The following is a 72,089-nucleotide window of genomic DNA, read 5'->3' as shown; positions in this document are numbered from 1 at the left end:
AAGGACCATAGAGTCCCATCGAGGTAGTCATTTTCCCTAAATGTGTGAGGGTTTTATCGAGGTCCATCGAGTCTCATCGAGGCATATCGAGGTAGACAATTAATATAAACATATGAGGGTTTTATCGAGGTCCATCGATGACCATTGAGACTCATCGTGGCAGACAAAAAACTCAGAAAAAAAAACCAAGAAAGGAATGAAAATTCGTTCCGACAGTGAAAAATTACAATAAAACATGAAGGCATACACAGATCTGTTTGAAATAACAAAAAAAATGTAGATAAACAAGTTTTCTCACTACATATAACAAATATATACTTACCCATACGATTTTTATCCGAAATCCAAAGTGAAGTTCTTGCCTTGAAAGGATTCACAACTTGCCCCTGAAATCCAAGCTCAAAAATTTGTATAGATTAAGATAATGGTGGCTGCCTTGTTTTTTTTTTTTTTTTTGTGTACGAGAGCTTGAGAGATAGAGAGGGAAAACGTGAGAGATAGAGAGGGAAAATGTGAGAGATAGAGAGGGAGAAGACAATTGGAGAAAAAGAGAGGGAAATTTATGATAGGGGCATTTTAGGAATCTAGGGAATATTAGAATAAAAATGTGATGTTTTTTAAGCTTGGTATCATTTTGTTATACGGTCTCATTTAATGCATTAAAAGTCAAATTTCTCATTCTAATTGATAATTAAATCAATTAATTGAGACTATCTAGATGATTTTATCCAAGGTACTGTGGGGACCATGGGCCTATGAAATCAAGCATCAATAAGTTATCATGAATTTAACAAATAAATTTACTAACTTATTAACTTTTCGTGACTCCTCTAAAGACTTGAAATTGAACTCTTGAATTCATAAAATGCTCTATAAGAAGAATAGATACATTATTAGTTATCCATTGTTACAACCATAATTATCACTCAATCCTCTATAGACGGTTTACAATGAGATGGGGCTAAAATACTGTATTACCCATCATTGTATTTTATCAAAAAAACAATTCGTTCCTTGTAAATGATATTTCAGTTAACTAATATTAATTATTGAAATGAGATCTCTATCATTTAGCACCTCGAACCAAACTAAAAGGAAACCATCATTTTACTTCTTCATCAGAAGCTATAGATGTTCATATCTATGATTAATACTCCCACTCAATTATACTACAGAGTTCCCAAGATGTAAGTATGGGCTAGTCTGTAGGGTAAGCTGGTAACGAACAAGTCAAAGAACTCAAATAATACAATCAGTTAGAATACTAACCACTCAGAATTGAGATTGAATTGACCTATGGTTAACTATATGATATGACTAGAATAGATAATAACGGTATGTTTACTTATCCTATCTGCTGTCAATATCGGTCCAGTCCGATGTAACAAATACATCCGATCTTATCTACTTTGCTAATGTTCTGGAAAGAACATAATACTACAATGTGTAAGTAGATTATATCGTAGATTGGCAAGTCAATGTAAATCCCGTGCACTGACTAATCTTAGTTCTAACTTATTTTTGAACATATAATCATATTTATATTCCACTGTGATTACGTCATTATAAATATGATTAGCTATATGTTCGGGATTTGATAGAATTTTCTATTAAACAAATAATCATGAAAATAAAACATGTGAGCAAAGTGATTGACCAAGTCAAAAAAGATTTATATTCTTTTATTGATAATAAAATGAGATTACAAAGAAATTGAGTTTTAATTAGGGCATAAAACTCCAACAAGTAATACAAAACAAATGCACTTTCACAAGTGGAACCACCCACAAAATAGGAATTTAAACTTTGTACTTTCAAGTTGGGCTCAAATAAAACCTAACATTTTATGTGATGTCTTATTTGAATTTTCCCACATTTTCAAAACAAAATTGGGCCATCACTGAATTTATATTTAAAGTTCAAATGCCAAAAATAACTTAATAATGATGCATGACTTTTAATCACATTTTAATTGGATGGGCCTAGCATGATACACTAAATGTAAACTACTTATTTTATGTACACATTTATCACCAAATAAATGAATTGCAAAATAATAAAACAATTACTCAATTAATTAAAATTCAATTAATTGTCTTATTTAAATTAATTAACTATCATAAAGATCTTACCTATTTAAAATCTTCCATATATCTAATTAAACTTTAAAAATTAATTTTTTAATTGTTTCCATTTGGAATTAGGGTTAGGGTTTTAAAAAAATATATAATTTTTTTTAATATTTAGTTGCCAGTCGCCACAACAGTTCCTTGTGTGGCCGCAGCACGTGAAGAGGTCTTTTTTTGGCACTCTTTTTTTTTTTTTTTGCTAAAAGTAATTTTGTGCAATTTTCAAAATCCAGTTTTAAGGATCAATTTTATAGGTCTTAAATCAAACATTAAAACACATGAACATATAAAAAAAACACATGCATGAAAACATAAACAATCAAATTTGCAATTTCAATACATAAAAACTCAAATATGCATACCATTATATCATGCACCATCAAACCAAACATTGATATAACAAGTCAACAATTTAAACATATAATCATGCATTCAAAACATCTAGATTTAGGCAAACTAGGCTCTGAGGCCAATTGTAGGATCTTTGAATTTAAATCTAGATGCATGCTCCCTATTATTTTTCCAAAAACATGATAGAAACATCGAATCACATGTCATACACTTAAACATCAGATTCGTAAATTTAACACAAACATAAGTTATAGAAACTTACGAATACGGAACAGATTAATTGACTCCTTCCTTTGAATTCCTTAACTTTGTATCCTTATTAAAATGTTAGGTGTTGTAAGGAATTCAAACTGCTAGAACACAGCGCCGCAATCTTCCAAACCTTTCTCTAATTTAGATCTAACAAAGGGTGGACTAAGTCTCAACATATGAGAAGATAGAAATACACAGAGAAAGAGAGATAGAGAGGGGCGGCCTAGAGTGAGTATTTTGACAAAGTTTTCTTACCTAAAAAAACTCTAAAAAAAATCACTCACTTAAGGTTCTATTTATAGGCAAATACTAGGGCATATTCCATTTTTGATTTAATCAAATAAATAAGTGTATAATTGGAGCAATTACTTGCTCACCAATCCACATATATGGTCGGTCACATAAGGGCAAATATGTTATTTTGGTTTTTCAATTTTGTTTCCAAAATTACCCATAATTGCCCAAAATCAAATCCTTATTTATTTATTTTAAATAATAATTAATTAAGTACTTGTTCAAAATAACTATTTATATTTTGAACCTTAATTTAATTTATGTTACTAATATTAATTCTAACTTATTAATATCAATAAAATTGTCCAAATGTCTATAAAAATCTCTTTTGAGAATGTCCAATTTCTAATTCTAATTTTGAGAACCTTAATTAGTGTTATGCATATTCCATCAAACTTTCTCTTATTTCTAATTCTCACCTAATATCAATAGATAATTCATCACTACTTATTTATGTTGACCCAGTCAACTCGATATTACTAATTGATAATTAAATCAATTATTTGAAATTATTAGATCTAATTTTACTAGAGAGGGCATGGGACCATGGATCCATGAACCCAAGCTACAATAAGTTCTCATGAGTTTATTTATGGTAATAAATTATCTCTCAACTTATTAATTCCTCGTGACTGCTATAGACTCGGAATTGAACTCTTGAGTTCACATAACATATTTTCCAAACCACAAATACGTTATCCATTGTTATAACCATTACAGTCAGTCAATCCTCTATCTATGACTTACTAACAAGTCAGGTACAAATTACCGTTTTACCCCTCATTAGTATTTTATCTATAACTCCCACTAAGTTCCTTATAAATGATATTTCCATGAAATTAATCACAGAAATGAGATCTCAATCTTTTAACCTTTTGAACAAAGCATTTAAGGAAATCATATTTTCACTTCTCATACAGAAGTTATAGATTTCGTATCTATGAATAATACTCCCACTCAATTACACTACTAAATCTCCAAGATGTAAGTATGGGTTAGACCGTAGGGTAAGCTTGTAGCACACCAAATTTTTTATTTTTTTAGTTTAATTAATTTTTTGCTTTATTTTTTTTATTAATTGATATGTGTTAGGAAATTATTTTTAATTGTTTGGTAAAAATTATGTGAATTTAATTTGTTAATTATTTTAATTTGTAAGTTCATGAGTTTTGGTTGTGTGCACCAAAGTGCATGGTTAGTAGAGATACACTTGAGCACTTGTGTGTGTGCATGTATGGTTGCATGGTAGGCATGCAATAGTCCTATGCATAATTTCCTTTTTATTTTATTTATTTAAGAAAATAAAAAGAAAAAGAAAAGGAAGGAAATAGGGAGAGGGGTGTGTGGTGTGAATGGGCAAGGTTGGAAGAGTGCAAACTTTCCTTTTTCCTCATTTGTCATCTTTTCTCCAATTCAAGATTGATAACTCTATAATTTAGTGTTATTAATTGAGCTTTTGAACTTAAAAATCTAAGTGAAATAGAGTGTTTGTGTTTGGTTTTAGTCATTTCGTCTTTTAATTTTTGTTTGCGTAATTTGTTTTAATTAATGATAAATCTTGTGGGAAAATAATGAGATTATGATCTAAAACAAGTGATATCTATTTTTGAAGGAAAAAAGAAAGAATGCTTGGAAAGCTTGGTGAAAAATGTGCAAAGACAGCATCTTGGAGCTGAAATCCTGGTACTTTGCTGTAGCATCATTTCAACTTTGCTGCAGCAAAGTGTGCATAGCCAGCAACATAAGTTATGCATACTTGGCAAGTAATTAAATGAGGTGGAGTGACATGAAGAGTTGGATGATGAGGTGGAAAAGAGCTGATATTTTGAGGGAAAATGTGTGGTCCCCATGTAGAGAGAGAATGGAGAGGGTTTTCACCGAATTTTTGAGCCATAAAAGTGATAACTTTATCTCCTTCAACCTTGGAGCAGCCACCATTAGAGAGGGAGTTGTCATTGTAGAGAGAAAAACACCCAGAAAATGAAGAAAAAGAAAAAGAAAAAGAAAAAATATATTATTTGAGTTTTAGTTTTAGGTTTTGGTATTTTCTTTAGCAATTTTATTTAGAGATTTGCCAAAAATCAAGAGGAAGAAGAAGAGAATTTTGGGGGAAAAGTTTGGAGTCTTGTGACAAACTCCATATAGGTTTTTCTTTTTGTCTTTCTCTAATTTAGAATTTTGTATTTTTGCACATCTAGTTATGAGTTAATTTCTATTTTGCTAGTATTATTTTCTTGACTTGAAATTGTGATTTGGTACTTTGTTGCACGAATGTTTTGGTGGATGAGTTTTGTTCATTCAAGTGTGTATATTGTCTAATGCTTACTTTTGTTTGATCACCAATTATGGGTTGATGAATTAATATTAATTCCGAAAATGTTAATGTTAATGCACACAAACTTGAATGATGCAAGTTCTTAATTTCTTAGATTTGGATTTGTGATTGTATAGGGATATATTATCACCTTGCATGACTTAGAGGAATTGTACTTATATTGGTGTACTTGAAATTAATTGGGCATAGGAATATGTTAATTAATTAAAGAACCAAACCATAAACACTTTGGAAAAAGGATTATGACATTTAAATTCCTAGTCAACTCTGCCCAGTTGCTATAGCATTCCTTTGCAGCATTGTTACCACAATTGCATTTTTAGGACAATTTAATAATTCTAGCTTGTTTCTTCTCTTAGTTTTTGTTTACTTTTCATTAGTTTAGTTTTATCTCATTGTTTTATTTTCATTGAAACCAATTTGTGAGTAATTAGTTTTGAGAATTAATTTCCAATCTCTGTGGAGACGATACTTAACTTATAACTTTATTACTTGTTTGATGACTGTGTACACTTGCACACACTATTAATTTCGCAATAAAGATTTATAGAAAAACCAATATATTTGAAAAATGGACTTTATTACATTAAGGAAAATAACAATAGTGGTCTTATTATTATTTTGGTAAGTAAATGAAAATTGATGAAGTTAATATGTGGATGGTCGAGTATGAGAAATAGAGAGGGAGAGTGCTCGATCAACTAGGGAAGGGACTTTCCATTTTTATTTTAATTTTTTTGCTTGATTTTTGTGAGGGAATTAAGGAAAGGAATCAAGGCATTATTGGGAGATTAATCCCCTAGGGTTTCGACTATAGGTGATAAAAAAATAGAAGAGGAAACCTCAAGCTTATTTGAGGATTGTGGCCGATTGCATTGAGGAGCAAGTGAGAAAGAGAGAGAGAGAGATCGTGTGGTAGAGAGAGAAGGAGAGAAAGGAAGGAACAAGGAAAAAGGAAGAAGAGAGGAATAGGGAATTCGAAAATTCCTAGGGGTAAGCCTTGGTTCATGATGATTTCTTGTATTTTCTTCTTCTCCTTCATAAATTTAAGAACATTTTTGTTGTTCTTCTTCTCTTTCTTGATGTGGGTTTTGAAACCCTAGGTTAATGTTATGATAAATTTAATTTTTGATTTTAAATACGCAAGTGCACGTAGTCATACAAGTAATACAATGATAAGTAAATCGTCTCCACATAGATTGTAAAATAGAAAAATAAGCAAAATAATTACTACACAACTTAAAAGTACTAAAAATCAAATGAGTTGTTTATAGGTTGAGCAAAATATTAAATTGATGGAAATAATGAAATTAAAACTGAACTAAACAAGAAAATTGAAAGAGACATATAGATTGCAAAATGGACTTGAATTATTGTTTTCCCCTATATTAATCATCCTGAACAAATTGCGAACAGATTACGGCAGCAATATTCTAGCAAAACTCCCAAGTTAACAAGAATTCATTTAAACACTCATAAAACTTTCCCAAATTTTATGACATTAATTCTTTTACCTAATTAAACATATTCCTATGCAAAATCAGATTTAAGAATGCAAATTCAAAGTTTAATTCTCAAAAGTTACACAAGGAAAATAACACATCCCTATGTTACTTACTAATATAATCTAACCTAGATTATGACTTGTGTCATCCAAGTTCTTCCCATTGCATTTAACATTTCCAGCATTAAACATAATTAAATATCTTGTCATTGTTGGCCAAACAACAACAAGAAATTAATATAAGCACACTTGAATGAACAAGATAGATTTTACTAAAATAAAGTGCAAGAAATTAATAGACTATAATATAGGGTTCATCAAACATTCAAGCCACCTAAAAATTAGTTCATGGCTGAGTTAATAAAAATTAATCCACAATCAAAACAGCCCATAATATTCAGATTTAGAAATCAACTCAGAAAATATAAAAATGAAGTTAGAAATGGAAGAAGGAAAAAATCCAATTGATGCTTGAGCTCTCTTTTTCGTCCTCCTTCTTCCTTGCTGAATTATGGGTTTCTTTCCTTCTTCTTGCTGGTTTTTCCTTTCCAAAAATGACCGCTTCCTTCCCAATTCGACTGATGCTTCTTTTAGTGTCTTCTAGGTTTTCTCCTTTTTTTTTTGCCTCAAAAGTACAATATTGCCCTCCTTGTAAAAAAAATGCGAGTCTCCTCTTTTATTTTGTCATTTTCTCCCAAATGTTGACGGATGCTTTATGTACTTGCCACCTCAGCCAATATTCCAGCTCACCCATTGACTTGCCACGTGTTCTATGTGCCCAAAAACTGTCTGATCAAAATGCTTCAGCAAAACCTGATAATTCAGCCATAAAAAAATTCAATTTAGATAGTTTCACATGTTAGTTCATTCTTTGTCCAAATATTTATCCATGAAACTACTATCTTTAACCCATTAGCTATTAAAAACTACAAAAATAATTAAACTTAATTAAGATCATAAAAACACCAAAGTTAGCTACAAAAGATAAAAATAAACTAACATTACCCACAATTATAAGTTTAAAAGCACATGAAATAACTCTTTATTCAAGAGTTATCAGTTAATCAAAAGTGGTGGCTATTTCTTTGAGTCTTTGATTTCTACCAAGGAAGGTAATGGATTTCTCTCAATCTATGTTTGTTGGATAAATTGATTCTTGGTTATGGCTTTGTAATATTTGATGGTTGGTCAATATATGTTGATGATGGTAAGTTGTTGTTTGGGTTAGGCGATTGATGAAATTGATGGCGATATCTATTTAGAAGCATTCTTAGAATGTTGTTATGAGTTTGGAATATTTAGTTGGGGTTCCAATTGCCTATTGGTTTCAGCAAGGGAAATGGTCATTGATGATGTTAATGTATCTTTGTTTAATCTTGTTCTTAGAAAGCATGTTAGAATTATTTGATGTTGTATTTTATTTTGAGATTTGATGTGTGTTTCGACCTAAGTGTATGTTTTAGGGTATATGTTGTTTTCTTTTATATTCTTGTAAGCATGCAAAGAAATTTGAGTTAGTTGACCATGCTATATAGGTTTCGGCCAACTAGAGGGAGTTGGGTTCTAATTGTTGTCTTTTTTTTTTAAATTCTCTTTTGATGTGTTGGATAGAAGCATGATAAAATTTGGAAATCGTTTTGTTAATTTGTTATGAGTATGATTCGACCAAGGGTATTAAAAGGGATTTTAGTGTTTTTTTTTGTTCTTTATTTTATTTTAAATCATTGAGTAATAAGCATGTGAGTGATTGTAGTATTTTCATGTTATTATGCTATATATATTTTAGCCATAAGTGTTTATTGTGGTTGGAGTTGTTTTGATTTTGTTGTTGTTGACTTTGCATGCTAATTGTACTATAAGGTGTCCAAAATGTAAGAAAACATGTTAGGGTAAAATGTTAAATTGATAAAAAGAATTATAAGCATTGTTTAAACATGTTAGGTGATTTTATGTTTGCTGTTTTTATTTATATTTTTGTGATGGTAATGGTAAATGAACGTTTTTAAAATGCACATGAGAAGCCTCAAAATGATGTTTTGATTTACATAAATAAGAGACATTTTATTTCACATGATAATAGACTTTTATTCAAAATAAGCACATGCAGTTTTTTGATATATATATTTTGTGAGAGAAAATATGATTTTAATTCAATTTAGTGATTTTAATCAAATAATGTGCTTGCTAGAATTTTTGGTTTATTAAGAGAAATGTCTTTTAAATAAGATAAGTAAAATATGTGCTAAAATAAATTAAGCCTTAGATTTTATATATGATAAATGTGATTTTTACACACTTTATATATGTATTTTCTCATTTTTAATAATGCACATTTTTTTTTATGATAAGTAAAATTATTTTCTTAAAAGTGATCAAGAAATTCATTTAGTAATTATAAGTAACTACAAATTTTGTCACATTCTTTTTATTTTTTATTTTAATAATAAATGAGATTATTATTTTATGAGAAATTAAAAGCTAATGAATTTTTCTAGTAAATTAAATTTTTGTAATAAAGTTTTTGAATGAAAAATATGTGGTTAAAAGAAATGATGACATGATAATTAAGTGGTAAATTATTTATGTTTGCTGAATTTTTAAGAAAAGGCAAGGAAATGAGCATGTAGAAATTATCGACTTTAAATGTTAAATTTTAAGAACACTCCCACGTATGCATGTTACATGCAAGTGTATTTTTACGTTCAAATATACGTCTATTATTCAAACATATGATTTCTTTAAAACCATGAAGGATTTATTGGCAGAATTAACATTATTCTTTTATGATTTTATGTGGAATTAATGTATGTTTGTAATCATAGTACAACTTGTGCCACGTGTGCATGACTCATGCATACGTGGGGTATGTATGTTGGGCACGTGTATTCTTACATGAATTTAAAGATGAACATTTGATTATGATTATAGGCTCATTGCGATGTATTCACACTTTACTTTGCTTGGACCTGAGGTAAGGAAATTGGATAAAATTTTCTATGTATTATGCTATGAAATGTATGACTTGTTATGTTGAAATAGATAAAGTGTTATGGAAAGTGTAAATTCTATGTTTGATATGTCATGATAAGTCAAGTGTTATGGAATGTGAAATTTCTATGTTTGATATGTCATGATAAGACAAGTGTTATGGAATGTGAAATTTCTATGTTTTGATATGTTATGATAAGTCAAGTGCTATGGAATGTGTAATTTATATGTTTGATGTGAACTGTGACATATGCGCTTGTATGATGAATGAAAAGAAAAGTTTGCTAGCGTGCTGAACGCGACACAACAAAGGAGTTACTAAGGATATGACGTAACTCAAAGGGCGGATGCGCCGATGTTATTCAAGGACTTGAGATCTTGTTTACCTCGTACAGGAGGTCTTACCAACTTATGTTTTTACTAGTTACCTCAAGATGTGACATGGACAGTAGGGGTGCTATGATCACAAATAGTATGATTATGATGTGTGATTGTGATGTATGTTTATGATTATAAACTATGAGTATGAAGATGATATGTTTTGCCCTGAGTTACGATATACGCTCTTCTTGCGTTTTATTTGATATTGTTGTAATTGTTGTACTTCCTTATCAGACTTTTAGCTCACCCCCTTACTTTCCCCCTTTCAGGTAAACAATAGGGTTTCTCCTTGGTATGCGTAGTGATGTGGGGAGTTTCGACGTCTGAGTATGTATGGCGTGGGGTGTCCTATGAATGAACAACGATCAAGTTGAGCGCCAAGAATAAAAGAACCTATGTTATGATTTTTATTTCAATTACGTTAGTTGGACTTAAAATTTTATTTCGTTTCTGAATATTGCATAAAGACACATTTTTTTAACTATTGGGCCCAAACTTGCACGTTTTATCAATGCCCCGCTGAGTTTTTCCTTTAAGTTGTATTTTTCTGTTAACTATGACTTGAGCGACGTTTTTATAAAATAATAGAATTAGGGTGCGTGTCATAAAGCTAGTAACGAACAAGTCTAAAGATTTAAATAATATAGTTAGCATAATATTATCACTCTGAATTAAGATCGACTTGACATATGGTCAACATTGTGACATTGATTAGATTCGATAACAATGATACTTTTTTATCTATCAATAATCAATATTGGTCATAGTCCGATGTAAACAAATACATCTGATCTTATCTACTTGGTCAATGCATTGGACAAGACATCACACCCCAAATGTTTAAGTAGATCATATCGCAGATTACCAAATCAGTAAAAAATTTAGGACTCATTCTTTTGAACATATAATTACAACTATAATCCATTGTGACCGAGTCACTATGATTGTAACTATCCATATGTTCATGATTTTATGAATGTTTGTATTAATTGAATAAACATGTAACAAAATAGGCAAACAATGCAATTGAATAAACAAAATGATTTCTACTTCTTTTATTGATAACAGAAACGTGTTACATGAGAATTAAGGTTTTATTAAGGGCATAAAACCCAACATGTTCTTCCTTCTTACTTGTTGCCACATCTATATCCTTTCCCTCATTAGCTATGGTCTCCTCTAGCTTAATATATTTGCCTACTCGATCTAGGAATTCTTGGGTAGTTTTGACTCCATTCTTTCGTAGACTACTCCATAAAGGGGATTGCCTCTTTACACCTACGCTTATGACCATCATCTTGCCTTCGTCTCCAACATTTTTGGCACGAGCAGCTGCTCTCATAAATCTCTGGATGTACTCTTTTAAAGGCCCATCTTCTTTTTGCCTTATATCCACCAGCTGATTGACTCCTGTTGGATGTATATGAGCATCATAGAGCTGCTGTAGAATTCCTTCACAAACATTTCCCAATAGGTGATTGTGGTTGGCTGAAACTTGAAAAACCACTCTTTTGTAGCATTAGAAAGAGTAGCAGGGAAGATCCTGCTATGAGCATCTTCAGATACTTTTTGGATGTCCATCTGTGTTTTGAATTTATTAACGTAAGACACACAATCTTCTTTTCCAGTATAACTGGGCAAGACTGACATTCTAAACTTGTTCAATACTTATGCTTGCGCAATTCTGTTGATGAAGGGAGATCCTTTCCTTCGATCATATTCCATGTCAGAAGTTTTTCTCCCGACTAGTAGCTGAACAACTTGATTTAAAGCATCGATCTGTGCTTGAAAAATGGTTTGAATTGTCGAAGTAGGAGCGGTTGCCGGAATGTGCTCATCATGCCTTTCTCTTCTATTGTTTAACACATCCCGCAAATCCTCATTTCTTCGTCTCCACCCGGTCAAACACAATACTTCTCGATCGCCACCAAGCATTTTGGCTATCTAGTCGATTGTTCTTGGGTGGGGGTACCTGCTGCCCCTACCTTTGGTTTTGATAATACTCAGAATCTCCTTCCTTGTAGTCATGGCCATCTCGATACCTAGTCTGATTGGTTCGTGATCGGGTATAACTACTATTCCCTTTTCTTCAACCGAAATCGTTGCAGTAAGCAAGTGGCGGCCTTGATGGCTTGCATTAGTCGTGAGGTCTAAGGGCATTATTATGTCTTGGAGGTCCTCCAACCGCAGATCCTATATCAGGTTGCCTTCTGTTACCTAGTGGGGGATTTTTTGGCTCCCTTCCAGGTAGCCCCTGTTCATCACTGACCAGGCGTCTTGGGCTTCGGGGATGTTGATCATCCCTGTTTTTCCTTTGGGGCTAGTCGCCCTGTCGACCAGACCTTGGCTGATACTATACCTGTTGTCGACCAGATCTTGGCTGATGCTGTTCTGGCTGCCGACCAGACCTTGGGTGGTGTTGTTCTGGCTGCTGACCAGACTTTTGAAGATAGGCATCCTCTCTCGCTGCTCGAGGTTGTTCCTGCCTCTAAGGATTTTTTTGCCAAAACGTTGCTTTTTCGATGTAAGATCGATACAATTTCGATGCAAAATTGATGGTGTTTCGATGCTTTTTGGCCAAAACGATATTTTTTCGATGCAAAATTGATGGTGTTTCGGTGCTTTTGCAATGCAATAATGAAAACTTGTGTTGTTAATGCAAAATCAATGGTGTTTCAATGCTTTTGCGATGCAATAATGAAAACTTAATTTTGAGCCAAAATGATGTTTTTTCGATGCAAAATCGATGTAATTTCAATACTCTGCACTAAAAATTGATGAAAACTTTGGATGTTCATATATTTTCACTCAAATGTCTATTTCAGATGATTTTTTTTTTAAATTTTGGTATTTTTTTGAGATCTACAAGATTAGAATGAGAGTGTGAAAGAATGAGAGACGTTAGAGAGAGATGAGTGTTTGAATGCATAGGTATTTTTGTTCGAAAAATTAAAACTATTATATATTTGGGATAGTAACATATGTTGATATTTTAAAATAAATCACTATATTATAGGGCATATACTTTGAAATTTCCCTAATATTATTGCAAAGAATGTTGTTCAGAGTAGGTTCTCACTAGTTCAAGCTTTCATTCTTCTATTCAAAAAAAAAAAAAAAATGTGGAGAGCTAACACAAAATGAGGTTCTCACTAGTTCAAGCTTTCATTCTTCTATTCAAAAAAAAAAAAAAAAAATGTGGAGAGCTAACAAAATGATCAAATAAAAAGATCCAATCTCTCAGCGCCATATCATTAAAAACACGTGTATTTTGTTCTCATGGACCAAAATACCCTCCATCTTTTTGTTTCAAAGACAATTATACCCCCAAAGAACATAATCACTCACTCTCTCTCCAAGTCGTCTCCTCCGGTCATTGCTCTTTTAATAGCGTGCCCAGAAACCTTCTCTCTTCCGATATTTCATCAAATTCACCAAAACACACTCGAGCTTCACTCTCTGATTCATCAATGGCGGATACCTATTGACCCAAATACAACTGTACTCCGAGCCCATTGAGATAAAGCGTTGGATAACTTAGAAAATGGAGATCCGTTTTAGATCAGGGTTCTGTTCTGTTCTTCTAATCGTTCTGGTTTGCTTTGGACCATGTGGGTTTAGTTCCGCCTCTGCTCTGAATCGAAGGCCCAAGAACGTTCAGGTTTCAGTTCAGGCTAAGTGGTCTGGCACTCCATTACTCTTGGAAGCTGGGTATGTTGTGTTGGTTTATATTATTTATTTACTTTTTGTTGTTAAAATTCCCATATTTTATATTGAGTGATAAATTTATTGTATACTTTCAAATAGGATTTTGTTATATAACATTTTGATGCACATGATGAGAATTGAGCTTGAATTAGGTTATCATATAAATATTTGATTTATGATCAGCATTTTGTGTAAGAGAATTAGACAATGGAAGCTCTCTACAATTGCATTGTTGCTATAATGGAGGGTCCTAAAGGATTGGAAGTAAAAAGAGGTTGATATAATGTTAAAATAAAATAAATGAGAAACCAACTCTGTATTGCGAATTTCACAAGTTGTCAATCAAATTGGAATACCAATAGAAGGAAAGAGTTGGAGAGAATTATTGTGAGCTGATCGGCTATGAATAAAGCAGTTATGACAAAAAAAAGTGTTTTGTATAATAATATTCTTTATAAGAATTTGGTTTCAAAATTTATTTTTCAGCGTTCTGTATCCAGTATAGTTGAAGGTTGAGTAGGTGTGCACACACAAAATGACCCAATTGTTTTTATATACATATGCATGTATACTCTATTTGTTAATTTGTTATTTCTTGTTTATTTATTTATTTTTAAAATTTTTAAACAGAATTCTGAATGATAGAGAAGTTCCAAAGCTAATTCAGTTAGTTATGTTGGAAGGTGGGAGGGTTTGTCTCAATATAGAAGATAGGAGGGATTAAATGGGTGATAGTTTAGGAATATTCACTTGTAAAATGGCATTTGAATGCCTAAAATTCCAGTTTTTTCTACAAAACTGTTTCAGCTTTACTTTCATATGGAAAAGTCCAATTCCATCCAAATAAAGGTGTTTCTTTGGTTGTTGTTTTGGGATTGAATTGGTGTTCATGAGGTGTTACAGAAAAGAAGGCCCTATCAATCCGTATCTTCTGGTTGGTTTGTACTTTGCAAGAAGAATGGAGAAACAATAGATCATTTTTTTTTTCTTGATGAGGAGTAGGCTGTTCCAGGAGTTTCAAGTGCAAAGGGTGGCCCATCAACATTGTTCAGATCTATTTGGTCTTTTATTTCAGGGAATAAGAGGAAACAGAAGCCATGGAATGTGGCAGCGATGGCTATTTGTTGGGTCATATGGTTAGAGCGGAATAGAAGAATTTTTGATGAATATGAGGGCAAGTTGGACAACTTGTGGGATGGATGTTGATATTGGGAAGCTATCTGGTTATTTAGTGTAAAAGATTTCAAAGGATTTTGGTTTGATGATTTAGTTAGGCATTGGAGTTTTCTTGATGTAACTGTAATAGTTTGATTGGAATTTTATTCTGTAAAGTTTGGTTTTTGTTTTGCTGCTGGGTGAACCCTTTTTTCACCCTTGTATTTTATTCTATGATTACTAATACAAGTACTTTCATTTTAAAAAAAAATGCTATCTTATTCTGATTTCTCTTTTTCAGCCTTCATGTATTATTCCCTCATCATTACAAGTTGCTGGTAGTCTTCGAAAATAATGCCATTGACAAAATCTTTATTTTTATTTTATTTTCATAAATTTATTTATTACACCCTCTGTAATGTATTAAAAAAATATGGGCTCGCATGATTTATTAAAAACATGTTACTTTTATTTAGTGGAGTTATTTGTTTATTTTTATATAAAGAAAAAGCCTGAGTGAAATGTAAATTTTTACATTTTCTCTAGCTTTATTCTTGGTATTAAGGTTAGATTGGAATAATTGACTTTTTAATGACACAGAGGACAATATTGTGTTGATTTGTGAAGGGATTTAAATATTTGGTAGCTGTTTGATTATACAATGTACAAAGATATATATTTTTCATTCAAATAAAACGTATTATTTTTTATGTTTTCAGTTTAAATCAATCAGCTGTAATCATGCTTAGTTTGTTGATGTCCTAATGAATTGTTTGTTCTTGTAATAATTGTCTTTGTAAATTTTAAATTGTTAGTATAGCTTTTGTTTCCTAAGAAAGACAAAAGGGATATCTAGTTTATGGCTGAAATTATACCTTTGGTGTTTGTAATGACAGTTGGAATAAAATTCTTCTTTTATTTATTTATTTATTTTTGGGATAATAAATATGCAAATCATTATTCTACACACAATTTACTTATTCAGTTTTGGGAAGTTAAAGTAATATCATCTGCGTAAATGTTATTAGTTTCTGTTTCAGCATTTTCTTGACTTGTGAAGATTCTATCTTGTGTCTCTTGCAGTGAACTATTATCCAAAGAATGGAAGGATCTATTCTGGGACTTCACAGAGGGCTGGCTTAAAAGTGAGAAGGATGATGTTGAGACTTATAGTAGTGCTAAGGATTGTCTGAAGAAAATTTTAAGACATGGACGCTCTCTTTTAAGTGAACCATTGGCATCGATGTTTGAATTCTCTCTTACTCTGAGATCAGCTTCCCCAAGATTAGTGCTTTACAGGCAACTAGCTGAGGAGTCTCTTTCATCTTTTCCTTTTGCTGACGAAATCGGTGTTGCTGGGGAGCTTTCAGAAACAAATGAGGACATGCAAACTAAAAAGTCAGATCCCTTAACTGTTGGTGTAAACCCAAAAAGCCCTGGTGGAAAATGCTGCTGGGTAGATAATGGGGCCACCCTGTTCTTTAATGTTGCAGAATTACAATTGTGGCTTCGCAGTACTAGTCGGTAGGAACTATTCTATCTGTTTTTTATGCTCTTTTTCTTTAGATGTTTGCCCTGGTGGAAAATGATGTTTTGGTTTTATGGTATTTATTAAAAAATTGTGCCTTATAAGTTATACCTATGCATATTTTTGTTTTGTTGGTTTCAGTACTGGAGATTCATTTCAGCAGCCTGAACTTTTTGACTTTGATCACATCCACTTTGATTCGAGTATTGGAAGTCCAGTTGCTATCCTTTATGGAGCTCTTGGAGCAGATTGCTTTAGAGAGTTTCATTTCGCTCTTGTTGATGCTGCCAAAGAGGTCCATAACTCGCATTATAGGAACATTATTCCACTATGTTATTGAAACCACTGATTGAACATGAACTTGAATTTTTTAGTTTTGTTGCTTCTTGAATTTGCATTCTAAACTGCCATTTTCATAGTTTAGTGGCAGAGAATACTAAGTTAGGTGTGTGTTAAATCCAATTATCTTAAAAGCCTAATAGAATGAGCAACGTTGTATTTTTGAGGTTTTGTTTTCTAGTGCTATATGTTGCTTCTTTACAATTCAAAATTTAGTTGGCTAAGTATTTTTTAGCATATTTGCTGCCAGCTGTAAGTTTTCACTAGTATTTTTGAACATCCATGTAGCTATCTATAGTCAGAATTCTTTCAAGTACCGTGTTTCTGTTCTAGATTCTATCGTTTGGGTTCATATTACATGGTGAGAATGCAACATATATATATATATATACATATTTATAATAAATAATAGGCTGCATATATTGATAAAAAGATGATAAGATACATCCAAGCTTACAACCCATGAGCTAACAAAGTGAAGGAGTTACCTTTTTTTTTTTTGAAATAAAACCTCAAAATATATGAATTAGAATATATATTTTTTTAATTTTTCTTTTGGTAGTTGGCTTGGTAGGCATTCCATTTTTGTCACCGGTTCATGTGTTTATTATCTACTTAGTTGATATTTTATCTTATTAACTTCCAGGGAAAAGTTAAGTATGTTGTCAGACCTGTATTACCTTCAGGCTGTGAAGCACAATTTGCCCATTGTGGCGCTGTTGGCACACAAAATTCAGTAAACCTGGGTGGTTATGGTGTAGAACTTGCTTTGAAGAATATGGAATATAAGGCTATGGATGACAGTACAGTAAAGAAAGGTTGGAACTGTTTGTTTTTGTCTTTGAATGCAAAGTTCATTTATTCTAATGTCATCTGGACCATTCTTTAGATTTAAAGTTTAATATAACAAACTATTTGTCTGCTTTTTCTTTTGTAATAATCTGTAACATGTTTTAATTATCTGTCTGCAGTTTGTGATGTAATATTCTCCATTTCTGTTGTCATTCAGAACTTGCTTTACATTAAATTTATGATATATATATTTACATATATTTGTCTTCCAAGAGATTAGTGCTCGCTGCGAGCTAAGTCCCAACTTCCCATAAGAACTTTCTCAATCAGCTGTTCTGGCCAGTTTTTGGGCCTTATGGTTAGAAAGAAACAATAGGATTTTCAGGATGTGGAAGATGGTCTCATCCATTGGGATAAAATTAAATATTGGATGGTATTTGGGTCTTTAAAATGAAGGAGCTCAAAGCTTTTTCTTTTTCAGTGCTACATAATGATTGGCCCTCTGGCTGTATTCTTAGAAGACGACTAGTCATCTTTTATATTAATGTACAATCTATCATTTTTATTAAAAAAAAGAAATTATGATTTAGTAATTCAAAAGAAATATTTCTCAGGAATTTGTGTTTGAGTTGTAGGTGTCACGTTGGAAGATCCTCATACTGAAGACCTCAGCCAAGATGTTAAAGGGTTCATATTCTCTAAAATTCTGGTTTGTATCCTTTTAGTTATAATTTTTTGTTTGATATCGTTTATATTATGCTTGAATTTTTGTTGGCTTTGTGTTTCAAAAAAAAAATTGTTTGCTTTGGGGATACATGTCACATGATAATCATATATATATATATGTATGGAAATTCTTAGGTATGGGCATCACTTTTGTCCCTAATGATAGGGACAAATCTGTTTTCGGCACTTGAAAAAATTATAACCCAATTTTTTTTACATAACAATATTCATTGCAGTTATAGCAAACATCCCTTCAATTTTCGAGATATACATTGTGTTGAAAACAGAGTTCATATACATTGTGTTGAAAATAGAGTTCAAACAATCAATTGAAAATAGAGTTCAATTTTCTTTTATACGTGGACAATTAGCTATTTTGAACTCTATTTTTGGTATTGTAAATAATTCGAAATTTCCCGAAAATTGGTGGGGTGCTTGCTATAATTACATTGTACTCCATCATATAAAAGAAATTGGGTTATAATTTCTCTACATGCTAAAAACAGATTTGCCCTTACCAGCAGGAGCAAAAATGATGCCTCACCTAAGAATCTCCCTATATCTATGTGTATATAGTTATTTTATATAATTTGAGGTTTATATGCTGCCACTCTCATAATATTGTAGTTATGTGATTCTCTGTTATATTATTATTAATGTATGTCCCTTCACTTACAGGAACGCAAACCTGAACTAACATCAGAAATAATGGCTTTTCGGGATTCTCTGTTATTTACAACAATATCTGATACACTTGATGTTTGGGAGCTAAAAGGTTTCGTGTTGAAAGGCTTTTCTTGTATTGGATTTAGTAATGTGTGAGCAAAAATAACATTCTTGTCAACAGATTTAGGACATCAAACTGCACAGAGGATAGTCCAGGCATCTGATCCTCTGAGGTCAATGGAAGAAATCAATCAAAATTTTCCTAACATTGTTTCTTCTTTATCTCGTATGAAGGTACAGAAATCTGTCACAGTAATTGAAGTTCAGAAAAGATTTATTTTATTGTATTACAATTATCCTAAACTAATTTAACTGTAATTGTCATTTTGCAGCTGAATGATTCAGTAAAAGATGAGATAGTTGCAAACCAGCGAATGATCCCACCTGGCAAGTCTTTAATGGCACTCAATGGTGCTTTAATCAATATCGACGATGTGGACCTTTATCAGTAATGCTTTTTGCTCTCCCCAAGTTTCTTTTCCTCCATTTCTAGTTAAGCCTCAGTGCCACCTGTGAATTTCAGGATAATAGTGAAGTGGGGGGAAGAATTATTTTATTTTATTATGTTTTAAAAAGAAACAGTTAGGGCTGGGTCTGAACCCCAGACCATTCACACACACTCACCCTAACCACTTGAGGACACCACTTGAGATGTCCTCAAGTGGACTTTTTATTGTGAAGACATTTACTAGAGAGGATAAAGTTTATTTTTGATGAGGCGGATAAAGTTCATGCAGATTAGGACCTCTCACTGATATCTGTTTTTTGTGTTTTTTTCAGATACCTGAATGCTGTTTGAAAAACTGTAACAGGCTTCTGCCTTCTTTTATATTGGGAACTGAGTTTCCTTGTGTTTTAAATTTTTTTTCACATGTTTTATGGTCTCAACAAGCTCCACAATCATTCAAAAATTCTTATTCTTTTCAAAGTACAGCTTTGTTTGTGTTTTCCTACTTTGACTATAGAAGACATTGTACCCTCATACAAGTTAGATATTTTTTTTTTGTTATTTTTTTTCTAAGAGCAAATTTTGTATTCATAAGAGATAATAGGGCATTACAACCTAGAAAACCATCAATAGGTTCTGCATTCTAAAACATATATACAAGTCAGATTAATTTTACAGAGGAATATTTTGAAACTTAGGAGTTAACATTTCTTATCAAGTTTGATCATTTGAGACCCTGGCAAATGCATTCTCTAATCTTTGGATTGTTATCTATCTTTATGCTGTTTTGCAGGAAGTAAATTGTAGCAATCAAAATTTAAATTAGAAACTTTTGTACATTGTTACTAAATAACATTCTACAATGGGCGCAGTCTAATAGTAGTCATTTTGACCTACAATGTTGAGGTTTAGGTAGTAAAGGACTCGGGGTTATATTTTCCAAGTATTATCATCTAATGATAGAATTTATAGTTAAATATCTTAAAGTTGGTTGCCTAGTAGAGTTAGAACTACCTATGCATAAATGTGCTAGTTTATTTTAAAATTTTGGACTCTGGTTGCTCAAATAACATGTTATTAACTCCTTTTTTTTTTTATTTCCTTTTCTTGCTTCTAATTCTTTCACTTTTTCTCCATCTTTCTCCTATATGTCACTCTTCGTGTATTCATATTCATTCTTTTGAGTCTATCATTTTCGCTTCTAATCAAGGATAAAAAGAAAGAAAGATAATCATTATATTCTGGATTGAGCAAACCATCAGCCATCCATCCTTGTCATTTTTAAGATCTTTTATTATTTTTGCCATGGATGTCACATTCACATAGGTACTAGAGTTGCATTCCTAGATTGAGCTATGTTTGAAATATGGACTTTTTGGTGCTCAAATAATGCTCATGTGCATGTAAAACTTGTGCCCTTGATTTGGTTGTATAACTTCTGTTACCAGATTAAGAGTTTTTTTTTTCTTTCATAGGTTGGCTGACTTGGTACATCAGGATTTATCAATGGCTGATCAGTTTTCAAAGCTCAAGGTAAATGGTTTTCATCTTACACGCTTAACTAGCTGGAATACTGCTAGATGGTCAACTAAGTGTGATTATTGCTTGAACTATTTCTTCTGGTTGAACAAAAGGTTGTTGACACTGTTTCCTCTACTTTTGTTCGGTCAGTTCTTTTTATTTTTGTTTAAAAAGGCACTTGACCAAAGGGTTTGGGTATCTTTTATGTTGGCTTCATTGTGTATTCATTTGTCTTTGTTTACTTGTGCCTCAGCCCTTCATCCACTTACTGGTATAAAATTTTATCTGAGAGAAAAAACATAGAAGATATATTATGGCCTTGGTTCTTTGCATTTATCTGTATATAGTTGACTACGTCTATGCTAGAGTGGACTGCATAAAATAAGATGGTTTTTGATGTAGTTTTTTTTTTCTTTTTTCGAAAAGAAACTTCTTTGTATTAATATTGTGAGAAATACAAAGACAAGAGAGCAAAATTCACCTCAAAGTATCCGAATACTATTATGAAAACAATCATGTAAAACAAAACAAAACAATAAGACAAAAACTGTTTAGTGCAGAAAACTTCCCCAATCTCTGCTGAGATCTAGGAAGGATAGTCCTTCAAAACCTTTAGCCCTTGTAGACCCAAGTTGCAACCCAGAATTTGGCCTTCTCCCACAGACCTTCTGCTTCATTCTCTATTGTCTTCAAAGATTCTGCCATTTCTTTCTAACCAAGCTGCCCAGAAATTAGCAAGAGTGGCTGCTGTCCACAATGTAGAAATCCTCCTACCTCCTATTTTCTTCCAGTTTATGCAGTAGCATCTGTTTGCAAGTGTGGGGCATACACCGGTACACCACTGTATTCCAAATTCTCTAATTATCTTGTTCCACAGCACCTGAGTGAAAGAACACTCCAAAAATAAATGAGAAATAGTCTCCCCATCTTTCTTACAACAAACACACCATCTCGGAGACAACACCCGATATGCTTTTCTCAGTTGTAATTTTTCATGAACGTTCAGCTTCTCTCAAGCTAGGATCTATTCAAACACTTTGATTTTAGATGGTGCCCAACTTTTCCAAACTAGTTTGGCCTATTTTTCCCCAAGTAGCAAACGGTAAGAACTAAGTCTATGAAAAACTGATTTACATGAGAAGATTCCACTAGTGTCTGAGTTCCACACCCGCCTATCATTTAACAGAGTTTGCACAAATGGTTTTTGATGTAGTTGTAACTTGTATGTAATTTTGGTGTTATGTGCTTCAGTGTTTGATCACGAGTCAGTTTGTTAGTTGTGGTTGTATGAGTCTAGATTTAGGCTTATTGCCTTAGCTGTTTATGCAGTGGAGGGACATCTCCTCTCTTTATGGTGAGTATTTGGGGATGGTTCACTTTAAAGTGGGGCGCGGAGATTTGGTGAGGTTTTGGGAGATGTTTGGATTGAAGGGCAAGCATTGAAGGACAGGTTTCTGGATTTGGCCATCATTTCTCAAGCTAGGAACACTCCAATTATTGAGATGGGTGTTTCAAGGGATGGGGGAGAAGGGGTGGATTGGGACTTTCGTTTCAGAAGGTCTCTTTTCGATAGGGAAGTTCTATCTTTGATTGAGCTTCTAAGGGTTTTGGAGTTTGTTAATTCACCATCAATTTTGGACGATAGGAGGGTATGGGAGCCCGATCCTAGCGAGTTGTTTTCTTGCAAGTCTGCTTTTCAGAAGCTCAATTTTGATAATGGTCGGTTTGATGTGTTGTGGGCTAGGATCTTATGGAAAAGTCAAGTTCCTTCTAAAGTAAAGGTGTTTAGCTGGTTATTGTGCATGGAGAAACTAAGTGTTAATGATGTTCTTCAGCGTCGTCGTCCGTATCTGTGCCTTTCTCCTAGTTGGTGTGTTTGTTGTAAAAGGGCGGCTGAATCTGTATCTCATCTATTTTTGTTTTGTGAGTTGGCCCAGTCAATATGGTCAAAGGTGTGGGGTGAGTTTGGGGTGAGCTGGTGCCATCCTTCTTCTTGCTCTCAGTTGTTATGTTGTGGTTTAATGGGGGATAAACGTTTGAATAAGTTGTGGAGGGCTACAATATTGGCTTCTTTTTGGGCAATTTGGTTAGAACGGAATAGCAGAATCTTTGATGAAAAGATTAGTCTTTGTGTATTCATTTGGGAGAGAATTAAGTTTTGGGTTGCCACTTGGGTGTATCGCACAAAGGGTTTTGAGGGCTTATCCTTTTTGGATCTCTCTAGAGAGTGGAAGAGTTTTTTGGTAGTGTAGTCTGGTTTGTAGGGGGTGTCCCTTTGTCCTTGTATTTAGATTTTTGATTGTACCAAGGCTTTCCTCCGCCAAAGCGAGGGTTATTTATTTATTTGAGTGGGGGCCTGACCTAGTGTTTGGTCTCTATCTCCTTTTTCAAAAAAAAAAAAGTTGTTTCCCTTTGATGGTTCGATATATTATTAACAAATAGTTCCCGTTTCTTATAAAAATAAATAATAGTTTGTAGGATAGGTATGGTGGCAACATGGTAGGCTTTATGACTAGAATTTAACAGGGGACTTTTCAAAGACCTTGAAGAAAATAAAGAGAGGTTTTGGGATAAATTTAGGCATTGGGTAGCCATTTGGCTTTTTAATGTAAAGAAGTTTAGGATTCCGTTCTTTGATTTATTTAGAAAATGACAATGTTTTAGTCTCTTACGTATTTGCTATGTACTTCTTCTGTACTTTTTTGCTGTTTGCAGTGGGTATCTTTATCCATTGTTGCTTGTTTGTATTATTTCATCATTAATAATAAAGTATAATCTGTTATTAAAAAAATGTCTTAAAGGGAGACCTGTAATTAGGATTTTACATGACAGAAGCAATGCAAATTGAAAGAAGCAATGTTTTACTTTAGTCTTCCCTTTACGACCTTTTGCAGTTTTGTACTTCATAAGTCAGTGAATTTAGACTTTTAAACAAGATGGCCAATTGGAGGTTTTCTCTTAGGCTATGTGTGGTTGGAGGGAGACAAGATATGAAAAGAGAGCTACATACCTAAGGAAGGAAAGTGGAGAGAAAGGGAAGGAAGGATTTTGAGAAAACTATGAGGAAAAAGTTATTTGTATTATTTCTGTGTATGATTTACAACCTAGAGCTGAGTATATATAGAGCTTTTAACATATCAATCCTCTTTAATACATAATAATTACAATAAATTAAATTACTATAAAATAAGAAACTGAACAACAACGGAAAACTAAATATTAAAGAAACCAAATCAATAGAGTTTGATTTCATAGTTGTCAACACTCCTCCTCAAGCTAGATTGTAGATATTGATGAATCCAAGCTTGTTTACTAGGAAGTGATATACATTTTCAGATAATCCCTTGGTAAGAATATCATCATATTGGGGCTTCACACTCAATCTTCAATTCTCCTAGTAATCTTTTTATCCACATTGCTTCGCACACTTCATGGGCCATGGCTCTATATTCAACTTCTGCATTGCTCCTTGCAACAACAGTTTGTTTCTTACTTCGCCATGTTACTAAGTTGCCCCACACTAAAGTACAGTAGCTAGATGTAGATTTTCTATCATCAATCGATCCAACCCAGTTTGCATTTGTGAATGCTTCAACTTTTCTTTCGAGAGTTTTCTTGAAAAATAACCCCTTTGCCTGGTGTTCCCTTTAAATACCTCATAACTTGATACTCAGCACTGGGATGACCTTGGCGTGGGTCATGGATATACTGACTCACTAGACTTGCAACAAAGCCAATGTCTGGTCTAATATGTGAAAGATAAATGAGCTTTCCAACTAACTGTTGGTATCTTCCTGTCAACTGGTTGATACAAAAATACTTTTTTTACTCCTAGCAATTTCCATACCTAGAAAATATCTTAGTGTTCCAAGATCCTTGACTTCAAACTCTTTTGCCAATAATTCTTTGACCAATTTCACCTCCTTGGTATTATTGCCAGTGACTATAATATTATCAACATATATAATTAGGATAGTTATGTCTATTTTTCTTGAGTGTTTGATGAACAATGTGGTTTGTTTGACCCTGTATGTAGCCGAGACCCTTGACTATCGTTGAAAAACGATTTAACCATGCCCAAGGATATTGTTTAAGGGCATTGAGTGATTTGTTGAGTTTGCAGACAATGTTGGGAGTTTCTTCAAATCCAAGAGGTTGAGCCATGTAGACCTCTTCTTCTAGTTCACCATTTAAGAGAGCATTTTTTTTACATCTAACTGGTGTAATTCACAATCCAAATTGGCTGCCAGTGAGAGTAGGACTCTGATAGTATTGAGTTTGGCAACTAGAGCGAAGGTTTTGGTATAGTCATTCCCATAGGTTTGTGTAAACCCCTTTGCAACTAACCGTGCTTTGTACCTTTTGATAGATCCATTCACATTATATTTGACAGTGAATTCCCATTTGCATCCTACCATTCTTTTGTCATGTGGTAATTCCACTAGTTTCAAACTCATTCTTTTTTAGAGCTCTCATCTCTTCATAAACAACTGCTCTCCATTCGGGAATCTCAAATGCTTCTTCAATATTCCTAAGAATCACAACATTTGACTAGCTAGTGGATAAAGCTTTAAAAGAAGATGACAATTTTGAATAAGAAATAAACTTGGAGATGAGATATTGAGTGCATGACCTAGTTCATTTTCTCAATGCTATAGGAATGTCTAGATCAAAATCAATTGAGTGGAGATTACGTGACACATTTGGTGGAGAAGGATCTACCATCAGATCGGTCTCTTGACTGTGCTGAGGATTCATGACTTGGTTCTTTCTTTGTTGTCTAGAATAAACACGTAACTCTTGTTGATCGTTCGCAAGATGTGTATCTGTTTCATTTGACTCCGAGGATGGAGCAAGATCTTGTGAAGATTGATCTGCTGAAGTTTGAGTTGAATTTGGAAGTTGTGAAGACATTATAGAAGAATTAAGAGGGATATCCAACCCCAGGGCCATTGAGCTTCGTGGTTGTGATTGTTCTCCCCTTGAAGCGAAGTGGGAGAGAAGTATGGTGTGTTTTCAAAGAATGTGACATCTCGTGAGACATAAGTTTTCTTTGTAATAGAAAAATGGCATTGATATTTTTTCTGAGTAGGTGAGTAGCCAATGAATACAGTGGCTCTTGGGTCAAGTTTGGTACGATCCCTAGGATGGACATGAACAAATGCGATACAACCAAATGTCTTAAAGTGTTTGAAGACAGATGAGGATAGGAAGTAAGGAGAATAGAATATGGTGTCCTAAAACGAAGTGGTCGACTAGGAAGGTGGTCGATGAGATAGGCAGCGGTGAGAATGACATCTCCCTAAAGGTGCTTAGGAACATGCATAGTGAATATTAGGGTACGTGCCACTTCTAAGAGGTGACGATTCTTTCGTTTAGTGATGCCATTTTGTTGGGGGTATCGACACAGGAACTTTGGTGAATAATGCTTTTTTGGGAAAGATAGGGTCCCAAGGCAGTATTGAAATATTCCGTGTCATTGTCTGTTCGTAATATACAATTAGATGTTCGAAATTGTGTTTGAATCATAGTATGAAAATTTCGAAACACATTGTGTCAAATTTGTGTTTGAGTAGGTATACCCAAGTGAGACGTGTGTGATCATCAATAAATTAGATGAACTAACGATGGCCGTGGGAAGTAGTGACTTTGGAAGGTCCCCATAGGTCACTGTGGATTAAAGAGAAAGGGCTGGTAGGTGTATAATTTTTTTGAGGAAAAACAACACGAGTATGCTTAGCCAATTGACATATATCACATTGCAGAGATGTATAATTGTTATTGGAAAATAATGATGGAAACAAATGTTTTAAATATGAAAAACTTGGATGTCCAAGTCGATAATGCCATAATATAATTTTGCTAGAGTTTGAAATAGAAACGAAGTTTGAAGTAGACACAGAAGTAGAAGACAAACTAGATAAACTAGGTTGCCGTATTATTGGTTGACAATTTTCAAAGAAATAAAGTCCACCATAAATCTGATAGGAATTTCCTATCTGTGATGTCCCAAAACAGCCAACAAACAGAACAGAATAACAGAAAAGAAATAATGCAGAGAAAAATTGAATGAAAACCAGCTTGCATTAATACCCAGGTAGTTCGAGAGCCTGGCCTCTCCCAAACAACAGAAACTACAACTCAATTCCAGCCTGAAAAACATATAATTCTGGTCTATCCTTATTTATAGTAAGGTCTACACCCTATTCCCGTGTACCCCACTTACACCCAAAAACTCCTCATATAACTACCTCACATAATGTTTCTTTCCTCTTGATCAGCCCTTACCCCGAGCCCATTTCTACCCTTACCCCTCCTATTGTATACAAAAGTGATGGGAGGTCTATCAATACCGCCGGCCACCAGTTTCACCTTGTCCTCAAGGTGAAAATCGGGGAACTGTTCTTGAATCACAGTGATGTCTTCCCAAGTTGCATCACATTCTGGTATGTTCATCCACTTGATCAAGGCCTGGGGTGCTTCTTTCTGAGTTCCTGGCCTAAACTCCAGCACACTCTCTGGCTGCAAAATCCATTCTAACTCCGCTGTGAGCTCGGGAGGGAGCTTAGTTGGTTGCTGGTTTGGTCCCAGCGCTGTCCTCAGCAATGAAACATGGAAAACCGGGTGTATTGTAGCATCAGGAGGAAGCTGGAGACGATAGGCAGCAGCACCAATGCGCTCTAAAATCTGAAAAGGGCCAAAGTACCTCGGTGACAGCTTCTCATTAACACGTTTGGCTACCGTCCGTTGCCTGTAGGGTCGCAGCTTAACATAAACAAAATTCCCCACCTCAAAATTAACCTCTCTTCTCTTCTTATCAGCTTGAGACTTCATTTTCTGCTGGGCCCTATGGAGATTCTGTTTTAAAAGTTCCAGCACATTGTCTCTGTCAGTTAACACCTGTTCCACAGCGGAGACTTTGGTGCTGGCTGGTTCAAAACGGATCAATGGCGGGGGGTCACGATGATAAAGGGCTTTGAACGGTGTCATTCCAGCAGCTGAATGAAAGGAAGTATTGTACCAATACTCTGCCCAAGATAACCACCTAGCCCAATGACTCGGTTTTGAGCTAATAAAGCAACGTAGATACGTTTCTAGGCAGCGATTAACCACCTCCGTTTGTCCATCGGATTGGGGGTGGTAAGCTGTACTTTTCTTTAAACTTGTTCCCTGCAACCTAAATAACTCCTTCCAAAACAAACTGAGGAACACCTTGTCACGATCGGAAACAATGGAACGTGGAACCCCATGAAGCTTGACAACTTCACTCACAAAACAGGCAGCGACGGTAGTGGCTGTAAATGGATGGCGTAGGGGAATAAAGTGCGCATATTTGCTCAAACGGTCCACCACAACAAAGATGGAGTCAAACCCATTCGATTTCGGCAGCCCTTCAATGAAATCCATGGAGATATCATCCCAAACTTGGTCTGGAATGGGCAATGGCTGAAGCAAACCAGCTGGAGATTGAGCGAGATACTTACTTTGCTGGCAAGTGGCACATTCCGCAACAAACTTTTGAACGTCCCTCCGCATTCCCTGCCAATATAAATCAGTTGCAACTCGCTGAAAAGTTTTAAACACCCCCGAATGTCCCCCCACGGTGCTGCTGTGATACTCCTGTAACAATAATGGGATGAAAGGGGAGGATGCTGGAATGACTAAACGCCCCTTAAATTTCAGACAGCCTTGTACCAGCGAATACCCAGCCACTTGCTGCCCCTCTTGCAACTCCTTCGTTATCTTAGAAAGAAAAGGATCTGACGCTGTGTGAGCCTTTAAATCCGGGATGGACACAACATTAGGAACTGAAATGGCTGAAAAAACAGCCTCACCAGGTAGGCGCGATAACGCATCAGCCGCTTTATTTTCTAACCCCGGTCTATATTGAATATCAAAGTCATATCCCAGCAATTTTGTAAGCCACTTTTGGTGCTCAAGAGCCACCAATCTTTGTTCCAACAAATATTTTAAACTGCGTTGATCTGTCCTCACCAAAAACTTGCGCCCCAACAAATAAGGTCTCCACTTTTGGACCGCCAACACGATTGCCATGAGTTCCCTCTCATAAATAGACTTCATACGAGCTCGCGGTGACAAACTTTGACTGAAATAGGCCACGGGGCGCCCGTTTTGCATCAAAACAGCCCCTAACCCAGCTCCCGACGCATCTGCTTCCAACACAAAAGGGGCTGAAAAATTGGGTAATGCCAAGACCGGTACCGAACACATAGCCTTCTTCAAGTGAATGAAGGCTGAATCGGCCTCTTGAGTCCACCCATAAGAGTCTTTTCGGAGCTGATCCGTTAGTGGCTTAGCGATGCTTCCATAACCTTTGACAAATTTGCGGTAATACCCGGTAAGTCCCAAGAAACCCCTCAACTCCTTTATAGACTTGGGAGTCGGCCAAGCCTCCATTGCAGCCACTTTATTAGGGTCGGCAGCCACTCCTTCTGCTGAAATCACATGACCCAAATATTCCACTTGTGCTTGAGCGAACATACACTTCTTGCGATTTGCAAACAACTTGTGGCGGTGAAGACGATCCATAACCAAAGTCAAGTGATGTACATGGTCCTCCAAAGACGGGCTGTATATCAATATATCATCAAAAAAAACTAACACAAATTTGCGCAAAAAATCGCGAAAAACTTCATTCATAAGGGCTTGAAATGTGGCTGGAGCGTTTGTGAGACCAAACGGCATGACCAAGAATTCGTAGTGCCCGTCATGTGTGCGAAAAGCTGTCTTCTCAATATCCCTTGCCTTGACCCGAATTTGATGGTATCCCGACTTCAAGTCCAACTTCGAAAAGATTTGTGCTCCATGAAGCTCATCCAATAACTCATCTATGACTGGAATTGGAAACTTATCAGCTACCGTTTCACGGTTGAGAGCCCTGTAATCCACGCAAAATCGCCAACTGCCGTCTTTCTTTTTAACAAGCAAAACCGGGCTGGAAAAAGGACTTGTACTAGGCTGTATAATACCGGCTTGGAACATTTCAGCTACTAATCGCTCGATCTCATCCTTTTGAACCTGAGCATAACGGTAAGGCCTAACGGAGATGGGACCCGTGCCTTCTTTGAGAAGAATTGCATGTTCATGAGCCCTTAAGGGCGGGAGACCCACTGGCATTTCAAAAACTGACTGAAACTCTTGTAAAACGGCTGTCACAGCTGACGGCAGGGGCTGATTTGCAGTGGTTGGTGTGGCTGTTAGCTCCCCAAACTGAACCCAATAACCTTGCGCTTCCCGTTCGACTGATAGTATCATTGCTTTCAATGAAATAGGAGATTTACAAAGACTAGGGTCGCCTTGTAACGTAACCCACGAACCCGCCATCTCAAACTTCATGACCATGGTCCTCCAATTAACCTGCATATTTCCAAGTGTTTCCAGCCACTTAATACCAAGTATCACGTCCGCCCCGCCAAGTTCCAACGGCAAAAAATCAGTGACCACACGTAATGCTCCGAGATCAAGCTCCACTTGGGCACAAATACCTTCCGTTCGGACCTTGCCGCCGGTTCCCAATAGAACCCCGTAACACGTAGTGGCTGTAATCGGTATTCCCACTGCAGAAACAATCGTTGTTGAAATAAAATTGTGAGTTGCCCCACTGTCAATCAAAACTGTGACTGGTTTGTGCCCAATATGCCCAGCTAGTTTCATGGTGTGAGTGGACGAAATGCCCACCAGAGAGTTCAAAGAAAGGGTGGCCAGCGTCTCCTCGGCACCGCACAGTTCACCGGATTCTGGGGATGGTGGTGGCGATTCCTCCAGCTGCACAAACTCTTCTTCATCCGCGAGCAGTAACACTTGGAGGAACTTCTGCTCACATTCATGGCCGCGGTGGAATTTTTTATCACAACGAAAGCAAACGCCACGCGCACGTTTATCCTGGTACTCTGCTTCTGTTAGCCGACGGAATGAAGTTTTCGACGCTGGAGGTACGCTGCTGCTGGTCTGCGCTGATGCCGGAGAAGAAAGAGCTGTCGGGGAGGTCAGAGGTGGCTTGGCGAGGAAGGGCGGCTGAGTGGTTCTGGGTAAGGTAAGTGGGCTGAGGGTTTGTTTAGTGAACCCAGATCTAATGGGCTGGCCCGTCTGAAGCAATTGGTGGCCTTCTTCTATCCGTTGGGCCGTATCCATGATATTGGATAGGCCCACGGGCTGGAGGATATGAAGGGCTGCTTTGATGCTCTCTTTGAGCCCACGGACAAAGCTGCCTTCCAACACATGGTCGGGCACATCAGGGACCCGAGAAGCCAGCATTTCCCAGCGAAGACGGTAATCACGCACAGTGGACGTCTGGGTCACAGACAGTAGCTCCTCCGACACCGAACCCACCGGCGACGCCCGGAATCGCAGCAAAATTTGCTGTTTCAGACTAGCCCACGAAGTAATCGGTCGCCGCTGATTTTCCCACTGAAACCACGTGAGTGCATCACCATCCAATCCGATAATCGCTGTTTCCAGCATCTGCGGTTCCGTAAGATGCATCAGCAAGAAGTAGCGTTCTGTTTTATAAACCCAGCCGTCTGGATTTTCTCCTGAAAATAGAGGCAGCTCCATTCGAGGTGGGCGAAAATCCTGGCCAAAATTCTGGGCAACTCCCCACGGTTCCGAGGACTGCTGCTGCTGTTCGTGGTGGCCGCTGGATTGCTCTCCGATGATAGGCGGTGCTGGAGAAAAAGCTTGTGCCCGAGGTTGTGGAGATCGCACCCCCGACCGATGCTCCTCCTCCAAAACTGGCTTCTGACAGTCGGCCTCTCCAGCTGAAGATCCACTACCCGTCTTCCCCGAAGCTTGAAGCAACTGGGCCAAATGAACCACCAGAAGGTCCATCTTCTTCTCCATCGCAGGTAACCTTAACACTTCAGACTTCATCGTCTCCAATTCTCTGGGAAGGTGCTGAAATTCCACTCTCAACTCTTCCAATTCCTTCCGAAATTCAGACTGCATCAACTCCATCTTCTCCTCAAGCACCTCACTCTGCAGGTCTTTCTTCGGCCCCATAGAAATCGTTGTCTCTGATACCAATTTGATAGGAATTTCCTATCTGTGATGTCCCAAAACAGCCAACAAACAGAACAGAATAACAGAAAAGAAATAATGCAGAGAAAAATTGAATGAAAACCAGCTTGCATTAATACCCAGGTAGTTCGAGAGCCTGGCCTCTCCCAAACAACAGAAACTACAACTCAATTCCAGCCTGAAAAACATATAATTCTGGTCTATCCTTATTTATAGTAAGGTCTACACCCTATTCCCGTGTACCCCACTTACACCCAAAAACTCCTCATATAACTACCTCACATAATGTTTCTTTCCTCTTGATCAGCCCTTACCCCGAGCCCATTTCTACCCTTACCCCTCCTATTGTATACAAAAGTGATGGGAGGTCTATCAAAATCCTAGCACTGCCAATTGTCCTCCCCGAGGATAGTTATTGAAATTGACAATAATTGGAAAGAAATTTAGCAAGACAACGATTATCAGTAGTCTACTTATCAATTCCTGCAATAGGAGACAACGTGCCATCTGCTATTCGGACACTAGAATGATTAGAACATGGTGTATAAGATTCAAATAAAGAATATAAACTGGTTATGTGATCCGAAGCGTCGGAATCAATAATCCATGGTGTTTGAGAGTCAGTGAATGCAGATGAGAAATTACCATCGTGTGCAACAGGGCAAGATGCACTATAAGACCCCAAACCTGAAGAAGAGGACTGATTCAGAAGAGCATATAAACTTTGTTGAGAATTGATGCAGTTGACAGATTGTGCCCATTGCAAGTAATTTTTACCTTCAAGTTGAGAACCAACAGAGTCACTCGAATTAATTGAAGAAGTGGAGTCTAAATTCCGGACTGACCTAATGGTCTGAGAAGAGACTTTCGCGTTGATTGATATAGTCTGAGAAAAACATGAGGACTGCTAAGATGTGAGATCCGACTAGACCCTGAGGACGACAAGAACCTTAGGTGATGAGAAAAACCACAGATGAAGTAGGAAGTGCCGAGGAAGAAGACGCTTGAAAAAAATGTCGTTGGAGGCTGTTACGCACCGGCGCGTGGCGGAGCTGGCAGCGGCGCTTGCGGCTCATGTGCGGTTCTACTGGGCACCGGATTCCAGCAAAATGCTGATCAGCAGCTGGGCTTCCTTCTTGTAACGACGGTGTGTATAGAAGACCACTCCGAAATGGTTTTCTAGGGTTGAAGTACCAAGCCTTAATTTTTAAAAAAAGGGCTGAGGAAAAAAAATTGAACTTGCACTTGATACCATGAGAAAACTATGAGGAAAAAGTTATTTGTATTATTTCTGTGTATGGTTACAACCTAGAGCTGAGTATATATAGGGTTTTTAACATATCAATCCCCTTTAATACAGAATAATTACAATAAGTGAAATTACTATTAAGTAGAAAACAGAACAATAACGGAAAACTAAATAATAAAGAAACCAAATCAATAGGATTTGATTTCATAACTGTGAACAGTTTTTTTTGTGTGTGTTTGTATGTGTATTGGTTTTTAAGAGGAAAGAGAGAAAAATCCATCTAATTATATATTAAAACTTCAGTCAAATTGATGTAGGGAATTAAATTATCCTGGGTGAAAGTTACACTAAACCTTTGCACACACTAATCTCTTAATAATTATGTCTGACAAAATATTTGAGGTTTGGTTTATTTGGAAGCAAAAGTTGCTCACAATAGTATATAATTACAGATTCCTTCTAGCTCCGTACGTAAGCTCCTGTCAACTATGCCTCCCCCGGATTCCAGCATGTTCCGTGTTGATTTTCGCTCATCTCATGTTCATTATCTTAATAACTTGGAAGAAGATGCCATGTATAAGCGATGGAGGAACAATTTAAATGAGGTAAGAAATAAACTTTTTCCTACAATTTTGCTTACCCAGTTGTATGGCTTCCCATGTGGAACTCGATGCATTTTGACAAATTAATTTCTAAATACATGCAGATTTTGATGCCAGTGTTCCCGGGACAGCTTCGATACATACGGAAGAACCTTTTCCATGCAGTTGCTATTATTGATCCAGCTACCATATGTGGTCTTGAGGCAAGTTTATGTCTTTCTATGTAATAGTGGTTATTTATTGTATTGTCCACATACTGATATTTAAATAATTGGAATCTTGCAGTCAATTGACATGATGTCATCTTTGTATGAGAATAGTTTTCCAATGAGATTTGGCGTTATACTGTATTCATCAAAGTTGGTCAAGCAAATGGAAAATGGCAGTGGTGAAATACATTCTTCAACAGAGAAAGACAATCAGAATGATGAAGATTTGTCGAGTTTGGTAATTTATAGTTCTAGATTTTTTTTAATAAATCCTAGCTTTATCTTCTTGGTTACTTGTATTAAGGTCCTTTTTCTAGGTTTTTGGTTGGGGTAGGCCATGATTCGCTTGTTTAATGTCTGGTTTATCTTACAGAAACACTCTTCCTTTATTTGTATTCCTTTTTCCCTTTGTACTTTGGGGCTAACAAAATGATCATACTCTTGCTGCAGATTATACGTCTCTTCAATTATGTAAAGGAAAACCACGGGATTCAAACAGCTTTTCAGTTTTTGAGCAATGTATGAGTAGTTCTCCCTTTATTTTTACCTGTTGTTTTTGTTGACATGTTCATTAATCCTTGTTGCATAGAAAAGAAAAAGAAACATTTTTGTTCTACAAGTAGTTGTTTTTCAACCAACTTCTTGTTCTCTCTTTGGTAGAAAAACACTGAAACCTAAGGGCCTGTTTGATATTGTTTTCTGTTTTTTGTTTTCAAAATTGTGTTATCAGAAATGAGAACAGAAAACTATTTTTGTAGTTTTAAAAAAACAAGAATTGTTTGGTTAATGTTTTCTAAAAACAATTTTTTAGTTTTATTTTTTTAAAATCTTAAATAAAAAATTAACAAGTATATTCACAAAGAGAAAAATATTTAAAAAATTTGTTATAAATAATGAGATAAAAATAATTTGAAAGAAAAAATGATGAAAAATATGAAGTGAGAAAGTAAGGAAAGAAAATTTCTGAACAGAAAATAACTTTTTGTTGTTCTCAAAATTTCTGTTTTTTGTAACTTTGTTTTTAAAAATTGAATTCTGAAAACAATGCCAAACACTTAAACTTGTTTTCAAAAAACAGTTTTTAGCTTTTAAAAACAAAAAAATAGTTTTTTAGTTAAGGTGCCAAACACCCTCTAACTTTCTCCATTTTCTATAAATTTCCTTCTTGCTCAACTTGTTGAAATGCTTTGCTTAAAGGGAAGAAGAATTCTGCCATTGCATAATTGAAACATATTTTTTGATGGAGTGGAGGAGAAGAAACTGGGTAGCTTTGTGGGTTTACAATACTAAAGAGTTTAAAGGTGTTATGTTTTCTGAGTTGTGTAGACTGGGAATGTCTTCTGTAAAATCCTAGTTTTGTTGCTTTGTTTTGTGCTTTCAACCACATTTTTTTCCTTTGCAACCCCTCCCCATTATAAATAGTAAAAGATATGTTTCTTTTTTTAAAAAATAATAAATGAAACATTTCTTTTACTTCATTTGGTAAGAAGAATATACCCTTATTTGTTTACTCATTTTTTCATCTGACACCATAATGTTTTGTGCTGTTACAATTGATAAATCCTTTCATCTGATTACAAATACAGTTTATAATAAAGTCTCTATACACTTGACAGATAAATAAATTGCGGATTGAATCAGATGGCCTCGCTGATGATGCTCTAGAAATGCACCATGTGGAAGGAGCATTCGTTGAAACTGTCTTGTAAGTTTCAACTTCCTAGTTTCTGATTCTTTACTCTATTTCTGGAGGATTTCTTGCTCTCCTTTCTTTGTAATTTTTTTCAACTAACACAAAATTTCTTGTTTATTTATTTAATTATTTTAAAAAGTTCTTTATATTATAGTAGGCTCATTTGCTAATCATTTGGAGGCTGTTCTGTAATTTCTTTTGGATTCTGTTGTTTGTGGACTGCTCGTCCATGCTTGTATGTTTTGTTATGATCTTTTAATAATAATACAGTTTCCGTTTTTCTATTAAAAAATGACTGTTATGGTTTTCTTCTGATACTGTATCTTCAGTGACCTTCTGTTGTGTACTCCTCAAGAGAATATGACAATGAGTACATTTTATCAATTCAGAATGATCTAAAAGTATGTTATCGTTTTATTTCTATAGGCCAAAGGCAAAATCTCCTCCTCAAGATTTATTACTGAAGCTAGAAAAGGAACAAACTTTCAAGGAGCTGTCTCAAGAAACTTCTCTCTTTGTCTTTAAGCTGGGTTTGGCTAAGTTGCAATGTTCCTTGTTAATGAATGGACTTGTCATTGATTCTAAAGAGGTATCGTTTTGGATTGATGATTCTATTATTTACGCTAATTTATTTTAAATATATATGGATTTTACTGAGATTCTATCCTTGTTTTATTTTCCCTTTTCCTTTTAATCTTTAGAATATACCTATCTTCGTTTTTGTCTGTTAATAAAATGCTTTCTTCTTGAGGTAGAAGTAGGCTACTGAAGGATTTTCCTCTTAGTGTTTGTTTATGTATACAAACGGAAACTTTCACCTGAAAACCTAAAATTACAGCGTGCAAACTAAAGGAAAAGCAGGAAAACCTCCCGTGATAATATAAACCTAAACCCCAACTCAATACAGGCTTACATCAAAGCAGGAATCTCTAAGAAGATCACAGAAAGAAGAGAGTCTTAACATTGTCACATTGTTTGCTACACAAAGCAACCAAAAAACTAGGTTCTTTCTCATTATGACCTAAAATGATGCTGACAATCTTCAATGATCTGAATGTATGATATCATTTTGTTTCTGCTGACTTGGCTTCTACTATGTGATTACATCTTGTCTTCTATTCCTGCAATCCTTTTGGATTGTTTGTAAAAATAAAATTCTTATGGAAAGAATAAGTACAAATCTACCTGATTCCACTTATGTTTGTGATGGAGCTTTACAGGCTAGCACTCTCACACAGGGAGTACACACTGTAGAAAGAAGAACCACTGTACACTTTATTGAATCTGGAAAATAAGTACAAGCCACTGCTAGGCTTTCAAGACGCCTAACTCTCCCAGGAGCTATAAATCTGTCTACCCCATGTACCTACTCCCCTGCTACTTATATGCTAAACCAAACCCTCTGCAAACCACAGAAACTCCCCGAAAATACTGAACTACCCTCACTAATACAGTACAAGTCAACAAAATTTACTCAGTTTTACTTCTTACCCCTCCTAGCATAGGTAAATCTAATGGGAGAATGATCACGTTTCCCCCAAAACACCGACCTTTAATAACGCAGAACAATTCAACAAAACATACTCAGTTTCTCTTCTTACCCCACCTAGCATAAGTGAATCTAGTGGAAGGTTTATCTGATTGGTGGGAATGATCAAGTTTGGTATTTTAGTCCCTCGTGATACGGATAATTGTTTAAAGATTTAGTAGGCTAGCAAAATGTTAGAATTGCTGCTTTCTTCATAGCTTTTAGTTTTTAACTTCCAGTTTCCTTTCTCCAGGTTACTTTAGTGCTTGTTCTTATTACGTACTCTTAATCTTAGTTCCTTGTAAAGTTGTAATTGCGATTGACTCATAATCATCATTGTTATGTTTGTGGTGTAATTTGATTAGGAGGCTCTTATTAATGCGATGAATGATGAGCTCCCCAGACTACAGGAGCAAGTTTACTACGGGCATATAAACTCTCACACAGATGTGCTTGACAAATTTCTTTCAGAAAGTGGTATCAGCCGCTATAATCCCCAGGTGCAGTGATATATCTTAAGGGAAGTGCAGGTGTAATGTTATATGCATTTTAATGCTGAATTGTAACAATTTTATGTAGATTATTGCTGATGGAAAACCACGGTTCGTATCTCTTTCTGCATCCATTCTAGGCGCAGAAGATGTTTTAAGCAATATTAACTACTTGCATTCTCCTGAAAGTAAGCTTCATTAAAGTTGAATCCTTTATTTTTCTTTAAAATCTTGCTTATTCATTCTTGATAGATGTTTTATTTGATCCTTTGCAGCTGTTGACGATTTGAAACCTGTGACTCATCTTCTTGCTGTTGACGTCACATCAAAAAATGGGTTGAAGTTGCTTCACGAAGGCTTACGCTATCTGGTTATTATTTATGACCAAGAATTTGCATTTTTTACTCTTATATTATGACATATTTTTCATAATTGAGTTTTAATCACTGAACTTCATTATTCTTGATTTTTAATCACGAAGATGGAAGGATCTAAACTTGCTCGATTGGGGGTGTTGTTTACTTGCAATCATGAAGCTGATGTTTATAGTCTCCTTTTCATGAAGGTGTACGAAATCACTGCTTCCACGTATAGGTTTGTTTTTTTTACTAAAAGCATAATGATTAATTATGAATTCATAGTTTGTTTGGATTATTCAAGTGATTTGTCATGTCATGTATTGTGCAGTCATAAGTCAAAAGTGCTAAACTTCTTGGATCAATTATGCTCATTCTATGAGCATAAATACCTCCCTATGTCTTCTGGAGCTTTGGGGACCACTCAAGCCTTTATTGATAAAGTCTGTGAGCTTGCCGAAGATAATGGGTTATCACCCAAAACATACCATGCTGCTCTTTCTGATTTCTCTGCTGAAGATTTGAGAAAATGTTTGAGTAAGGTAAAGATTTTTATTACAGTAAAGATAGGTTAATTCTGGCTTATCTTAGTATAGATAAATTTCCCCCCCTATCTAATACAATTTCCGTTTCGTAATAAAAAATAATTTATCAAAGTTATGGTTCATGACAGATGCTTTTCTGAACGAGAATTCTATTAAAATCTATCTTTAAGAAGTGTGTTTATTTGTTTAGAATTCTCACTTTTCAGCTTATACTAGAGTGTTTATTCACTGTTCACAATGATACTCAGGTGGCAAGATTTTTGTACACACAGCTTGGGCTTGATATGGGTGTCAGTGCTGTCATTACTAATGGAAGGGTGAGTGTCATGTTGAAGCTTCTATTCAGATGGATGGCCATGTTAAATTTTCTTTCTAGTTTTCTTTATCATTTATTTAGTTACAGTTTATCTTCTCTATGTTTGATTAAAAGTATGAAAAAATTGAATTTCTTCTTTATCCTCTTCAAGATAACAGTATAATTATTTAATCTTCGTACTAATTAAGAACTCTAGGTGTAAAATGAGTTATTACTATTATAACGGCATAGTTTGGACATTGGCATATAGGTAACATCATCTGTAAATGGGAGTATGTTTTTGAGCCATGATATGCATCTTCTGGAGGCTCTGGAGTTCAAGCAAAGAATAAAGCACATTGTGGAAATTATTGAAGAAATAAAGTTGCATGATGTGGATCCTGACACACTTACAAGGTTTCTTGAAATACAAACTCTTTTTGGAATCTCATTTTCACACAATTTTTTTCTCATGAGAAGGAAGGTTGAATGATGTGTACATTTGTTTCCTTTGCTAATATACTTCAAGGCTGTTAACTGAATTAATTATTATTCCAAGTAAAAAGATAAGTTAATCTATGCTTTCTGCAACCTGCTATGATGTGGATCGGAGTTCTCCAGAAGTAAAATTTAGATAATTCCTTGAGAAGCATTGATTCAAAGGTTGAAAAACTAAATATTTATAGTATGCTCCTGGTGACTGTTCTGGGTCTGACATCTTCTGCTGATTGTGATATGCATGTCTTCTAATTGTAGTGTGCGAGTGTGGTTGCTGGTGGTATCCTCATTAGGCTGCACAGGAAAGCAAAAAGTTGGTGGTTACATGATAAGTTTTTTTTTAGTTAGAATCTTCCTATCACAACACACACACAAATCACTGAAATCCCTCACAGAACTTTATTGATGAAGAAGCAGAAAGTTACATTCACAAGCATTCGAGAGGATTGGGGCTCTCTTAATACTGAGACTTCTCTATAGATTTTTCCTAACCCCTCACTAATGACCTCCCACTAGTATATAGCCTGTGGTATATAACAGTTCTGCCACATCAGCTACTCAAACTAATACACATCAGCCTATTTATCAATTGAAAATAAACTGTACAAGTAATTACGTGTCTTAATACAATACTAGTCAAGCCTACTTGGCTTTCTTTGTTTGGTACACAAATCTGACTTGGGGCTGATCATTACAGCATTGGAAACTAAAAATAAAACTATTTTCTTGCATTTATTTTCTTAAATTTAAAATTTTTCTTATAAGAAACTGAATTTTGATAATTGTTTTTTAGAAAGGACACTTTTTATAGTGTTTGGAGGTAAGAAGTGGAAGCAATGAGAGGAATGTGGGGAGATTATTAAATGAATTTAGGCTAGAAAAGATACTAGTGTGAGACAGGTGATAACTGATCATCTCTTATTAATATAACTTTTGTTTCATACTGTTATCGGAGGTGAAAAGAATTGTATTCTTTTACTTTTCATTGGAAAAATGATACATATTTATATACAAACTAATATAGCTAACTTAGGAAACTATGTCAATTAGGATCTCTACAATTAATCTAATTGATAACCGATTGACAGCTATATACATGCTGTAACACTCCCCCTCAAGCTGGAGCATAAATATTAATCATGCCCAGCTTGTTACAAAGATAATCAACCCGAATCCCATTCGACACTTTTGTGAAGAGATCCCCTAATTATTCTCGTCTTCACATACTCAGTAGAAATCAAACCTTGCTGAATTTTCTCGCGGACAAAATGACAATCAATTTCAATATGCTTAGTTCGCTCGTGGAATACAAGATTGGATGCAATATAAAGGGCTACTTGGTTATCGCACCATAATTTTGCGGGTACTGAAGTTTTAAAACCTACTTCAATCAAGAGCTGATAAATTCATATTATCTCGCACACAGATTGTGCCATAGCCCCATATTCCAACTCTGCACTGGATCTTGACACAATATTCTGCTTCTTATTATTCCAAGAAACCAAATTTATGCTAACGAAAACACAATTTCCTGAAGTGGATCTTTTATCCACTTTGGAACCTGCCCAATCTGCAACTGAAAAACATTCAATATGAGAGTGACCATTATTTGCATATAAGATACCTCATCTCAGTGCTCCTTTCAAATAACACAAAATTTGTTGTAACGCTTGGGGATGTCATAAACTGACAAACAACACTGACGGGATATGCAATATCTAGACGAGTTACAGTAAGGTAATTCAACTTTCCAACCAACCTTCGATATCTTTCGGGATCCTCAAATAGTTTTCCATCTTTTGTAAGGTGCATGTCCGGCGTCATTGGAGCACTATAAGGCTTTACTCCCAATTTTCTTGTCTCAATTAACAAGTCAAGAACATATTTCATCTGAGATAGAAAAATACCTTTCTTATTGTGACTTCAACACCAAAGAAATACTTTAGCATCCCCAAGTCCGTATGAAACTGAGTATGAAGGAAAGACTTGAGAGATAAGATTCCCACAGTATCAGTTCCAGTAATCACAATATCATCCACATACACAACTAACAGAATGATACCAGCTTCTGATTGTTTGTAGAACACAGAATGATCTGACTTACTTTTCATCATGCATGGGGACTCTGTTTCAAACCATACAGAGACTTTCGAAGATGACAAACTCGACCATACTCTCCCTAAGCAACAAAACCAGGAGGTTGCTTCATATACACCTCCTCCTGAAGATCACCATGAAGAAACACATTCTTTATATCAAGTTGATGCAAAGGCCAGTTATGAGTTGTTGCCATTGAAATAAACAATCGAACAAATGTCAATTTTGCAACTGGGGAAAAAGTGTCAGAATAATCCACTCCATAGGTTTGAGCATTGCCCTTAGCGACAAGACGAGCTTTCAATTAGCAACTGACCCATCTGGATTAACCTTAACGGCAAATACCCATTTGCATCCAATAGCCCGTTTCCCTGAAGGTAAATTGACCTAGTCCCAAGTACCATTGTCATCTAAAGCATTCATTTCCTCTATCATTGCATTATGCCAACCAGGATGAGATATGGCTTCACGAATTGTTTTAGGAATAGAGATAGAATCAAGGGAAGCAGTAAAAGAACAAGATAAAGACGACAAGTGATTATAAGAAATAAAAGAAGAAATAGGGTAAGTGCACTGACATTTACCTTTGCGTATGGCAATAGGAAGATCATCATTTGGGATCGGATCTGATGACGAAGGAGCATGTGCAAGTCATGAATCAGGAGGTGGACACCTAGAGTAGACTTGCGTAATAGGAGGCCTGTTTGGAGCTGTGTTTGTGGCTGAGACAGGATCAGAAAATGTGATAGAGTATACCAACAAATCATCATCCTCCCCCTGACTAGTACAAATATGTGAGGATGGAAAGTAAGGTGTGTCTTCCATTAAGGTAACATCAATTGAGACGTGATATTTGTTAAGACTGAGACAATAACACCTATACCCTTTCTGAAGACGAGAATAATAAAGGAATACACACTTCAATGACTTTGGATCTAATTTAGTGACTTGCGAACGAACATCTCGAACGAAACAATTACTACCAAATATACTAGGATTAACTGGAAACAATGTCTTATTGGGAAAGAGGACTTTATAAGGAATCTCACCATTAAGAACAGAGGATGGCATGCGATTAATGAGAAAACATGCTGTAGAAACGACATCGACCCACAAAGGTTTAGGAACATTCATTTGAAATAAGAGGGCTCGTGTAGTTTCAAGCAGATGTCTGTTTTTACGTTCGGCTACACTATTTTGAGATGCAATATCAACACAAGAAGTTTCATGAAGCATACCATTCTGAACCATATATGAGTGAAATAAAACAGATGTATATTCTTTGGCATTATCACTTCTCAAAGTACGAATGAAAATATTAAATTGATTTTTGATCTCAGCACAAAATGCACAAAATATAGAAAATAACTCAGAACGATTTTTCATTAAGAATAGCCAAGTTACACGAGAATAATCATCCACAAAAGTAACAAAATACCTGAATCCAGGTTTAGACAAAATAGGTGAAGGACCCCAAACATCATAATGAACTAAATCAAAAGGAACACTAGCACATTTATTGACTCTAGGACTCGAATTAAGATGATGGTGTTTGACAAATTGACACGACTCACAATTTAATGAAGACAGCATACTATATTAAGGACAAAACTTCTTGAGCAAAGGAAGAGATGGGTGACCCAATTGACAATGAGCCTCGAAAGCGGAAGTGACATTCGAGCAAGCAATAGAAGTTGATGGCAGTGGGTCAAGAACGTAGAAGCCTCCATACTCGTGTCTTTTACCAATAATTTTTTTCGTCATAAGATCCTAAAATAAACAATAATTGGGAAAAAATAAGATGCAACAATTAAGATTATGATTGAGTTGACTGACAGAAAACAAATTAAAAAATAAATTAGGTAAATGTAAGACAGAGGACAAAGGAAGCACAGGGGTAGGATTGATAGTGCTAGATTCACGAACACAAGATGGTGACCCATCAGCTAAAGTAACAGTTTGAGTGGAAGCATGTGATTGAAAAATGGAAAAGAGATGAGAATTACTTGTCATATGATCTGTGGCACCAGAATCAATGACCCATTTGGAGGATGAGGAAAGAAGACACATTGGATTTACCTTAGTCAGCAATAGCAGTGACAGAAGAAGATGAAGGCTTAAGTGATTCCTGATACTGTGAGAACTTGGCAAATTCATTGGCAGAAATAAGGACTGATTTTTTAAAGGTATCACTGTAGAGGCAATGTTGGCCACGTGCTTTTGCTAATTTTTGTATTGAAGCTTTTGACACTCAAACTTCGTATGGCCAGACTTTTTACAGTAGTTGCACATAATGGATGCAGAGTCTGACGTTTGAGTTTCAAATTCTTGCGAGCCACCTCCCTTGTTTCCAGTATGATTATTTGATCTCCTAGGAGCATAATTATAATTCCGACTGACTAAAGCACCACTAATTGGAACAGGTGGAGGACTTTCTGTGCGTAGAATGCAACTAAAGACATCTTGTAGAGAGGAGATCTCAGAACCAGAGAGGATTTGTGACTTAGCAGACTCAAAATCAGAAGAATGTCCAGCAAGAAAACTCATAATAGCCATCTTCTCCTATTGGCTTTGTTGAACCTTTACATCAGGACTAAAAGGCATCAACACATTAAGCTCCTCATATGTCTTCTTGAACGCCATAAAATAGTTTATGAGGGAATGATGTTGTTTTACCACATGGTAAAAGACTTTGCAAACTTCATACATGCGGGAGAGGTTCTCTTTGCCAGAGTACAAAAATTCCAAATAATCTATTAGTTCTCCAACAAATTCACAGTGATTGATCTAGCCAATTACCTCTATCAATAGAATTCCGAATCTGAAGGAACAAACGAGCATCATCTTTGAGCCATGTAAGATCATCTTTCTCCTTCGAATTGTCTTTAGGAGGATCTTTCGTCAAATGATCATCTTTGTCTATGCTCCGCAGATAAAGGCGAACAATTTTACTCCAATCCAAATAATTCGAACAATTTAGCTTATGGTCCTTGATCTTAGACACCACCAACACCACATCCGTTACAATAGATGATTTGTTCTCAGCCATAGGGCCTAAACAAAGAGATAAGGCAGCAACCACTAAAACCAAGGTAGAATCACAACAAAGGATCAAGAACAAACCTTGGCAAACTCAAATTCAGAAGCTAGATGGATGAAAGCAAAGTACAAACAAACCAGGGACGCAAAGGAGAACAACCGGCAAGAAAACAACGGCCAGAAAATGTGCCATGCGTGCTCACGCGCCGACGTGTGGAGGTTGTCGCAGCGGAGGACGGTGGCGTGTGGGGCTCACGCGCAGGGCTTCTAGTCACCAAACTCCGGCGAACGGCTAATCGAAAGGTGGGCTTCATCACAAGACAGGCGTTGAGAATAGATTATTTCTTAAAATACGGTTTCCGAAATGGAACCCTGAAAGACACAAAGGCCTACTTTGTGTTTATAAACCCAAAGAAAATCTCAATGTTGAAAACCCTAAATTCAAATCCTAATGCTCTGATACCATGTTATCTGAGGTGAAAAGAATTGTATTCTCTTACTTTTCATTAAAAAAATGATACATATTTATATACAATCTAGTATAGCTAACTTAGGAAACTATGTCAATTAGGATCTCTACAATTGATAACTAATTGACAATTATATACATGCTGTAACACATACAATAAAAAACTCCACTCCTTACCAATTCTTGCAATTAAGTTGTCTTTCAATTGTTTGTGTTATTTTTTCCCAAGCTTTTTCTGCATAGTCCATTCATTTTTATTTTTAATCCATGTCTAAGGAACTTATGATGATTTTAATAATGCAGCAAATTCATTAGTGATATTGTTATGGTGGTTTCATCTTCAATGGCTACACGCGATCGGAGTTCTGAAGGTGCAAGATTTGAGATTTTACTCGCAGAACATAGGTATTGTGCCTTTCTTTAAGGATATCTCATCCTTTCCATTCTTATACTTTTTCTAATAAAATTCTATTTTTCTTATAAAAAAGTAAAGAATTTCACTTTCGTGTTAGCTTATATATATATACAAGTGTATATACACATATACACACATGCAAGGAGTGGTCGGCTATCTTGTCAATTTTTCTAAATAAGAAAGCATGATTGTATTAAAGTGAAATTGTGCTATTTTTAATTATCATCTATTGATTGGGAAACCAATTGGCTTTTGCAAGTAAGAAATGGTTGTGGCTGTGTGGAGTTTTGTGGTAATAGCAATATTAATTTGGGTGGTGAATTCACAAACTACTTTATTATTATTATTATTATTTTGCAGTAATGAATCATTATTATTATCTTACATGTTTTCCTCTCTTAATCCTTTGCAGTGCCGTTGTTTTAAGCAATGAAAATGCAAGTATTCATATTGATGCAGTCATTGATCCTTTGAGTCAATCTGCCCAGAAGGTTTCTTCAATTCTTCGTGTTTTATGGAAATACGTACAGCCAAGCATGAGAATTGTACTAAACCCTTTGGTGAGTCTATTGCCATTTCATTGGTTTCATTAGTCATTCATAAGGGTTTTTTTTTTTTTTTTTGACTCCATGCAAATTTTTGTTCTTTTAGGCACTAGTTATATGCTTAAGCATAGATTTTCATAACAATCACTTGGTTAAAACTCACTCCCAAAGATCAGCCTTTGAGAGGAGGGTGCCCAAGTAGTTATAAATACAAACTGAACCCATAGTTGATTTGGGATTCTAATAATACACACCCTTTAAAGCCAGTGTCCACAATGACCCACTTTGAGCTTCTTCTTGGTTCACACCTTATATGACCCTGTATGCGACTTCATCCATGTCGTCCTTTCTATGATGTTGCTCCTAATAAAAGGCGTTGGCTCTGATACTATATTACAACCACTTAAGTAGAATTCACTCCAAAAGACTAGCCTTTAAGAGGAGGGTGCCCAAGTGGTCATTACGTACCAACTAAGCGCATACTTAGTCGATGTGGGATCCTAAGATTTTTGAATCATACGACTATTTTTGACACATGTATCTCATTAGAATTTTCGGCACATGCTATACTTCTGTTGGTCATAATTTCATAAGATGACGCATCTTGAGTAACTAAATTTTGCCTTCCTTGCAGAGTTCCGTCGTGGATCTTCCTCTGAAGAATTACTACAGATATGTAGTACCATCTATTGTACGCCAGACTCTAATCTTTAGAAATTCAACCTTTTTACTTTTGAAAAATAGTCTAGCTTTTGTTTTGGTATTTAACTCTTGATATTATATGCAGGACGACTTTAGTAGCACTGACTACACAATTGATGGCCCTAAAGCATTTTTTTCAAACATGCCCTTATCCAAAACCCTGACCATGAATCTTGACGTTCCTGAGCCATGGCTTGTTGAGCCTGTAATTGCTGTGTATGTCTTTTTTTTTCTCTTAATATATATTTTTTAATTTTTTCAAAACAAAATCTCCTCCCAAGAGAAATGAAGGAACATTTATACTGCTCAAAGTAACTTTAGTGGCATGTTTAATTAATGATAATGAGAATCATTTGTGGGGTAATAATTCCCATTCACATGTTTACTAAAATAATAGTAAATAAGGGATGAGAGGACTTAATTAGATGAGGAAAAGAATTTCTGCCCCAATTACCTGAGGAATGCCATTGAGAGTAATGACTTTTATTTTTTTAATTGATTTTTTTATAAATAAAAAATTAAAAGACAATTTTGTCATTTGAAAATATATTTCACAAAATAAATAATTTATATTTTTTTAATAAAAAGAGTAATTTAGTTAATTTAAGCATTTCGATTACGTTTCCTGATGATGTAAACAACATAAAATGATTCCAGCTCCCTTTCTAAACAATTTTAGTAAACAACATAATACAAATAATAATTTCGATTTTTTCATATTTTATTCCTATGAATTTTTCCATTCTGATTACATTTTAGTAAATGTGCCATAGGTGATTTCTTGTCATCTTGGTATTCTTTCTCTCTTTCATAGTATTTCTTATTCTTGTGTTTTATAACACACATATAGATATATGCATTTACTGCTAATTTCATAGCGCTGTTCCTATCTCTGTTCTGTACAAATGCAAAGTGACTACTTCAGTGCCATGAAACTTTTGCACCATTCATTTTTCTTTTTCTTATTGGTTCTAATTTGTGACAGCCATGATATGGATAATATCTTACTTGAGAATGTTGGAGACATACGAACACTGCAAGCTGTATTTGAACTTGAAGCTCTTGTTCTCACAGGTATGGTTATGTTTTTTCAAGAGTACATGAAAAGCTTTGTTCTTCCATGTACTTGACACGAAGGATTGCCGTGTTTCTGTTGTTTATTAATAATCCTTGTCTAAGCAGGTCATTGTTCTGAGAAAGATCAAGATCCTCCCAGAGGCCTTCAACTGATTCTTGGCACCAAGACTATGCCTCACTTGGTTGATACACTTGTAATGGCCAATCTAGGGTATTGGCAAATGAAAGTCTCTCCTGGTGTTTGGTATTTGCAACTTGCTCCTGGCAGAAGTTCTGAGCTTTATGTCCTCAAGGATGATGGTGATGGAAATCAGATCAAACCATTATCAAAACGCATCACCATAAATGATTTGCGGGGTAAGGTTGTTCATATGGAAGTCGTGAAAAAGAAGGACAAGGAACATGAGAAATTGCTGGTCTCTGATGATGATGATAGCACAGAGGTTGATGATAAAGTTAGTGATTGCTTTCATTAGCATTATATTGTTTAAGTTTAATAAACTATTTATTATATCTGTCTGCAATTGTACAAATGTCTCCTGGTTATATTGTCATAGGGAAAGAGCTGGAACTCTAACTTTTTGAAATGGGCTTCTGGTATTATTGGTGGAGCTGAACAATCAAAGAAGAGTAAAAGCACATCAGTGGTGAGGGATTTTATAGTTCATTTGCTTCAAGCTCTTTTCAAATTTTGCCAAAGATTCCTTTTTTGTTATGAACTTGTTGAAGCATATTATTTATTTTTTAAGCCTCATATTTCTTTTATGCCCATGATTGTATCTCCCTTAAAACATCTTCTGGATTGTAAATTGATAGACTAAACCTGTCAATTTAGTAACCAAACAGCAACACAGTAGAAGAATAACAGAGAAAATGAATGAAAATGCTTCAATTTGTTGTATTAATCACTAGGAATTTGAGAGCCTAGTCTCTCCCCAATGGGTTACACCCTACTACTTTCTTCCTACCTCCACACAGAGTGTATTAGCGTGTACCTGCCGCACAACAAAGCTAACCTCACATAACTAACTCCTAACCAATCCCCAAACCCAATATCAGCTGCTGCCAGCCTACCTTAAGACCCCCTACTCCTTCTTGAGTACACATACCTAATAATAGGTGGCGTATCATAAATCATGTAATTACAAAAATTATTTTAACTTTATTCACATTTCCAATTATTCATGTTCCACTATTTACTTATTTCTTAGAAGTTGCAAGTCTCGATAGTTGAGAAGAGATCTTGATAGGGAGTATTATAGATCTAATGTGACTTTATATTATGGATTCTAACTCGCCTATTTATTTTATTTGTGTTGGATCTGACATACTCGTATATGCGTTTTTATGAACCAATTTGGACCCAACTTTGCTTTATTTAATTATTGATGTATATGTTTTTAGGAGCAAGGAAAGGGTGGGCGGCATGGGACAACAATAAACATCTTTTCTATAGCTTCTGGACACTTGTAAGTATTTCTCCTTTTTGTTTTTGTGTTTATCTTTTTTATTTATCAATTTATTTTTTTCTATGGGACAAATTTTTTATTGATGGATAAAGGGATTACAGAAAGGAGGACAAGATATTTAATCTACCTTCACATTTTTTTTAATTGTCTTCCTCACTGAAAGTTAATCCAAATATAGCTGCTCGACCATTTTTTTCTTTGTCAATTTGTTTTAATGAAAGAATGCGCAAGGGAAGTATGAATGAATTACACCAAAAAAAAAAACCCGACTGCACAAGTAAGCTCCAATCCCTGATCAAATTAGAAAGAAAAACACCCTTGAAGCTTCTTCTTCTTCTTCTTCTACCAGATTACAACCCAAAATCAAATTTCACCCATAAACGCTCCCTATCTTCCTCAATGTCCAAATATTTTTCTGCCACCCCAACCTTGCGATAACTGCTATTTTCTACAAAACCTGCCTTGGTTTACTGCCGAAGACTTTAAAAGGCAACAGGTATGTGCAATGTCGCGGCACACACCATTCCAGACTGAATTATTCTAGTATATATTGAACCAAAGCATCAAAGAGAACTGAGAATGCAAAAACAAATGATCTAGTCTCTCTATCTACTTGCAAAAATAAAGTTGGGAAATAGCTTGGAAAGGCTTTCTAATTTTTCTTTGGATCATCTCATGTACATTTACCCTAATGATAATAGCCAGACAAAGACTTTAACTTTAGAGGGGAGTGTACTTTCTCATAAAACATTAGCCAAAAGAAAGACCTGTATAGAGTCATCTATAGTTAGTCTGTCCATGTATAATTAGCAGGAGAAGGTTTCGGAAACATCACCCAGCCAAACTCTCCTATACTCCAATCTACTGAATAAGTTTCTGTTCCCCGGAATATCCAACAAATCTATTAAAGCAGGGACTTATCAATAGTTTTAGTTTCTTATAAAATGATAGTACAAATTTGAGTTGCTACCTCCTGCCTTATCTGTTTCTATAGCAAAATTAACAGGCATGTTTCTTTGGAAGATACTCTTGCTAGACTGGGGAAGGTGCTACAAAAATTCTGTTCCAGCCCACACATCATCCCAAATTTTTATTCCATTGATTCTTACTAAGACTGTATTTCCATTTAACTACCTTGTACCAGAGAGAATTTCTTTCGTAATGGAATCCTCAAAGCCATTTCATGAGAAGAGCTTTATTTTTAGGTGCCTGCCTTCTGAACCCAAGACAGCGTTTTTCTTCTGCTAAATTTCCTCCTTTCCAAAAGAAATTCTGTAGTAGTCTTTCTAAGGTATCAACAACAGATTTGGGACCTTTAAAGAGTGAGAAAAAATAGATCAATAAAGAGGATAACACCGATTAAATAAGATTCTACAAAGTAGAAGACTTTTCCAAGTCATCTCATCAGGTTGGTGTGTTTTGTAAAAGAGTGAGGAGACAACTGACCATCTGTTAATACACATCATTTTTTGTTTGCAAATCTGGTTTATGTTATTAGAGAAGTCCAGGTTGCAATAGGGCATTCCTGCACACTCTACTGCCTTTGATAACTTTTGACATAAAGGGAGGCAAAGCTAGTAAAAACTCTTATGGTAGAAGTGATAACATAGAAGGGATTGGGAGAGTTTCTGATGTAGTTTTGGTTGCTCTTTGGTGTGTTGTTTTTTGTGCGTAAAAGTGATAAAAAAAATAAAAATAAAGAAAAGAATAGGGCTTAAGCCAAAGTTTTCGCACTTTTAAAGTGTTTTCCTTTGATGATTTCTATTCATTCTCTCCATTTTTTAAAATTTTCGTAGACATGTGTATTTTTCTTTCATGATTATTGAGTTAAATAATGAATTTGTGAGAATGAAAAGTGAAATATTTTCTGTCTCTCTTTCTTTTATATCTCTAAAACAGAAGGCAAAAACTAAATCTCCATATTGTATTACATGTGTGCACCGTGGATGTTAGAATTGTACTTATTAGGGTTTGCCTGTCTTTTAATGTCAACACACACTTACAATTTGTTGTCATGTATATTTTGTAGATATGAACGTTTTCTGAAAATCATGATTTTGAGCGTCCTGAAGAACACCAACCGTCCAGTTAAATTCTGGTTTATAAAGAACTACCTCTCCCCTCAATTCAAGGTTGTGCATATTTAGTTTTATATTGATACACTTTTTTCTTTATATATATATATATATATGTGATATTAGATACATGCTTTCTTTTGTTAAAGATGTTCCTTAATTTATTTTCTTTTTTATATTTACTAATTGAAGAGAAGAAATGAAAAGAGACTTAACATGGTTGGCTTCTCTGAATTTTTTTGTAATATGCAGGATATGATACCTCATATGGCTCAAGAGTATGGTTTTGAGTATGAACTAGCTACTTACAAGTGGCCTACATGGTTACATAAGCAGAAAGAAAAGCAACGAATCATTTGGGCCTACAAAATCTTGTTCCTTGATGTTATTTTCCCTCTCTCTTTGGAAAAGGTATTTACTATAGTGCTTATTCATTTGTTATTCCTTGTTTAATGTCTCATAACCTAAATTTGACATCTTCCACCTATATATAGGTCATTTTTGTTGATGCAGATCAGGTTGTCAGGACAGACATGGGAGAACTCTATGACATGGATATAAATGGAAGGCCTCTAGCATATACTCCTTTCTGCGACAACAACAAGGATATGGATGGTTATCGATTTTGGAGACAGGTAATCATCAATCACATTCCAGTCTCTTTCTCAATTTAACACTAGGAACTTAGATGGTTATTAATTTTAACCAGTGATTGTTATACTGTTATGAATGCTCGGAAATCATCTACTAACCCCACCCCCTAACTGTAATTGTTTTTTCTTATGGAACAGGGTTTCTGGAAAGAACATTTACGTGGGAGACCATATCATATTAGGTTAGTACCTGCCTATTGTTTTATGAAGAATCTTTACTTATCTAAATAATATGGCTGTATTGAAACCATACCTTTTTCTTATTGCTTTCATAAAGAAACTTTAATAATGACCATCTTTTTGTCTTCAGTGCTTTGTATGTAGTTGATTTAAAGAAATTTCGGCAGACTGCGGCAGGAGATAATCTGAGAGTTTTCTATGAATCTCTTAGCAAGGATCCAAACAGTTTAGCTAATCTGGATCAGGCAAGTGGTTAAAGTCATGATGCACAATTTATTTTTATTGGAATCAGTGGGGTGCCTTGGTTTTTCCAGTTCCTATCTCAGCATAATTTGCAAATGTCTGATTTCAACTTCTGTCCTTGGGCATTTTTATCTATGCAAAGAATATTTGTGCTAGAAAATAATATTTTTGATACAATGTTCTCTGACACGGAAGAAAAAAAATGTTGGAAATCTTTCAAGTCCGTATTTCATACATTTAGGAAGACATTACGAAATTGAGCAAGTGGAAGTTATAATTATTATGTCTCATTTTACAAAGTAGAGACTATTAGTTTTTAATTACATTGGTTTGACTATATGCCACATGCCCAAGTGCCCTTCGACTCCTACAATATGTGCCGTGTGTTCTTTTTCATTGCTTGGTTATGTTGTGTTTCTACATTCTGCTTATTAGAACTTGAAATTATTGTGTGATCTTACATTCTATCAAAAATTTGACTACTCGCTTGCTTATTCTATGTTTTGGTTTATGCTGATTGCTACTTTTTTATATTCAGGATCTACCGAACTATGCTCAACATGCTGTACCCATCTTTTCACTCCCGCAAGAATGGCTGTGGTGTGAGTCATGGTGTGGTAATTCCACAAAATCGAAGGCCAAAACAATTGATCTTTGCAACAATCCTATGACAAAGGAACCAAAGCTTCAGGTACAATGAATTTAGTTTGCTAGCATGATTTAATCTTATTTCAATTATTTTTTTAAAAAAAATCCAAACCAAACCAAACCAATGTTACACATTGTTACTTGTGATTAATTTTCTTTTTCAAGCAAGTATGAATGTTGAAAATTTCTGTAAACTCGATCCTTTCTTTCATGGTTTTTGCAGGGTGCTAGAAGAATAGTTTCGGAGTGGGCAGATCTTGATTTAGAAGCAAGACAGTTCACCGCAAAGATCTTAGGAGATCAATTGGATGATCTCACAGGGGCCACACCACCTCCTAATGAGTCACAGACTTCAGTAACGGATCATTCATCAGAGGACCTCGAATCCAAGGCAGAATTGTGAGAATATATGATAACATAGAAGATTTGCTTCATTTACTATAACCCATTACTGATCAAGGTCTCTGGTAGTTCACCAATACATAATTATACCTCAAGGTAGTGGCCCTTGCAAATCATAAATCTCTCTACTAAATACTAGATATTTCCCCCAAAGCCTGATGATACTGAGAAGAAAGAAATGCCGTCCAATTCAATTTTTGATTAACATTTTCCAGCTGGCTTAAGAAATGGCCCAAATGAGAGAAATTTTGAAGTTAATTTATGTTTTTGGATAGTTTTATCTAATAATACATAGACATTTTGGTTCACTTGCTCCATTTTAGATTGAAGGCAATGTAATTTAGAACTTCAAAGTTTTAGTGTACCATTCAGTGATTTAAATTTTCGATGGTACTCTTTTATCTGCCTTTGATGATCATATTTTAAAGACCTCACCAAAGGGTTGTCAGAGATCATAAAAGTATTATACACCCTTCTATTATTGTGTTCACATAATTTATGGTTGTTCTCACAACAAATTATGCATGTGCTTTCGTGAATTTTGGTTTAACAAATTTCAACAATAAAAGTAAATTCTGTTTGGTTGACCCCCTCACTTAATGGACAGACATAATGACAAATAAATTTATTTGTTCAAATTATTTTGTGCTTAACAAGAAAAAATGGAGTGTTTTTAGGAGTTTAATGTATTGCATGTGTACAAGTATGGTTGATAAAATGAGTAAGTTTGGTTTGTTTATAAAAAAATGATTTACAAGTGTGATAGTACGGCTACAAGGTAAAGTTGTTAGCTGGGGTTTTGTGTACAAAATATTTATATTTGACACGTATGGACATCACTTCATTTTCAACTCATGCTTCTTCGTTCACATTAAACATATATGAGCAATATTATTGGCATAGCCGCATAGTTTAATCTTATCTCTATTAATAGAGAGATTTGCAAAAAATTTGAGAGGCATTGATTATGGATGAAAACTGGGTGGGTCCAGTCCACCTATTTTATAAGGTATGGTGATTAATTTTGGAGAAAAAAAATCCATTAGTGAATCTCTTTTTGGATAGTGATTTTGCCTGGTTGTTGTTGTCAAGAGTTTTGGGAGAGTTTGAGTTGAATTGGTGTATGCCAGCTTCTTGTAATCAGTTGATTGGCTGTAAATTATTGGGAGAAAAGCGCTTGAATTATCTTTGGATTTGCTTTTGGGCGATTTAGCTAGAGCAGAATAGTAGAATTTTTGAAAATAAGTCTTCTTCGTGCGATCAAATTTGGGAGAGAGTTAAGTTTTGGGTGGCTACTTGGTGTATCGTAAGAAATGTTTTGAATGATTATTTTTCTTAGACCTTACTAGTTGGAGAAGTTTTTTTGTATGTATAGTTTTGCTTTGTTGTTTTGGGGTTTAGTTTTTTTTTTCTTCTTTTGTGAGTGTTTTGTTTAGTTACTACGGTTTTTGTAACATCCCAAATTTCCTAATGTGGCTTAGTGCCTGGATTAGGGGGCCGGGAGGCAATAACTGTGTTATTATGTGAATTATATTATAGTATAATTATGCTTGCATGTTAGAAATATTAAATATGTGTATGTGACCCGTTTCTTATAAGAAGGGTATTTTAGTAATTTGACCCGTTCATGGTATAAATGCAAATACGTGTTTGTGTGATTGAGACTATATTATTTTATGGATATATTTGAGTTACTCGACGTGAGGCGATCCTGATTAGCAAGTTAGCGGAAAAGTCACAACGGGGTTTTATACCTAGCTCGGGGTGAGCTTGGGGGTATTTTAGTAATTTAGTACATTATCGGGAATTAGTGGGTAATGGGAAATTATTTGGTAATCATGTGAGAATATTGGAAGTAACGGGAATTATAGAACGTAAATTGCGAATAGCGGGGTATGAGTCAAAGGACAAAATTGCCCTTGAGAGCACATGAAGAATAGGCTAAGGGCAAGGGGCAATTTGGTCATTTCTGCCTGAGGTTAGGATTTGGTTTATTGGGAACATTTAAGATGATTTAGGAACAAAAGAAAAGAGGATTCTCAACAGCTCACTTCTCTCTTTTACGTTCTATACTTTATCTCTTGGAGCTTTGGGTGGCTTGAGTCAATTTGAAGGAAATTGGCTTGGAAGGGAGGCTTGAAACTAGGGAATTGTTGGGAGAAGATTGAAGCTTGAGTCACACAGTTGAGGTAAGGGTTTTAATTTGAATTCCTCATGTCAGTTCTTTTGAATTATTGAGAGCTATGATGTTTTGCATGTATGTGAGTTGGGAGAGTGAATTTAGGATGTGTTGATGAGTTTTGAGTTGTTAATTAGTTAGGTTTGGTTGCTGGAAGGAAGTATATTGATTATGGGGATTTAATTGGAAGATTGGGATATAATTGGGTGGTTTCTTATTGGGTTCGGCTAAGGAAAAAACCCAGAAATTATGGGTTCGAAGGGCTGGGCCGCGACTCTGTTCTTGGTGTGCCGTGGCCCTATGGAGCAAGAAGGAGCCAGGTGGGCTCGGAGGCAGAGGCCGGCCGCGATGCCTTAGGGGAGCGCTGCGGCACGTGGTTGGTTTTCCAGGGAGGTCGAGCCTCTGATTTAGAGGCGGGCCACGACATAGGTCTTTAGGGCCGCGACCCTTAAGGGGAATTTCGGCCCTAATGAGGATTTTAGGTCGGGAACTTAACCTTTTAGGCTCGGGGTCGATTCTACTTCCTTGTTGAGCAGAACTCGACGTCTCAGAGGCTAGGATTTAGTCTGGAAGCTTTTATTCTCCCGTTGTTGATGGAATTCTTTATTATGGTTGTGACTAGGTCTACGCTAAGGGCTCGAATCAGGGATCGTACTCAAAAGGCATCGCTAGTAAGTTGCATTCGGATCGAAGGTAAGAAAATTGCACCCGGTATGTGAGTGTGTGATTAGGGCTTAGTTCAATGGTCAAATATAAACATGATTAAGGCTTTGGCTCTGTTAATGAACATGATTATAATTATGTTTGTGAATATCTGGTTAAGTACACTGGAATGCGCATAATTATGATTATGCCTATGACTGCTGTTTGAATGTATTATAATGCATTGTAATTGTTGATATGTATGTTATATGAGATATGTGATTGTCTGTTGTGACTGAGAAGCTCGGTTTATAAACCAGAGGGTTATTAGGATGTTAAATGAGGATCGACTTATTAGTCGAGGGAATATTGGACTTCGAAAGACTCGTCTTATAAGTCGAGGGTCCCAAAGCTTCGACTTACAAGTCGGGGGCATGTGAGGCTTGACTTATAAGTCAAGGACTTAAAGGACTCAGTTTATAAGCTGAGATTGGCATTGTGCACGTGGAGTGCAGGACACCATGGCTGGGCCACCTTGGGAGTGCAACATGCGCTTGACTGGCTCGGATGCCAACAAATTGGAAGGAAGTGCGACATGCACTTGCGTGACCCTATGGTTGCTGATTTGTATAATGAATACACCCGATTCAGTTATTACTGTTTGACAGATATATTACTTTGTGAACTGTTTAATATGTTTTCTTGCTGAGTCTTTTGGCTCACATGTGCTTTGTGGTGCAAGTAAAGGTAAGGAGAAGCTAAACCAGCCATGAGTCGGAGGGCAATAGCAGTGACATGTACATATGTAGTCAGCTTGACCACCACGGTCGAGATGCTCAAGGAAACTAGGGTTAAACCTAACTTTTGCTGCCTAGGTCGGCTTATTACGTAACTTGAGTGTTGTAACTGGTTTTTAAACTGATGTTTTTGGGATCTCGTGTAAAGCGCATGCTCATGATCTAATGGAAATGTTTGTGACCTAACCAAAAGTTTTAATACCTAAACCTTTAGTGGCTTAATCACACGTTTAATCCAAATGACTTGTTTATCAAGTCCAGCATTGATTTTAAACACACTTGGTAACAGACCCTAAGTAGTAGGGCGTTACAACTTGGTATTAGAGCTGCCAAGGTTTAAGGGTCTGATGTTGGACTGGGCATGTACATTCACTGCTAAAGACAAGCTCGACTCAGGGTTGGGTAACTATGAATATAGTTATGTGTATATTTGCTTAAATGAATTATGTATGCTTTACTTGCTAGTCTAAATAAGAAGCATGAGTTATTCTAATAGGGCTTGGCCCTTGACTATTGTATGTAGGTTGAGAACGTGTTTATTAGCACGATAGATATTTGTAAATGCTATAGGATTGCTTATTAGCGTCATTAAACTTGATGAATGTCAGAAACGCTTATTAGCGCTGCTGTATGTATACCCTGGATAGAGGATGCTTATCAGCGCCGTTACATGCTAAAGGAAAATGTTTATTAGCATTGTTAAATGGTTATGCATGCTGGAAAATGCTTACTAGTAATCTGGTTGCTCTTGAATGTTGGAGATGTTTAATAACATCAGGATATGTGTATGCATGCCAAGAATATGCTTATTAACATCTTGTTTAAGTGATATCATGAATTTCTCTGCTTATTAGCATGAATATTATATGTGAATTATTGGGATGCTTATTAGCATTGTCAATGCATGTGAATGCTTATTCGATCAGTTTTGAATCGTGGGTTGATGTGAGATATTGTTATTACTGCCTGATAAGCCGAGTCATTGATTGTAGATAGACTTGGAAGTATGCTTCCAGGGCAATCTAATGAACCAGCCAGCACTGGGAATCAGGCCGAAAGTAATGATCAGGGTCAGAACCCTCCGCCAGCCCCTGAGAACTGGCAACAGGTGCTTGCAGACTTGCAAGCTCAACTGCAGAGACAGAATGAAGAGATTTGACAGTTGAGGCAACAACAGGTTCATGCTGGGAACGCTGCATCATGGGCCCTATCTGCTATTCCAGTACCGACCATACATCAGTAGACAGAGTTGGAGAACCACTGGGAGTTGGTATATGAGTAGTTCAGGAGGCAACACCCTCCAGTTTTCGAGGGTGGCGTAGACCCACTTAAGGCAGAACAACGGATGACCATGATTACATCCATTTTGGACTTCATGAGAGTTGTGGGAAATGAAAGAGTGGCCTGTGCCACGTACATGTTTTGGGAGGATGCCTGATTTGGTGGGAGGTGGTGTCCCAAACTAGAAATGTAACCACAATGGGTTGGGAAGAGTTCAGAACCCTCTTCAATGAAAAGTATTACAATGAGGCTGTTAAAGCTGCAAAGGCTGAGGAATTCATTAAACTTTTGCAAGGGAATATGTCAGTGACCGAATATGCCCTAAAATTCGATAGATTAGCCAAGTTCACTCCAGACTTAGTACCCACTGATGGGACAAGGAAAGAAATATTCCTTCAGGGGCTACAGCCTACGATAGCCTGAGATGTCAGAATTACCACCGTACCTGGAGTGACGACATATGCTCAGGTAGTGGAGAGAGCCCTTACTGGAGAGGGAGCTGAGAATAAGATCTGGCGTGAGAACGCAGCCAGGAGGGATATGAGGAGGACGTGACCTCCCTTCTCAGGATCAAGTAGGGGCGGAGGCCCCAGCGACCAGAAAAGGAAGACTCCGGATACTAGTTCAGCTCCTAGACCTGATAGGAGGCCACAAGGTGAACAGATTGGCCGCCAGGGCGGCAATGAGAACTGGAAGACATATCCGGAATGTGCCAGATACAGGAGACGTCATTTGGGCGAATGTCGGTCGAAGGCCTGTTTTGTATGTGGACTTGTGGGGCATCTCAAGAAAGACCAAGACTGAAGAAAGAAGAACCTAAGAAGACAGATAGCTCGACCCCAGCTCGAGTATTTGCATTGACACAAGCTGAGGCTGAGGCTGAGGCTAGGCCCTCAGTGGTCACAGGTCAGCTTTCTAGTGCTGACATATCTTATTCTGTGCTGATTTTCTGGTGCTACACAATCTTATGTTTCTAGTAGGATTACTGATAGACTGTGTAGGCCTTGTGAGTTCTATGTTGTGGGATTTGGGACGTTACTACCCACTGGGGAATTGGTGGTTTCTAGGAGATGGGTTAGGTCTTTACCAGTGATGGTGGATGGCAGGGAGTTATCGGTTGATTTGATAGAGTTAGCTATGTCCAAATTTGACATGATTTTGGGAATGGACTGGTTAACTAGATATGGAGCAACCATTGATTGTAAAAAGAAGATGGTAACCTTTGAACTTGAGGGTGAGAAACCTTTCGTATTCGTTGGCACTGTGGATGGACCTCAAATACCTATGATTTCAGCATTAAGGGCTAGAGACCTACTACAGGGAAGCTGCATAGGATTCCTAGACAATGTGGTGGATACCACTCAGGTCATGCCAGTAGGACCATCAGAGACTAGGTTGGTCTGTGAGTTCCTGGATGTGTTCCCAGAAGATTTACCAGGGTTGCCACAACGCAGGGAGAACGAATTTATTATTGAGCTGGCACCAGGGACAGAGCCAGTGTCTAGGGCACCTTACAGAATGGCCCCAGCAGAGTTGAGGGAACTCAAGGTACAGTTATAGGAGTTGTTGGATCTGGGTTTTATTAGACCCAGTTTCTCGCCATGGGGTGCGCCAGTGTTATTTGTGAAGAAGAAGGATGGTTATCTAAGGATGTGCATAGACTATAGAGAACTGAATAAGTTGACTATCAAGAACAAGTATCCTCTACCAAGGATAGATGACTTATTTGATCAACTGCAAGGTAAAATGGTATTTTCAATGATAGATCTTCAATCTGGTTATCACCAGTTGAGAATTAAGGATGAAGACATACCCAAGACAGCTTTCCATACCAGATATGGGCACTATGAGTTTCTCGTTATGTCATTTGGTTTGACTAACACCCCGGCAGCTTTTATGGACTTAATGGACAGAGTGTTCAAGGACTATTTGGACCAGTTCATGATCGTCTTCATTGATGATATCCTGATTTATTCACAGTCAGAGGAGGAGCATGAGCAACACCCCATGTTGGTCTTGCAGAGACTGAGAGAGCATAAGTTATTTGCTAAGTTTAAGAAGTGTGAATTCTGGTTACCATAGGTGACATTCTTGGGCCATATCGTTAGTAGAGATGGGATCAAGGTAGACCCAGCTAAGATTGAAGCTGTTAGGAACTGGCCGAGGCCAAGGAATGCCTCCGAGGTTAGAAGCTTCCTTGGATTGGCAGGCTACTACGGGAAATTTGTAGAAGGATTCTCAAGAATATCGTCCCCACTGACGGAGTTGACACGTAAGAATCAGAAGTTTACATGGTCAGATAGATGTGAGAACAACTTCCAGGAGTTAAAGCATCATTTGATTACTGCCCCAGTCTTGAGTCTTCCGACTGATCAGGAGAAGTTTATGGTTTATTGCGATGCTTTGAGGCAGGGGTTAGGCTGTGTCCTTATGCGGGTAGAGAAGGTGATTGCCTATGCGTCACGTCAGTTGAAGGATTATGAGCAGAGATACCCAACCCATGATTTGGAGTTGGCAGCAGTGGTCTTTGCATTGAAGGTATGGAGGCATTATCTTTATGGAGAGAAGTGTGAGATATATACAAACCATAAGAGCCTCAAGTACTTATTTACACAGAAGGATTTGAATATGAGACAGAGGCGTTGGTTGGAACTGGTAAAGGATTATGACTGTGATATTCTTTATCATCCAGGGACAGCCAATGTGGTGGCTAATGCCCTAAGTCGGAGAGGTCCAGGGCAGTTGTATAGTGTGAGGCAGATGTCGAAGGAGTTAGCAGAGGATATGACCAGGGCATGAATTGAGTTAGTAGTGGGCCAGTTAGCCAACATTACCCTGCAGTCTACTCTCCTAGAAAGGATAATGGAGAGTCAGTTACAAGAGCCACAACTGGTGAAGATTAGAGAGGATGTTCTAGCAGGGGTAGCTAGGGACTATTCTATATCAGATATGGGTCTGCTAAGATATAAGGGTCGGATTTGTGTTCCGATGGATGCTGTTATTAGATATAAGGGTCGGATTCTGGATGAATCTCATACCACACCGTATTCCTTGCATCCCGGCACCACGAAGATGTACCAGGACTTACGAACTTTGTATTGGTGGCCGGGGATGAAGGGTGATGTAACTGAGTATGTAGCCAAGTGTCTGACGTGTCAGTAGATCAAACCTGAACATTAGAGACCTGCATGATTATTACAACCCTTAGACATTCCAGAGCGGAAGTGGGAAGGCATCACAATGGATTTTATGGTGGGATTTCCTAAGACAGTGGGTCAGCATGATTCGGTATGGGTGATTGTAGACAGATATACTAAATCATCTCACTATCTACTAGTGAGGATGACTTATACCGTTGATCAGTATGTAGATCTCTATGTAAAAGAGATAGTATGTATTCATGGAGCTCCAAGGTTGATCGTGTCAGATCGAGACCCCACTTTTACTTCCAAGTTATGGAGAAGTTTGCAGAAGGAAATGGGCACGCAACTGAAGTTTAGTATAACATATCATCCTCAGACTGATGGTCAGTCTGAGAGGACTATCCAGATACCAGAGGACATGCTAAGAGCATGTGTACTGGATTTTGAGGGGTCTTGGAGTAAATATTTACCCCTGATAGAGTTTTCCTACAACAACAGCTATCAGGCGACCATAGGAGTGGCTCCTTATGAGATGCTGTATGGTAGGAAGTGCAGATCACCTATTCACTGGGATGAGTTGGGTGAACGTAGATACTTGGGTCCTGAGGCAGTTCAGAGGACCAATGAAGCTATTGAAAATATCAGAGCTCGGATGCTTGCATCGTAGAGTAGACAGAGAAGTTATGCGAATTCGAAGCGTAGGAACTTGAAGTTCCAGGTGGGAGACTATGTCTGCCTTAGAGTCTCGCCGCTCAAGGGGGTGAGAAGATTTGGCAAGAAGGGCAAGTTGAGCCCTAGGTTTGTAGGACCATTTGAGATTCTGGAAAGGATCAGTCAGGTGGCCTATAGGTTGGCATTACCTCCGGCGTTGTCGGCCGTGCACAACGTGTTTCATATTTCGATGCCGCGGAAGTATATTTCTGATGAGACCCACGTATTGAGTTACGAAGATCTGGAGTTGCAGACATATTTATCCTTTAAGGAGTAGCCAATCCAGATATTATACAAGAAGGACAAGGTCTTGAGGAATAAAGTTATACCTTTAGTGAAGGTATTATGGAGGAACATCAATGTCGAGGAGGCGACCTGGGAGTTGGAATCAATCATGCGGGACCAGTATCCCGAGCTGTTCACGTAAAATTTCGAGGACGAAATTCCTATAAGGAGGGGATAGTTGTAACATCCCAAATTTCCTAATGTGGCTTAGTGCCTGGATTAGGGGGCCGGGAGGCAATAACTATGTTATTATGTGAATTATATTATAATATAATTATGCTTGCATGTTAGAAATATTAAATATGTGTATGTGACCCGATAAGACATAGAATGGTCACTGCTCAAAATCGCCAAAAAAGTTACGCCGATGCTAAAAGATGAGATGTTGAGTTTTCAATAGGCGATCAAGCTTTTCTTAGAGTATCTCCAATGAAGGGAATTATGCGTTTCAGAAAGAAAGGGAAGTTAAGGCCGAGGTTTATAGGTTCGTTTGAGATATTGGACAAAGTAGGGCAAGTAGCATATCGGTTGGCCTTACCGTCATCACTAGCTGAAATGCATAATGTTTTTCATGTATCAATGTTGAGAAAATATGTATTAGTTCCATCCCATGTGCTCGATTACAAGGCTCTAGAGTTGAAGCAAGATTTCAGTTATGAAGAACGACCAGTATGCGTTCTAGAACGAGAAACTAGGGATTTAAGGTCCAAAAGTATCCCTATAGGTAAAATCTTGTTAAACAATAGCACTGAAAGAGAAGCCATGTGAGAATTGGAAGAATATATAAGGGAACAGTATCCTGAGGTATTTGGTAAGTAAAATTTCGAGGAAAAAATTTCATTAAAGGGGGAAGATTATAATAACCAATGTTATTATTTTCTCATAAGCTCCTTAAATATGATCTTATGTTAGATTTAGTTATGACTTGAGTTGTGGAATAAATATTGCTTTAAGTTTACATTATTTAAGTTATGATTTTATGACTTAAAAATAATTATACTTTGGGTAATTATAATTATTTTAGCATATGATTAAATTAGTGTATAGTTTTATTAAGTATTAAATGCACATGTTATTTTATGGATTATGAAGTGAACATGTGCCATTAAAATAAGTCCAAGTATTAGAATTAAAATGAAAACCAAAATAGCTTAGTCTTAGGTTTGGCACAAAAATAGGAAGGATTTGACTCTTTTTAAATTTTAAAGATAAGCAAGATTAGATCTTTTTGAATTAAGTGACCGTGTCAAGAAGAGTTAGATAAATGGGGATTTAAAATATTTAATTGAAGTAGTCAAATAACTAAGTAGACATAGTAGTGTGATGGTTGAACTAAGAGTTAGATAAGTAAATGAAGTTTTCGTAACTTTAGGGTGCTGTAACTTCGGACCTAGTTTTGACCCAGTTATTGTAACGCCCTACTTCCTTAGAGCCGTTACTAAGTGAGTTTTTAAGACAAAACAGTGTGCAATGAACTCGCTAACCGAGGTTTTGAAACAAAAGTGTGACTAGTTAAAAGTTAAGGCTGTAATCTTTGAAAATGCGTCGTTTCATTAAAACTTCTATTATTAAACATTTGGGATCCCAAAATAAGGTTTGAAAACTAATTACATCTTGAAATAAGGTTACAGTTGAGAAATCATAAAATCATAGGTTATTACAGCCATTTTTGAATAAACCCCCAACCAAAGCAGTCGGGCAGGCCAAACATGTACGCGCCGCTTCACGCTCTCCGTACTCATGGTTGGTTGAATTCGGTCATTGCCCTTACCTGCAACACAGAGCACCCGTGAGCCGAAGCCCAGCAAGAAAACTCATGCAGAACATAACATATGCAATGTATACAGTTTATCATAACAGATAATCCACAAATAAATAAGTCAATCATTAGACTAAGAAAACACGGCCAAGCCGCCCCAGAGCCTTACCGAAGCCTGGGGTATCGGTTCTCACCGCGAGGATAACTCATGTATCCCTTGGGTCCCACCCTGAATATAGCATAACACATGTATCCACCGGGCCCCGCCCTGACTATAGCATCCCATGTGCTAGGTGTTACTTTCGGCCCCACGGCCGCCCCGGCTTACGCCGTACTCGGCCCCACGGCCGCCCCGGCCTACGCCGTACTCAGCCCTTGCCGTTCATTTCATCATAATCACACATATAGTACATTCGAAATGAACATTCACACACATCACGGTTCATTTAGGGTTAAACATTTACACATAATACAATCCGGGGCCATGCCCTACAATCACACAGTGGGGCCATGCCCTATTATCGGGTGTTACGGTTTTCTTACCTGTATTCCGAGCCTCCTGATGCACTAAAGCCGCGAGCACGGTCCTCCAGCACGAGCCTCACCAAAACCTAGTCACAACACACAAGAAACATCCCTCAATACTAATCAAATCAAAAACCGCCTCCCGGGACCAATCCCACACTCTCGGGACTCCCAAATTCCTAAAACAGTTCATCGGAAACATCCCCCGAACCCCCGGAGCAAAAGCTGAAAAATGCAAATTTTCCCATCCTGAAAAAGGCGTAGCGCCGTGGCGCTACCCGCAAGGGCCGCGGCGCCCAGCGAAGTCAGAGAGCTCCTTGGCTGCAAACAGCCTCGCGCCGCGGCGCCCAAGAACAGGGCCGCGGCGCTCCTTCGCGAACCCAGAAAAACTGGGTTTTTCCCCTGCATTTCCTCGAGCCAAAACACTCCCAAATCAACCCAAACTCACACCCAAGCCCCAAAACCAACTCAAGACTCCAAATAAACCATTCCACAACCCATAAACTCAAGATTCAAGCTCAAAACACAAACATACTCAAAATCCACCCAATTGATCTCAAATTTCAGCAACTATCCCAAAACTTAACAATGCTTAGCTTAGGCTTTAAATTCATCAATTCAAAACAGAACTCAAACTTAAATGTGTATAAAACTCTTACCTCAAATGGAGAATCCACACAAAGCTTCCTTGATCTTCTCCTAGACTCCCACTTCTCCTTCTCTTCTTCTTCTTGCCCTAACCTTCTTTCTCCTTCTCTTTCTTCTCTTCAAATTCTATCAAAGCCTCAAGTGACCAAGACCAAACCGTGTACCCCTATAACACAGCTCAAATTTGTCTATTAACCTTGCCAAATGACCACTTTACCCCTCCTTGCTTATCCTTTCATACTTAAACCTCAAGGGCACTTAAGTCCTTTCATTACTATTTCAATTCTACCATTTTCTTTCTAAAACTTGTTACTCTCAGCAGTAACTAATGGTTACCCACGTTACTAAATCTCCAATAACCATTACCCGCTAAATCTCAACTTAACCATAAAATTCCCGAGGTACCCCTAGGCTCCTCCCGAGCCGGGTATAGAAATCCCGTTGTGACTCTTAAGTTAACTAGCTCTCAAGGACCGTCTCGGCACGTGCATCACAATAATACAACCACACCCACGTGGTACAATTCACAGAATACAATTATCACATATCAATACAGTTATGCCCAACATGGCCAAAATTACAATTATGCCCTTCTAACACGATCAGGGCCTACATGCATACTAATACACATAGTCATGCATCTCAGATAAACAATTAGTCAAATAACATGCTTTAAATCATAACCATGCATTTAACTCATAAGATGACACATAAATCCCAACCTGCCCTCCTGGCACACTAATCAAGGCCCTTAAGCCTTATTAGCGAATTTGGGTCGTTACAACTGATTTCTGGAATGACGACTGGCCCTACAAACCAAGACAAGTCTTTCCAGCGTGTTTTGTCCTCACTCGCAAACTTCCTGGGAAAACTTCCCAGGAGGTCACCCATCCCTAGATTACTCCAGGCCAAGCACGCTTAACCATGGAGTTCTTAAGTGATGGGCTACCGAAAAGAAGATGCACCTTCCTGATATAGGTAGTACCCATCAATCCATTTAAGCCCTCTTCAACTGTGTAGTCCCATACCTACACAGTCTTAGAATCATTATACTTGACCTTCCCCAGGCGGTGTGGGATTGCACAGCTTACCCGGTCTTTCCCCTTACGGATCACGGGATTTTGACTGTCACAGTTATATTAGGATTTTGGAAAAATAGTATTTCTACAAAGTTGTAGATAATTGAATTAGTTTTCCAACTATATAAAAATGGCCTAAATTGGACTCCTACAGATCCAGTCACATTAGTTTTAGTACAGAAGGGTCCATAGTTACGAGATATAGGATAATAGTTTGGACTTTGACTAAAATTTGAACCAAATGGAGACTATGTGACATACTTGGAGATGATGTAGCAACAAGAAGGGAGTAAGACTAGGCTGACCAAAGCCATATAGTGGAGGGAAGGATTGATTTTAAAAATTTAAGTTGAATAGTGTGGAGAAAATCAAGGAAGGGAGTTGGGGTTTGAAGCCTATAAATAGAGACTTACCCTTCACCATTTTTCTCACACTGAAAAGCTCTCAAAAACCTCTTATATTTTCGAAATCCATAGTCACAAAAGCTCTCTCCATTTTTCCATAAACACTCTACATAGCCATAGCCGAAACACTAGTACTTATAGTGCTCAGGATCTTTTTCTTCTATTTCCTTTATTTTGCCTTAAACACTATTTCCTTTCTAAACCCTATTATAGATGAAATATTAAACCTCATCAAGCCAATATATAGCCAAAATCTATCCAAGTATCCAAACTCTTGGTGTTATTGTTGGAGATAGACATTAGAGAGAAGACTCATGATTTCATCATTTTAGTTCTAGGTTGAAGGTATGACTTTATGAGGTTTAGGAAATTCTTGAAAGTATAGTTTTATTATAAGGCTCTAATATAAATATCTTATGTTGTATTTAAGGTTGATTGGACATTTTCTATAGCAAGCAATCTCTTCTCTTTCTTTTTCTCTTCACACTCAAGGTAAGGAAAATTAGATAGTTTAGTTTATGACCTAGTTTATGTTTTGTATGACCTAAAATTTTAGGTACAATAAAGGGGTAAGTGTGGCTGGACCTAAGGTGTCCAATGATGTATGACAAATTTATGTTCGGTAGGCTCAGTTGCCAAACTTGAATGACGAACCTAAGTTGATGTTCGGTAGGCTCGGTTGCCAAAATTTTATGACGGACCTAAGTTGATGTCCCATGTATGACGGACTTATGTCCGAGGCTTAATTTCCACCCTTGTATAAGCACTTATCTTTTTATTATATCTGTCTTGTTATTATGACCAATGACCTATTATTATGGCTTATGACCTATGACCTATGGTTATGATTATGAATTATGACCTATGATTTATATTATGATTTATGATTATGATTTAGGCTATGTTATGACCTAAGATTTTATGATGTTGTATGATTAGTATAAATAAGTTCTGTTATGACTCTTGTGAAATTTATGATATGTTTGATTATATTATTATATGACTGACTCTTGTTTGTATTTTCCTTACTGGGTTTAGAAGTTCACCCCTTATGATGTTGTTGATTCAAGAAATTAAAGATAGAAAAGTCGGTGGCGAGTGAGACCTAGGAGCTTTGTGATGTACTCGTGGGGACCATATAATTGAGGAAGATCATGTTGGTTTTTATAGATCAAATCAGAGATTATACGCAGCGGAACAACAATCAAAATTGTTAATTTAACCCCACAAGATTTCTAGATCTACTTCTTCACATACATATATATATATATATTGAATCAAAGATACGAATAGAAAATTACCTCAAGTCCTTCCTTGCTGCTATCTTTTTGTATGGCAAAAATCCTTGAGATCTCACACCAAGATCTTCCAAAATGTTCTCAGCACACAAAGAACGAGTGTGGGCTCGCTATACGAAACAATAGGCAAAATCTATTTATCAGATGTTCTCAACACATGAGATCTGATAAAGTTTGGACCTAAGTTTGTGAAGAACAGTGATCCATGCTTGTACCACTGTTCTATTTCTCTCAGGGAGATTTCACAATCTGTTTTCTATCACTGAAAAGTATCGCTCTGAAAACTGATCTTCTATATTTAATATATCCAATATATTAAAATAAAATATTAGTTATTTAAAATAATTTAAAAATAACTAATCAGTTATCAAATTTTGTTTAAATAATAATATTTTAATCATATTACAATATCTCATTATTTATTTAATATTTAAATAACTAAAATTGTGGAACAAAGAAACTTCTAGAATCTTCTTGTGTGTGTAGCACAGTGACTGTGCACTGTGCTACACGTGTACCACATGCCAAGGAAGGCATGTGATTTTTCCAAATTTGTATTATTATTTAAATACCAAAATCCCAAAAATAAATTATATTTTTGTTAAATCAAATAATTAATTAATTCTCAATTAATTAATTACACATAATTATACAATAATTATGTTTGGTGCATAGAAAAATATTTTACTTATCAAATAAGTCCTTTTGCCCATTTTTGTATTTATCTTTGTCAGTGTTTGTTTGAGCCATTTCGGGGACCATGGACCTATAACATTAAGCTCCAATAAATTGAAACTAAATAATTAAACTCTTTAATTATAATAGTTAATTTATTAATTCTGATATTTCTCCACTATAAATTCAGTATTGAACTTTTTATGTTATATATATACTTTTACAGAAATCTTATTCTGAGCTGTCCATTGATATAACCATCTTACAATAGTTCAACCCTCTAATTAATTAGTTCATAAATTAGAATGGAATAATTACCATTTTACCTTTCTAATTTACTTCTTATTCCTTAAGTACCATTAATTCACTAGTGAATAATTAATCTATAATCTAATTATAGATTTGAGCTCAAAATCATTCAGTTCCAGAATTAACCCTTAAGGGAACTAATATACGATCCGTTAGGAAAGATTAGATTCTGTATTGTTGATACATGTTCCCAGCCATCCATGATATTAAATCTCCAAAACAAAAGTCATTAGCCTCATTCTATGAAGAGACCTTAACGAATGAATCAAAAGATTTAATAAACATGAACAGGAGTTCATGAACACTCAAGATTAAGGTTTATCTATAAATGATCATCAGTTATGATATGAATTACAAGTCTTTATTATTAAATGATTTTTGGATAAAGACTTTTATTCATATCGGTCCATGTCATATATAATCATATTATATAAAGCACCTTTACCGAGATGTCTTACCACATCAATAATCCGAATCTAGATTATTTGTATTAGCATGATACTCATCAAACCATACTTACAACCCCAATTAAAGAATTCCATAACTTCAATTTGTTGTTGTTGACTATATTTATTCATTCATGTGATCTTAATTCTCTCGTACTAATACAAGATCACATCCTCAATAATGAATATGGAATTTTTCTGATATTTACAAAATTATTCAAACAATAATTTAATAATCTAAATATAACAATAATAAACCATTGTATTTATTTATTCGTCGAATTAATAAATGTCTTTTACATGCTTTTAGGACATACTCCTAACAGATCAAGCGAGCCTATTTTTATTAAAACATGTTTCTTTTAAAGTTTTATTTAATGTTGCTCATTTTAGTATGTTAAAGACAATTATTTTATTTTTGTAAAACCATGGATCCATTTACTTATTTTAATTTTCATTCAATAAAAGAGCAATGTTTATGTTTATGATCCAACGCTGTGTTCTCGATAATTTATGAGAAATTAGGGCGTTACAGAAACATATACAATAACCTTTACAACTACGTAAGTGACCCTGAAGCAGCCTATTCAACAACTACTATTCATTATAAGAAACATATACAACAATTTGTACAACTACTTAAGCAATCTATTCAGCAACCTGCAACTTATAATCCCCAAAATCAACATATAAAGCAACCTTTTTAAGCAACCGTTGATACTCTAAAGCAACCTCTTCAGTAACCTTTATAACCCCTTAAGTAACTAGGAACCAACCTATTCAACAATGCACAACCTTTATTATGAGCAGATACAACAACTTTTCATCTACTTAAGCAACTATACAAATACCTATGCAGCAACCCACCATCATTATTATAACCTAATTCTTAGCAACCCTTAAAGAAACTTATAATCCCCATAAAGACATATAAAGAGACATTTAAGCAACATATTCAACAACTACCAATCATTATAATCAACATATGCAACAAACTTTAATATTACTTTAGCAACCAATAAGGAACATGTACATCAAATAAAGAAACTCTTAAGCAACCTCTTCAACAACTTTTATAAAGCAACCTATGCAACAACCCACCATCATTATTATAACCTAATTATTAGCAACCCTTAAAGAAACCCATAATACCCATAAACAACATATAAAGAGACATTTAAGCAACCTATTCAACAACTACTAATCATTATAATCAACATATGCAACAAACTTTAATATTACTTTAGCAACCCATAAGGAACATGTACATCAAATAAAGAAACTCTTAAGCAACCTCTTCAACAACTTTTATAACCCCTTAAGTAACTAAGAAGCAACCTATGCAACAACCCACCATCATTATTATAACCTAATTATTAGCAACCCTTAAAGAAACTCATAATACCCATAAACAACATATAAAGAGACATTTAAGCAACCTATTCAGAAACTACCAATCATTATAATCAACATATGCAACAAACTTTAATATTACTTTAATAACCCATAAGGAACATGTACATCAAATAAAGAAACTCTTAAGCAACCTCTTCAACAACCTTTATAACCGCTTAAGCAACTAAGAAGCAACCTATGCAACAATTCACAACCTTTATTATCAGCATATACAACAAATTTTACAACTACTTAAGCAACTATACAACAACCTATGCAGCAACTCACCATCATTATTGTTCTTATTATTGGATAACATTTTTAATAAATATATTTATTATTTAAATGGTATTTTTTGAAATTATATATTGGGTATTTAAGTGTGATTGTGTCACATTTTGGTAAGAATCAATTCTTTACTAAATGCATTTTATATAGTCAAGTTTCCTTAAATATTTATGGTAACCTTGTCTATAATGAGTATGTATATTAAAGAATTATTCTCTGTATATTTTCCATTGATTTTATCTGTCTAAAATAAGGAAATGGAATGAAGCTTGTGCCCAAAGGAAGGAAATTTCAAAATGAACCTGGTTGGGTTTTAAGACCAGGTTCGTCCATTTCCTAATGCTACAGAATGATTGTTTATTACATCTGGAAATTCCTGCAGTAAATGAAATGAGAAGTTATTTTGAGTAACTTCCTGATTTGGTCTGATTTAGGCCATTAACGAGATTGGCTGGCTTAGGGATTTTTAAACTATATAAATACTAGGCCTAAGCAGCAGCCATTCTTACCTCTTCACCATTTCTAACGCTT

General features: G+C 36.0%; 1 protein-coding gene across 2 annotated transcripts; it reads left to right on the top strand.

Moving 5' to 3' along the window:
* The first annotated feature begins 13,612 nt into the window (after positions 1 to 13,612).
* LOC133782147 (UDP-glucose:glycoprotein glucosyltransferase) lies at positions 13,613 to 54,189 on the top strand. 2 transcript variants are annotated; one of them, XM_062221355.1, is made up of 37 exons: positions 13,613 to 13,945; positions 16,181 to 16,621; positions 16,767 to 16,920; positions 17,611 to 17,782; positions 18,392 to 18,465; positions 19,161 to 19,257; positions 19,330 to 19,442; positions 19,541 to 19,656; positions 21,132 to 21,189; positions 33,916 to 34,068; positions 34,170 to 34,268; positions 34,351 to 34,512; positions 34,725 to 34,793; positions 35,891 to 35,979; positions 36,394 to 36,556; positions 37,861 to 37,995; positions 38,075 to 38,174; positions 38,262 to 38,356; positions 38,468 to 38,580; positions 38,674 to 38,884; positions 39,136 to 39,204; positions 39,454 to 39,599; positions 45,589 to 45,690; positions 46,113 to 46,260; positions 46,880 to 46,936; positions 47,033 to 47,163; positions 47,933 to 48,021; positions 48,130 to 48,467; positions 48,582 to 48,671; positions 49,429 to 49,493; positions 51,523 to 51,625; positions 51,821 to 51,979; positions 52,063 to 52,203; positions 52,360 to 52,403; positions 52,532 to 52,646; positions 53,183 to 53,335; positions 53,516 to 54,189. In XM_062221355.1, exons 1-37 carry the CDS (start codon positions 13,779 to 13,781, stop codon positions 53,693 to 53,695), a joined length of 4,911 nt encoding a protein of 1,636 aa, XP_062077339.1. In that variant the 5' UTR covers positions 13,613 to 13,778; the 3' UTR covers positions 53,696 to 54,189. The 2 variants fall into 2 exon arrangements, with proteins under 2 accessions (XP_062077339.1, XP_062077338.1); XM_062221354.1 differs by having other exon boundaries at positions 48,130 to 48,479.
* The last annotated feature ends 17,900 nt before the right edge of the window (positions 54,190 to 72,089 follow it).

This window comes from Humulus lupulus, chromosome 6, assembly GCF_963169125.1.
Source record: "Humulus lupulus chromosome 6, drHumLupu1.1, whole genome shotgun sequence".
Classification (NCBI taxonomy): domain Eukaryota; kingdom Viridiplantae; phylum Streptophyta; class Magnoliopsida; order Rosales; family Cannabaceae; genus Humulus; species Humulus lupulus.
The sequence above is the reverse complement of the archived record's forward strand: the minus strand, read 5'-3'. Positions and strand labels throughout refer to the sequence as shown.

Coding starts and splice junctions, on each gene's coding strand:
- LOC133782147 (XM_062221354.1), top strand. CDS start 13,779: ATGGAGATCCGTTTTAGATCAGGGTTCTGTTCTGTTCTTCTAATCGTT. Junction 16,622..16,766: donor TGGCTTCGCAGTACTAGTCG/GTAGGAACTATT, acceptor TGTTGGTTTCAG/TACTGGAGATTCATTTCAGC. Junction 48,022..48,129: donor TGAAGCTCTTGTTCTCACAG/GTATGGTTATGT, acceptor TTGTCTAAGCAG/GTCATTGTTCTGAGAAAGAT.